This window comes from Rana temporaria, chromosome 2 (genome assembly GCF_905171775.1).
Source record: "Rana temporaria chromosome 2, aRanTem1.1, whole genome shotgun sequence".
In the NCBI taxonomy this organism is placed as follows: Eukaryota; Metazoa; Chordata; class Amphibia; order Anura; family Ranidae; genus Rana; species Rana temporaria.
Genome location: NC_053490.1, coordinates 444,587,482 through 444,659,570, shown reverse-complemented (window position 1 = coordinate 444,659,570; position 72,089 = coordinate 444,587,482).

Here is a 72,089-nt window from a genome sequence, read left to right as displayed (position 1 = left end):
GGGGTCTGAGTCAGGGGTGCTCCTGGCTTTGTCACCTCCCCTGCTCCCTGTGGACTACTACAGCTGGATGCCTCAATACTAGTGGCATCATGTGGCGTGGGGTGGACCCCAATGTGCAGGCAGCGCAAGCAGCATGACACTGCACACTGCAGAGAGGGAGCCTCGGGTCCTCGAGCAGTCCGCCCATGTTGCCGCCCCTCTTAAATGGTCGCCTGGGTCCCAAGATAGAAGGTTTCGGCCCAAGATACTATTAAAGTGGATGTACACCCGAAACATTTTTTTTATTAAAGCAGAGTTCCGGCCACAATTTCACTTTTTATATATAAATACCCCTGTAATACACAAGCTTAATGTATTTTAGTGAAGTTAGTCGGTAAACTAAGGTCCGTTTTGTTAGGTTGTTACAGCATTTAGACACTTTATAAAATAGAAATTGACTGGGGCCATCTTAAGTGTGGGCATCATGAAGCCAGACTGTATGACTTCCTGGATTTCAGCCTTGCAGATCTCGCACATGCTCAGTGCTGCACAAGCAATGTAATAGTTTTCAGATCAGGTTTCAGCACCTGTACTGTCCAAGTCACATGATTCTTCGAGACTGGGGAGTGCACAGACTCCTGGAAAGTTACACCCACTACATTCCCAGGAGTCTGTGCGGTGAAGCTTAAGCACCTAGGTGTAGGAAGAGGGAAGATTAACTATTCTGCCTAGCAAAAACACTTTGAAGGCATCAAAAAAAAAAAAAAATTTCTTAAAGGACTAATGACATTTTTTTAAAACTACTGATGTAATGTTATATTTATGGGTGGAACTCCACTTTAACCACTTCCTTACTGGGCACTTAAACCCCTTCCTGACCAGAGGACTTTTTGCGATTCGGCACTGCGTCGCTTTAACTGACAATTGCGCGGTCGTGCAACGTGGCTCCCAAACAAAATTAACGTCCTTTTTTCCCCACAAATAGAGCTTTCTTTTGGTGGTATTTGATCACCTCTGCGGTTTTTATTTTTTGCGCTATAAACAAAAATAGAGCGACAATTTTGAAAAAAATAAAATAAATAGCTCAATTTTTTTTTTACGTTTTTTTTTTTATCCTCAGTCTAGGCCGATACATATTCTACATATTTTTAGTAAAAAAAAAAAAAAAACGCAATAAGCGACTGGTTTGTGCAAAAGTTATAGCGCCTACAAAATAAGGGACAGAATTTTTTTTTTTTTTACTAGAAATGGCGGCGATCTGCGATTTTTATTGGGACTGCGACGTTATGGCGGACACATCGGACACTTTTGACACATTTTTCGCGCCATTCACATTTATACTGCAATCAGTGCTATAAATATGCACTAATTACTGTATACATTTTTTTTTTTTACTAGAAATGGCGGCGATCTGCGATTTTTATTGGGACTGCGACGTTATGGCGGACACATCGGACACTTTTGACACATTTTTGGCGCCATTCACATTTATACTGCAATCAGTGCTATAAATATGCACTAATTACTGTATACATTTTTTTTTTTACTAGAAATGGCGGCGATCTGCGATTTTTATTGGGACTGCGACGTTATGGCGGACACATCGGACACTTTTGACACATTTTTCGCGCCATTCACATTTATACTGCAATCAGTGCTATAAATATGCACTAATGACTGTATAAATGTGACTGGCAGGGAAGGGGTTAACACTAGGGGGTGAGGAAGGGGTTAAATGTGTACCCTTATTAGTGTTCTAACTGTGGGGGAAGGGGGGTGACTGGGGGGGTGACCGATCTGTGTCTCTATGTACAAGAGACACAGATCCGTCTCCTCTCTCCCCTGACAGCACCGCTGTCTGCGAGAGCCGGGAATGAGAGATGATCTCATATGTAAACATATGAGATCATCTCTCATTGGCCGCACAGATCGCCTAGGAAACGGCCGCTCCAATTGGCCGTTCACGGCGATCTGTGACTGGCTGTGTCCAAGGGACACGGCCAGCACAGCAGTTCCCCGCTGCGCGCTAAGGGAGCGCGCGCGGGGAACGTGCAAAGGGGCGGCCGTAAAAAGACGGCCTGTTAGAGATTGGGAGCCGCGCTGCGGCCGTACAAAGTCGTACGGCCGTCAGCAAGTGGTTAAGACTTGTACCTTTTAGAGTATAGGACTTCATGTCATCTGTGACCAGTCATGCCACAAAGAGTTAATCCAGCTCTGAGCAATCCTCTTATCTTTTTTCAGTAAGATAAAATGGATGCACAGAGAAATAGGTGTCTGTTTCTTCCCCCTTGCTAAGGCTGACAGGTGATTTCCTTCTCTCATGCACGAGTGTGAGAAAGGCATTCTGTGTACTTCACATCCCCCGCCTTTCTTCTCCAGCTCTCCCAGGATTGGCTGCTCCACATCTCAGCATGATTGGGCATGCTGAAGTCATGTGGTGACTTTCCTGGGTTTTGACTGGATGTTAGTGATCATAGGGCATGAGACCAGCAGAAGTTCAGTGTAAGAAATACACAGGAGAAAATATATGTTGCCAAGGGGAGTGTAGAGGTGGGCAGGGAGTCAAAAAATTAATAATAATCCCACCTAATCTCAAAATTAAACACGGCCAATGATATTTAAAAGTAGGTTTGCAAAAAATACATTTGATATGTCTAAAGACTCTGTCGCAAATTAATTTTTCATTTTACCATTATTCTCTATGGGCATTCCACTATTCTCTATGGGCATTCCATCTCCCTGTTAAAGCCTATGGGAATTCCATTCTGACCTTCCTTTTAGTATGTCCCTAAGAATATATGACTTTTGACTGACAGCAACAAGTTATGCTGATTGGATATGACAAAAGCAAATGCAGCAGCACTGTGACAGTTAAACAGTCACTTATCCCAAAAATGTCTCAATGTGTTTAAGCAGTCTCTGATATGGTTGAGTGGTTAACTGCCTGCGCTGCCATGTAGCAGCTTGTGGGTTCAATCCTCCCTAGGGGTCTGTGTGTTTTTTTTTGTTTTTTTCTGTAAAAAGAAGTTGAAGGTACTCTATATTAGAATGTTTTAAAAATACCCCTTATTGGGAATATGGGAATATTTTTCTTCCCTTTATACTCTATGGAGATTCCCTTCTGTCATTCACCTTTTTATGGCCTAAAAAAATTAATAATAATCCCACCTAATCTCAAAATTAAACACGGCCAATGATATTTAAAAGTAGGTTTGCAAAAAATACATTTGATATGTCTAAAGACTCTGTCGCAAATTAATTTTTCATTTTACCATTATTCTCTATGGGCATTCCACTATTCTCTATGGGCATTCCATCTCCCTGTTAAAGCCTATGGGAATTCCATTCTGACCTTCCTTTTAGTATGTCCCTAAGAATATATGACTTTTGACTGACAGCAACAAGTTATGCTGATTGGATATGACAGAAGCAAATGCAGCAGCCCCAGCAGCAGCACTGTGACAGTTAAACAATTACTTATCCCAAAAATGTCTCAATGTGTTTAAGCAGTCTCTGATATGGTTGAGTGGTTAACTGCCTGCGCTGCCATGTAGCAGCTTGTGGGTTCAATCCTCCCTAGGGGTCTGTGTGTTTTTTTTTTTGTTTTTTTCTGTAAAAAGAAGTTGAAGGTACTCTATATTAGAATGTTTTAAAAATACCCCTTATTGGGAATATGGGAATATTTTTCTTCCCTTTATACTCTATGGAGATTATAGTAACAATGGGTGATCTATAGAATGCGCCCTAAAAAGTCGCCCACCGTTGCGCCTATGGAGGAGTGGATGATGCCTAGCTGCTGTTTAGAAGATAATAAGTGAACAAAAAGAATGTAAGATGATGAAACTCTCTAAGGAGTGTCAACAAATTAAAACAGCGCTATCAAATAACTGTGCATATTTGACTATATAAAATAAATTACTACAACCCATATGTAATGATATACAGTGATAATAAACAAAATATATCCAGTTTAAGAAATAAACACTAAACTGTGACTATAATAATAAACACCCGTGATTGACTTAAACGTGAAGTGAACGCACTGAAAGTGCAAGAGACAGTCTTTAAAAATAATTTAGAACGTGGCCAAACAAAGCAAAGTTCATGTGTATAAGGATCCTGCGATCTTCAAAATGTTTTCAAAAACTTACACCACACCCGACAGTGCTCAGTGACTCCTCCCCCATCAAATGGACACTCACCGGATAGGTATGCCTCACACTCTCGTGTTTTGGCACAAAAAACCTTATCAGATGTAGTTGTTCCCGTCAATAAAGATGTAATCCAAATATGACATCCAATCAGTTCCACATATATGTCAGAGAGAGACAAAAGAAGTGCAAATAGTGTGATACCATCAAAGGTTTAATAGCACACCAAAATAAAACTTCAAACAGTGCACTCACAAACAAAATCTTGTAAAACAGCAGAATATCACATCAAGAAACTCCTTCAAACGTCAAAATGGTGAGAAGCGGTCACGGCGGACCCCCGATCAGCGAGAAAAAGTGAAACCAATTCTCCTACTCACGGTGCCATGGACTTCTGTCAGATGCAGCTGCACATCCACTTAAATAAAAAACTTCAAACGCACTCTGCATCCAAAAACGCAGCACTCACTAGTAAAATTAGACTGTATGGCAATACCCCGACATGTTTCGTTATAAAAACTTATTCATGGGACTAACCACACAGTCATAAATGGTTACCTTATATCTGATGTAGTCAGATCAATCAGCCTATCAGTCCTGGGCGTTTTCCCACTTCCTCCAAAACTGTGGGCGGAAGTAAACGATAATCCCAAACTACTGTGGGCTGACAGCATCATCCACCACCACTGGCTGGTGTATGAATCAATCAGCCAGTGCAATAGGCGTGGCGCCAGTCCCCAGATTCCAATAGGTGAGAGAGTATGTTAATCACATCCCCCAACAGCAGCAGTCTGAGCCAATCACGTGCTGCACAGCGCATCCCGCTCCGCCTACAACGATGGGCGGGCCTAGAGCGCTTATGCAGCCAAAGCTAGGAGGAAGTCAGCGCCTCCTCCATTGGCTGGCTGTCTTACCCAGCAGCCACAGCGGTAAGCCGACCTGATAAGTCCGACCTGCACAGTTATTTGATAGCGCTGTTTTATTTGTTGACACTCCTTAGAGAGTTTCATCATCTTACATTCTTTTTGTTCACTTATTATCTTCTAAACAGCAGCTAGGCATCATCCACTCCTCCATAGGCGCAACGGTGGGCGACTTTTTAGGGCGCATTCTATAGATCACCCATTGTTACTATCATCTTTATTTTTTAACCGTGTGCAGCCATGGACGCTATCGACTTTTTGTCCAACAGACAAATAAGTGCTGACTCTATTTTTTCCTCCAGTCAAGAAATGACAGACTGTGAGGAAGATTATCCCAGCATCCTGAAGGCATTAGATAACCTGTTAGAGAAACAGGTAAAGGCCTGGTGGGATGTCTTCACATTCGAACACTACAACAAAGAGGGTCTAATTTTTAGGAGTCTGAGGTGGGAAGTCACCCCTCAAGACGGTCTTACTGATGTAAAGTATATGGATGAATGGCTTAATTTTTTTAATAAAGTCGGGAAAGAACTACAGGTTCTGGTTCTGAAGAGGAAACAAATTAAACTAAGTCTAATTAATGAAAAAATTAAAATCATACAAAAACAATTAGAGCCAATCAAGGAATCAGAAATGATCAAAGAGTTCAACAATAGTATGAAAAAGAAACTGGAGAAGGTAGATAGGGACACTCAGAAAAGGAAAGTAAAAAAGTACAACCGAGATTCTGAGGATTTTAAAAACAGCAAAATCTACGCATGGCAGAGTAATACAGGCTCTGAAGGAGATCCAGTGAATGACACAACAGAACAACAGCAGTCTAAAACGAGTGTTGCTGCTCTAAAGAAGGATTCAGGAAAACCTAAGGGTCCTTTGAAAAAAGCTGACCATACGGGAGGAAACCACCCACGTAATAACTTACCGCAAGGTGCTAAGGGTGGGCATCCCGAATCATATTATGAATCACCCGGACCACCACGCCATAATAGGGAGAATGGTCAGTATAGTGGCTATTACCAGTCCCCTCGGCCACAACAACATTATGGTGTTCCAGATCAATCCCACTACTATCCCCAGCAGGATTACCATCAATGGTATCAATACCCTCCATCTGATCAATATCATCACCAACCCCAGTCTGCTTCTTTTTTAGGACAGAGAGGGAGGGGGGGAAGAGGGGGGACTCCGAAGAGGAATTTACAACCAATGAACAGAGGGGGGGAGAAGACTGGTCCACCTTATCTGATGAACAGAGCTGGGGAATACCTGCAAAGAGAAGAAGGGGGTGCAGGGCTGGAAGACGCAAGCAATCCGAAAAAAAGAGCAAGGAGAACATAGGAGCTGGTATCTACAATTTAAGTCGGGTTACTTTGAGTGCAAAAGAACTCAACGTATTAGATACAGGCCTAAAATGTGCCCCTAGAAAGGCCATGAATAAGTTTAACATCTATATTGATACCCACAAATTTATCAGAACATTAAATTTGAAAAAATATTTTCTGAGCCACCCAGTCGAAGCATCAATGAGGAGCACTACAGCCAATAGGAACATAGACAGTGGGTTGAAGAATAAATCGCTCTTCAACCCCCAAAATTCCAACAATCACTACATTGAAGTCTTTAAACAGCTTGTGCTAAAAGATATAGAAGATCTGCCACAGAAAAAAGATATCAATCCTGAGTATATCAGGGAAGGTATCAAGCTACTGGAAGACAAAAAGAACATCATTATCCGCCCTGCTGATAAGGGGGGCGGAGTAGTAGTGATGGACAAAGACTATTATCATCAGCAATTGTCCACACTGTTGGAAGATCGAACCACCTATAAGAGGTTGAATTCTGACCCTACAGAAGCATACAAAACACAACTGGATTCCTTAATACAATGGGGTTTCCAGATCAATGCCCTGAATATTAAAGAGAAAGCATATTTGGCTCCTTCTGTGTGTAGAGTTCCGGTTATCTACACCTTACCGAAGATACACAAACATGCAACCATGCCACCGGCCCGTCCAATAGTGAACGGCATTGGGTCCGTCACGGCAAGGTTAGGTGAATACTTGGACAAATTCCTCCAGCCAAGTGTGCGGGAAACCAAAGCATACTTAAAGGATACAGCTGATCTGCTCATATCCCTGGAGGATATAAGAATAAATCCAGGTACTGAAACCTTCCTTGTGACGGCGGATGTCGCCTCACTATATACTATAATACAGCATGAGGACGCTGCTCTGGCACTCAATTGGGCATTGAGTAAGAGGGAGGAGATCCCGTTTACACAAAAAAGATTTTTGGGTCAAGCCCTCGATTTCTGTATGTCGCATAATTATTTTTGGTTCGATGGTTTCTTTTTTTCACAACAGGTTGGCGTGGCTATGGGAGCTAAATATGCCCCTAGCCTCGCCAACCTGTTTATGGCGGAGTGGGAGGACAAAAGTATCTTCAGAGATCAAAGATCTCAACTTATCTTCTATCGGAGATACATTGACGACATCTTTTTGATCTGGCAGGGATCGGAAACAGATCTCAAAGTTTTCCTTGAAGTATTGAACAACAATGTGAACAACATTAAACTGGAATATGTGATCAGTGCGTGTTCAGTTAACTTCTTGGATGTAACTATAGAAAGATGTAATGACAGGTTGAAAACAAAGGTGTACTTTAAAAGCACTGATCGAAACAGTTATCTATCGATCAGAAGTGGACACCACCCTGCTTGGATAAAGAATATCCCTAAAGGGCAATTTCTCAGAGTGCGCCGAAACTGCACTGATGACTCAGATTATTTTGAGCAGGCGAATGTACTGAAGAAGAGATTTGCCCAAAAGGGATATGATGAGATCAACCTGGTGTCAATGATTCAAGAGATCGCAGAGAAGCCGAGAGAAGACTGTTTTAAGAAGAAAATAGAAGAACTATCCACAAATGAACACCAGTGGAGCTTCCTGACGGGCTTCCACATCCAATATAAGGAAATTGAAACCATATATAAGAAACACTGGCACATCCTCAGCAGAGATAGACATCTGGGTGGAGTGATTCCTCAGCAGCCACGTTTTATATATAGACGTGCGCCCAATTTTGGCGATAGAGTGGTCCGCAAAATATTGGATCCACCTGATCGCCAATTGAAAATAGATCTGAGAGGCGCATGCGCGGAGCCCAGCGGGACGGACATGTCAGGCTGAAGCTCCGCTCCGTGTAGGAGAAAAAACCCGCTGATAACCCCGGTAACCGGAGATATAAACGAGCGGTACCACGGATATATATCCCGGAGAGGTGAGGGATACCCCCCGAAGGCATAATGGTGTTAGGAGGAGCCAGGAGCAGGAATAAAACCACCTCCATTAGCGGAGCACAGCAGACCGCAAGTACAGCTAAAAAGGCGCCAGGCTCCACAGACAAAATCACCTCAGGAAAGGGGATGAAACGAGCGACACTTTCAGCTAAACTGATGGCAGCACAGTGTAATTTGGGCACAGATAGTGAGGAGGAAGAGGTTGAAGACATATTGTCAGCTAATAAACAGGATTCTACAATCCCCTCAGCCTTATTGAAGCAGTTTGAAAGAATGCTTCACAAAGCCCTAAAAATTACCTCAGACCAAATAACTGCTAGCCTCACAAAAGAGATTAGAGAAATTGGAAATCGAACAGAAGTTTTAGAGTCCAAATTGGATGACATAGAGACATACACACAAGAATGCATGACTGAAATAGACATGCTTAAAGAGGAAAACGAAATTTTGCAGAATAGACAGGAAGATTTTGAGAACCGCGACAGGAGGTCCAACATTAGGTTCAGGGGAATCCCTGAGGCAGTCATAGACTTACAAGCCACCGCATTGGCGTTGTGTCAAGAACTAGTGCCAGGAATAGCGGTAGAAAGATTGGAAATGGACAGGATCCACAGAGCACTGACACCAAAAAGAGCAGACGGCCCTCCTAGGGACATTATAGCAAAGTTCCACTTTTATAAGACCAAGGAACAAATAATGGAGGCGGCTAGAGAGAAAAAAAACCTGTCATTTCAAGGATATGAATATCAGATCTTTGCAGACATATCTCAGTTAACTATAGCCAAAAGGAGAGCCATGAAACCTCTCCTGCTGGAGCTGCAGCGTCATAATATAAAATACCAGTGGGGATTCCCCTTCTCCCTACGCTTTACAATACAAGGAACTAAAATTGTCTGTAGAAACCCAGAGCAGCTACGCCAAGCCCTGATGGATTTCAAGGTGATGGAGAGCCCTACGTCAACTAATTCGGCTCGCAGAAGACCAGCATCTGCATCCTCCCACAGCAGCCCACCTCGGCAGGATCACAACAACGGCCTACAGCAGACGCACAAAAGGGGCAGATTTGTCACGCAGACCCAGGACCAAGAGGACACAATGGACTGAATTAACTCTGCATAAAGTTACTAACCACTCTTTTTTTTCTCTCCCATTTCAGCATCATAATACCCCAGAATGGAGTGAATGTTACAACTTAAATGTTTTTCTGTTTAGACTTTAATATTTATTTTGGATTTACATAGTTTAAACAATCAATTCATCCACTCCCTACACCCTCAAAGGGAAAAAGGGATCATTTAGGCAACCCCTCATAAATCACAAGGCACGCCACCCGTGCCCACAGCAAATTTTAGCCACCTCCCCACCCTGGGTACTCCCAGAGCAAGTTACCCTTAAAAAGCCTGGTCATAACTGCCTACAGGCGATAATAATGAAACGACAAAATCACTTTCTCCTGTACAAAAACAAGGTTTTAGTTTAACACATTCGGTCATACACCACGCACATTCTCCAAGAACACTCCCACTTTACTTATTTAGTATTAAAAAGTTAAGACACAGTCAGCACAACTGGCTGCTGTTAGCAAGATTGTCTCCCCTGACACCCACACGTTAAAAGGTATGCTCAAACGTTAATCTAGCTAGTTCAGCTTATAATATGTTTATTTATAGCATTATATTAGAGTTACCCATATGGATACAATAAAATATTTCAGTACGCGGGCCTCCATGACACGGATGCTACATGCGCTTCACTGAGCTCCCCTCTGGTCCTCGCACTAATATGCGGGGACTAGACGAGGGCACCTTCTCCCCTGTTGGGGATATTTTCTCCCCATCACGGGACTCACTTGACTGCATTGGTAGAATGCTATTGCTTATCAAAGTAACATGTACTAACGCACCTTATTTTCTTTCTTTTGTTACACTTTCTTTCTTGCATCCCCCCCCTATCCCTCTTCCCTATATGTCTGCACGGATTGGGTCGGGAGACCGCAGCTCATGGAATCACGGTAAGATAGGCATATTGGTTTGGCTACCATGTGTTATGACCCTGAAAATGATAAGACTCTACTTAATGTTTAGACCGCAGGTGTAGAGGCTTATCAGAAATCAACCACCACTTCACTCTCACAGAACAATAAGAGTTTGGGGTATTATCATCATATCCTCTAATGAAGGTAACACATAAAAGTAGTAGCTTAATTCCTCTTAAGCTTAATTGATAGACACAACCCAGATACTATAATCGTAAATCTAATTTAGGTATTTGCATCAAAATAAAGGTAGTAGAAATTACTGGTATTGTAGTATCTCACCACACACATATGAATAGTATGAAGTACTCTGCTGTATCTGGTGCTAGTATATAGTAATAAGTATAGAGTCTAGGATATAGTTCAGGCATATACTAGCAATCACTATTAGCAACAAGCTGGTATTACATATACTTGCGGTTTAGGAGGTGGTCTGTACCAGGAAAGTCCGCACAGGTGTTGATGGTACCTTATACAGCAGTAATGTGGTTTAGATATACTTGCGGTTTAGGAGGTGGTTTGTACCAGGAAAGTCCGCACAGGTGGTGGTATCTAGCCTGTAGTGAGCAATGGTGGTGAATCTCCAGCAGAAGCTAGTGATGTCTTGGGTCTCTGAACAGGTGCGCTGTGAAGACAGGTGCTACAGGGACTCTGTAGCTCGTTCTGGGTTCCCAGGTGGCGGCAGGGTCCAACAGGAATATCCGAACACCCTGCCGCCATTCCCGGGAGTTTAAATAGCCCGGGCAGTGGCTGAGCTGAGCGCCGCACGTTGGAACGCACTTCCGCGTTCCAACGTGGAGCGCAGACGTCCGCGCACCGGAAGTGACGCGGACGTGTATCTGAATGGAGCGCAACTGTCATAAGTGACAAGTCTGCGCTCCATGTGGAAGGAGTAACGCTGACGGCGTTACATACCCCCCTCCTCAAGGGGGCACCTCCGGAGCGCCCAGTGAGACATGGTTTATCAGGATATTTATGATGAAACTGCTTAATGAGCCGAGGAGCATGAATATTTGAAGAACATTCCCAGGAATCATCTGTGGGAGAATAGCCTTTCCAACGAATCAAATATTGAATAGAGGATCCTCTTTTCCTAGAATCAAGAATCTTCTCTACCTGATATTCAGTTTCACCAAAAACTTGAATTGGAGGAGGAGGTTGTGGATCTCTATTTGGAAAGGGGTTAGATTTATAAGGCTTGATTAGTGAAACATGAAAAGATGGATGAATCTTCCAATCTGGAGGTAGAAGTAATCTAACAGCATTTTTATTTATTACATGAGAAATTGAGAAAGGTCCTGTATATTGACGACCAAGTTTCTTTGAAGGAATATTAAGTCGTAAATTCCGAGTGGATAACCATACCAAATCTCCAATCTTGTATGGAGGTGATATTGTTCTATGAGAGTCGTAATATTTCTTTTGTCTAATTTGAGCAGTCTTTAGATTAGAACGAAGAGTGTTTAGAGTGTTTTTTATGGTTGATAAGAAATTCTCAACAGCCGGAACATTACTTGGAGAAAAAGTAGAAGGTAAACTATTAGGATGAAACCCATAATTTGCGTAAAAGGGTGAAAACTGAGAAGATGAATTGGAAGCATTGTTATATGCAAACTCTGCATGTGGAAGTAAGTCAACCCAGTCATCTTGAAGATGGGTGCAATAACAGCGCAAATATTGCTCAAGAGTTTGGTTAACACGTTCCGTTTGCCCATTTGTTTGGGGATGATAAGCAGTAGATCTACGATGATCTATTTGTAAGGTTTGGCAAAGGGCTCTCCAAAACTTGGAAATAAACTGTGACCCACGATCCGAAATGATTTGGGATGGAAGGCCATGCAATTTAAGAATATTAGATACAAAAGCCCTTGCTGTTTCTTGAGAAGTAGGTAACTTTTTCAAAGGTACAAAATGGGCCATCTTGGTTAATATGTCAACAGTGACCATGATGGTGTTAAATCCATTTGATCTAGGAAGGTCTACTATGAAATCCATGGATATAACATCCCAAGGTCTGTCAGGTATTGGGATGGAGGTTAATAACCCATAGGGTGGTTTCCTCGAATGTTTGTTGATTGCACAAGTGTGGCAAGAACTCACATAGTCATGAACAGTCTTTGTCATATGGGGCCACCAATAACTTCTCTTCAGTAAAAGAATGGTTTTACTAATACCAGGATGACCTGCAAGTGGGGCATTGTGGAGTTGTTTTAATAGTGTGAGTTGTAAACTTGGTGGAACGTAGATCTTGTCGTTGAAAGTAAATAGTCCATTAGACTGCTGTTGTAGACCTTTAGGGAGTTGAGATTTATCTTTAGAAAGAGTTTGAATGAGCAATTTATCGAATGTCAAAGTTGTTCCAATAATTCGGTTGGAAGGAATAATGGAAAGTGGTGGAATGTCCATGGATTGATCTTCATTCATACGAGATAGAGAATCTGCTTTGATATTTTGAGTACCAGGGAGGTATGAGATGACAAAATCAAAACGATCAAAAAATAAACTCCATCTGACTTGACGGGCAGAAAGAGTTTTACAAGTTTTGAGATGCTGTAAATTACGATGGTCAGTGAGGATAGTGATAGGGTGTGTAGAACCCTCCAGAAGGTGTCTCCAGTTTGCGAGAGCGTCCTTTATTGCTAACAGTTCCTTTTCTCCAATCGGATAGTTCTTTTCAGCTGGTGATAAAGTTCTGGAATAAAAGGCAACAGGATGTAGTGGGTGTGATAATGTGGGTCGTTGGGAAAGTACAGCACCCAAGGCAAAATGTGAAGCATCAACTTCCAACGTAAAATGAAACATTGGATTGGGAAGTTGGAGAATGGGAGCTGAAGAGTAACTAAGCTTAAGTGTTTCAAATGATTTCTGTGCTTCCTTGGACCAAATGAAAGGTATCTTAGAACTGGTTAGACTAGTAAGTGGTCTCACAATTGATGAGAAATTTTTAATGAATTTTCTATAATAATTAGAAAATCCAAGGAATCTCTGAAGGGCCTTTCTGGACTGGGGAGAAGGCCAAGACAAAATGCAATCCACTTTAGTATGGTCCATCTGAACTCCATCTGGAGTGATTTGATAACCAAGAAAGGAGATAGTAGTCTGACTGAAGACGCACTTCTCAAGTTTTGCATATAGAGAGTGAATTCTGAGTCTCTCCAGAATCCAACGCACATGTTTGTGATGTTCCTCGAGAGTATCAGAATAAATTAATATGTCATCTAAGTAGATAACAACACAAATGTCAAGCAGATCATGAAAAATATCGTTAATAAACCACTGAAAAGTTGCTGGGGCATTACATAAGCCGAAAGGCATTACACAGTACTCGAAAAGCCCGTATCGAGTTTTAAAAGCAGTTTTCCACTCATCTCCAGAGCGAATCCTTATAAGATTATAAGCACCTCTGAGGTCCAGCTTTGTGTAGATCTTAGCTGTCTGTAACCTTTCAATAAGCTCTGGAATGAGTGGTAATGGATATCTATTCTTTACTGTGATGTTATTGAGGGATCGATAATCTATTATCGGTCGAAGTGATCCATCCTTATTTTTTACAAAAAATAGAGCTGCACTGGCAGAAGAAGTGGAGGGCCTTATAAATCCTTTTTTAAGGTTCTCATCCAAGTAAACTTTTAGGTGTATAAGCTCTGGTTGTGAAAGGGGGTAGATCCGAGCGGTAGGGATAGGACTGTCAGGAATTAAGTCAATAGGACAATCGTAAATCCTATGTGGAGGGAGTTTCTCCGCGTTAGTCTTACTGAACACATCAGCAAAATCTTGTAAGTAATCTGGTAAATTAGTAGGATGAATCTCTGAGATGGAGATGATACATGGAGGATGACAAAATTCTGTACAGTAAGTAGACTGTAAAGAAAGAGATCTTGTGGGCCAAAGAATAGTAGGCTGATGAAGATGCAACCATGGTAAACCTAAAACTATAGGGAAAACTGGAGATGAAATAATATCAAAATTGAGAGTCTCTGTGTGGCCATTGGCACAAGAAACTATTAAAGGAACTGTCTGAGATGTAACTGGACCGAAAGAAGAGTTAGATCCATCAATAAATGTGAGTGACACTGGAATCTGCTTTAACACACTGGGAATTTTATTTGCTTTTACAACATTTGAGTCAATGAAGTTGCCACATGCCCCGCTGTCGACCATTGCTTCAATGGAAATCTTTCCTTGATCCCACTGTAGGGTGAGAGGAACAAAAATATAATGATTAGATATGGTTCCGGGTGAATTTAATTTATTAATGTGGGAGAAATTACCTTCTGAATTCTTCTTGAGAAGAGGGCAGGTGGAAACGATGTGGTCAGGAGCAGAACAATATAGGCAAAGATTGTTAGCTCTGCGACGCTGTTTCTCTGCAGAGGTTAAAGGTCCTTTAATAACACTAAGATCCATTGGAGAATCTTTGGGAGGTGATCTAGATCTCCTGAAGGGAGTGACAGAATAGGTAGTGGCACGTTCGGTCTTTCTTTCGCGAAGGCGACGATCAATAGTGACTGAGAGGTGCATAAGATCTTCCAAAGTAGTGGGTAGGTCAACACGAGCTAACTCATCCTTCATAGCTTCAGATAAACCCAAACGGAACTGGTTTCTGAGAGAAATATCAGACCATTGAGTTTCTCTGCACCAACATTTGAATTCTGAAATAAAATCTTCAACAGGACGCCTTCCCTGTCTAAGACTCCTGATTGAATTCTCAGCTGTTAACTGTTTGTTGGGATCTTCGTATAACAAAGACATCTCATCAAGAAATGTGTCAAAATCTCCTAAGAGATCTCCGTGTTCTTCTACATAGGTGTCAGCCCATACCCTGGGCTCACCTCTAAGAAAAGAAATTAATGTAAGGATCTTTATCCTATCAGAATGATAAGTACGTGGCTGTAGTTCAAACATCAGTCGACATGAACTAATAAATTGTCTGTAATTTTTTCTATCTCCAAAAAATGGTTCCGGTGAACAGGCCTTTGGTTCAGGTCTTTGCCTGGCTTGTGCCAAATTTTGATCTCTTAAAGCATCATTCTGCATACGTAACTCATTCATGTTGTTAGTAAGATTATCAACTCTTTGAGAGAGTGCAACTAAATGATTTGCAAGGTCAGCTGGATCCATTTAAAAGATATATGTAATTATATCCTTTATCTTTTTGGGTTCGGATATTATGTTATGACCCTGAAAATGATAAGACTCTACTTAATGTTTAGACCGCAGGTGTAGAGGCTTATCAGAAATCAACCACCACTTCACTCTCACAGAACAATAAGAGTTTGGGGTATTATCATCATATCCTCTAATGAAGGTAACACATAAAAGTAGTAGCTTAATTCCTCTTAAGCTTAATTGATAGACACAACCCAGATACTATAATCGTAAATCTAATTTAGGTATTTGCATCAAAATAAAGGTAGTAGAAATTACTGGTATTGTAGTATCTCACCACACACATATGAATAGTATGAAGTACTCTGCTGTATCTGGTGCTAGTATATAGTAATAAGTATAGAGTCTAGGATATAGTTCAGGCATATACTAGCAATCACTATTAGCAACAAGCTGGTATTACATATACTTGCGGTTTAGGAGGTGGTCTGTACCAGGAAAGTCCGCACAGGTGTTGATGGTACCTTATACAGCAGTAATGTGGTTTAGATATACTTGCGGTTTAGGAGGTGGTTTGTACCAGGAAAGTCCGCACAGGTGGTGGTATCTAGCCTGTAGTGAGCAATGGTGGTGAATCTCCAGCAGAAGCTAGTGATGTCTTGGGTCTCTGAACAGGTGCGCTGTGAAGACAGGTGCTACAGGGACTCTGTAGCTCGTTCTGGGTTCCCAGGTGGCGGCAGGGTCCAACAGGAATATCCGAACACCCTGCCGCCATTCCCGGGAGTTTAAATAGCCCGGGCAGTGGCTGAGCTGAGCGCCGCACGTTGGAACGCACTTCCGCGTTCCAACGTGGAGCGCAGACGTCCGCGCACCGGAAGTGACGCGGACGTGTATCTGAATGGAGCGCAACTGTCATAAGTGACAAGTCTGCGCTCCATGTGGAAGGAGTAACGCTGACGGCGTTACATCATGGCCCCGTTGAACATACTGTCTCTGAACGTCCAAGGTTTAAACCTACCACAAAAGCGCACAAAAGCTTTTAGGTATTTTCAGTCCAAAAAAGCACACGTAATCTGCTTACAAGAAACCCATTTCACCCCTTCCACTACCCCAAAATACTTTAATGCATCCTATCCACAAACATACTTGGCTTCAGCCTCTGTCAAAAAGAGGGGTACCTTAATCGCATTCCACAAAACAACACCATTCACAATGACGTCAGAAATTAAAGATCCAGAGGGTCGCTACATAATCCTGATTGGATTCATCATGGATTTGGCAGTGACCATAGTGTCCTACTACGCACCTAATGTTAACCCACTGGCATTTATGTCACACCTCTTTCAAACAATTAATACACATAAGAGGGGAGCCCTATTTGTTTGCGGAGACTCCAATCAGGTTCTCCTCCCTTTCCTAGACAAAACACCCTATTCCCCCCTAAACAAACAATCCAAATGGAATCTTTCCAATCTGTTAGCCAAATACAACCTGGTGGACTCCTGGAGAGAAACTAACCCAACAAAACGCAATTACACCTACTATTCCAACCCTCATCAGTCCTCTAGCCGCATAGATCACATATTTTTAACTACAGGAATGCTGCCGGAGGTGATCGCATCCAGCATCATTCCCATCCCCTGGTCGGACCACGACGCAGTATTTACCACAGTAGCTTCAGCAATTCCGAAGAACCATGACCCAACGTGGTATCTCCCGGAGATACTGCTTAAACACCCAACATACTGCGCAGAAATAGAACGTAATTTCAAAGAATACTTAGAACTGAATGCAACCCCAGAAATCTCCCCACTCACACTCTGGGAAGCACACAAACCGGTTCTGAGAGGGACCCTACAGAGACAAATAGGAAACCTTAAGCGCAAACGGATTCAATTAGCAAAAACCCTTGAAACAGAACATGAGTTAGCGTATATGGCCTTCCAACAGCATCACACCCCCACATCCAAAGCGCGGCTCGATAAAGCGAGCTTAGAATATGACCTATTCCTGACAGAATCGGCAGACAAAACCCTTCTTAGGTCTAAGCACAAATTCTATAAATATGCCAACAAATCAGGGACTTACCTAGCTAGAGCACTAAACTCGACCAACAAATCTTATAACCCAATAAAATTAAAAATAGCAAATAAATATACCTCCAGTAACCCATGCAAAATAGTGAAGAAATTTAGTGAACACTTAAAGAAAATATATTCGGAAACAACCTCGTTTAATGAATCGGAAGCTGAAACCTTTTACTCACAGATCAAATTACCGCACTTAAACGAAACCCAAAAATCACAGTTGGATGAAGCAATATCGCAAGATGAGGTAGCGGAGGCCATCGACGACCTAAAATTGAATAAACGGCCTGGCCCAGATGGGTTCCCAGCTAGATATTACAAAACATTCAAGGACTTAATCTCCCCCAGGTTGGCAGATGCATTTAATGACGTATTAAAACAGAAATCCTTCAGGCAAGACTCACTAATGATCACTATCTGTATGATCCCTAAGCCTCACACAGATACAACCTTAAGTGAAAATTACCGTCCAATATCTATGCTGAATGTTGACATTAAACTACTAGGGAAAATATTAGCGCGTCGTCTTAATAAATTCATTGGAACACTGATCCATCGCGATCAGGTAGGATTCATGCCCAATAGACAGGCGGGGGACAATATAAGGAGGGCGAATTTAATTGCACATATCGCTAAAAAAAGAGGAATCCCAGCGTGCTTTGTCTCCCTAGATTTAAAGCAGGCTTTCGATTCCGTCTCCTGGGCATATCTAGCATTTAATTTGCGGAAATGGGGTTTCGGACCCAATTATATTCAGTGGATTCTGGAAATGTACAAAAATCCCAAAGCATATGTTAAATATGCGGGGTACAAATCAGAGACATTCAAAATACAAAGAGGTACTAGACAAGGATGTCCTTTATCCCCATTATTGTTCGCCCTCCTTGTAGAACCCCTCGCACAAAGGATCAGAACTGAATCTACAATTCTTGGTATAGAACTGGGAGGTATCAAGCACAAAATTTGCTTATATGCAGATGACATCCTACTTTTCCTCTCGTCGCCCCAGGTATCAGGCCCCAACTTATTCCCTATCCTCAACCAGTTCGCTTCATTCTCAGGTTTAGCAATAAATCCTAAAAAATGTAGAGCCTTAAACATATCATTATCCACCATTGAACTAAGTGCCGCTAGGTCAGGTCTCCCGTTTGAATGGCAAACAAAAAGCATCCCATATTTAGGAATACACCTAACAGCTGCAGTAGCTGATCTATATTCGTTTAACTATCCCTCTCTCCTAAAACACATAACAAACCTTATGAAATCTTGGACCCTACTCTCGCTGTCATGGTTTGGTAAAATAAACGCTATCAAAATGACAATCCTGCCGAAATTACTTTATCTCTTCAGAGTACTTCCCATCCCCATCCCGGCTCATTATTTTAGAATAATCCAAAAAAGAGTTTCATCCTTCATATGGGGCTCTTCCAAACCGAGAATTAAGCCCCAAACCCTATATTTACCTAAAGTTAAAGAAGGTCTGGGTTACCCCAACTTCTTACATTACTACAACGCAGCACAACTAGCAAATTTAGTGAAGTACCACGCAAAACACGAAGCTCCATTATGGGTGGCTATAGAAGCGCTAGAAAGCGATCCTATCTCAATCTCCAATATGCTCTGGATCTCCCCAAAATTACGCAAACATGTATGTAACCCCATTCTTAAACACTCCCTATCCTTATGGGACAAAATCAAAGCCAAGTACAGTCTACAATCCCCGCACTCACCATTACTCTCATTTATCAAGAACCCTGAATTCTATCCAGCGTGGGTATACCCAGGTACATTCAAAGAATGGGTGAAAAGGGATTGCACACAAAAATACAAATTCCTAAACTCTTCCTCCATTATTCCCTTCCCAACACTATGTGAATCACAGGGAATCCCTCAAAAGGAACTTTTCAGGTACCTACAAATAAAAAACTTTTTTCAACCCCTGGCAGATGCACCTGCTCCGCCAACTCAGATGTCAATTTTTGAAACCATCTGTACAAAGGATCCACATGCTAGAGGCCTGATATCTACCATATACTCCCAAATAATCACACATCCCTACACAGGGAAACTTCTATACATGCGTCGATGGGAGGAGGACCTAAACACAGAACTGAGTGAATCGGAATGGAATCAAATATGGCTCAACATCAAAACTGCATCCCCAAATGTGATAGCGTCAGAGACCAATTACAAAGTGCTTGCTAGATGGTACCTGGTACCTGCCAGAATTGCTAAATTTACTCGCAACTATTCAGGCCTATGCTTTAGGGGATGCACGGATATAGGAACCTATTTTCACACTTGGTGGTCGTGCCCGAAAGCGCAAATATTTTGGCTGAAAATTTTTCAAATAGCTTACATTTTACTGGGGAAGAATTTCACGTTAGATCCTAAAATAGCCCTACTCAATTTAAAACCGGTGGATGTATCAAATACACAATTCAAACTTATCAGACAACTTTTCACAGCCGCAAAGCAAACAATGGCCAAAGCATGGAAATCCCCAAATTTGTCAGTGGAGGAAGTCCACGCCAGAACAAACACAGCAATGACTCACGCCAAAATGTCGGCCATCGAAACGGACACGATTACCAAGTTCGAACAAGAATGGAAACCTTGGATTACTTATACAATGTCTAATACTTTCAATAATGAGGTTTTGATGCCATGGTAGCCCAGCCAATGGAGCGATAGCGGCATCTCTTGCTGAAGGTGGTTGTCCCCCGGCCTAGTCCTGCAGACTCCCTTGCCCTACCTTCTCCCTCCTGTCCCCTCCTCTCGCTTATTTCCCTTATTTCTCTTATTTCCCCTTTTTTTTTTTTTTTTTTTTTTCTTTTTGTCTTGTTTTGACTCAGTTTTTGTCTTCGTCCTGGTGATATGGATCGTTAATAGGTTTATGATACATATCTCACCCCAGGTATCTTCGAAGAATAACAATATTGAAGCTTTCACTGCAATACTCTATAAGCAGATCTGTGTGTGGAAATATTAATATAGTTGGTATGATACTAAGTTACACCTCAAGTTATCCCACCACGGAAATATAATATTGCAAGATCTTTACAAACCTTTTTAGCAAGGACGTATTGTTATTGTTATAAGTTAACGCTACAATAACTAACATGCGAAAGAACTCTCTCCTTAATTACAATGTGTTCTTATTCTACAATGTTTGTATAACTCCTTTGACAAATCACAAATAAAGACTTTTGACAAGGAAAATAGATCTGAAAGGATTCTTTCCTTGCAGAAGGTGTATTTGCTGCCGCACGGTGAAAGAACACAACAAAGGAATTAACAAAGTTACCAGCTCCGATGGCACAATGTTTGACATTAAAGAATTCAGTACATGCAACTCGTCATATGTTGTATATTTGCTATGGTGCCCATGCGGGTTATTATATGTTGGGAGGACTAAAAGACTTCTAAGAATCCGCATATCAGAACACCTAGCAAATATTAAAAAAGGCTTTGAGGAACATAGCGTTTCCATGCATTTTAAAAAGGTACATAACCAGGACCCCACGCTTGCTCAATTTTGTGGCATAGATGTGGTTTACCCATCTTGGAGGGGGTCACACAGAGTCCGTGACCTTTCACAGCGCGAAACTCACTGGATATTCTTGCTAAAATGTCTTTTTCCGCGGGGGTTGAATATAGAGGTAGACTTGAATTGCTTCATCAATAATTCTTAGACATTTATCATACCCACACCTTTCCCTCCGTGGGTTTAGTATTACCCTTTCTGGCATCTTTTCAGTATATGTACTCTTTTATTCATTTATCTGATATTTTGCTATTAATTAATCCCTTCTCCAGTGGTGGTGTTATCGGTGACCATTTGCGATCAGCTCAGCGATCACTAATTCACCACTTGTATTTAGTTCCAGTTTTAGATTGATTTTATCGAGTTTCATTTTTAATGCATTTCTTACATATTTTAGATATATTTTAATTATATATATTTAATCATTTATATGAATTTGCAATTAGCGTTTGATACTAATATGTACTAATGCAAAATGTTATTAATTTATTTTAACTGACTATTGCCTTCATCCAGTGACAAATGTTTTTATATGTATTTGTTGATATACTCCAGCGCATGATTGATATATATCAGCTGATGACTTAATTAGGAACTGTTGTATGGCTATTCAATATAAACACAGTGTAATGATTGTGCTGTAGATGTGATTCGTGGTCACGGGGACACCCGGAAATCGGCTTTTTTTTTTTTTTTTTTTTCTTTCCTCTCATTTCCGCCGCCCACGTCTGCCTATACAACAGCTGATTTGCCCCTGTTGTGTTGTTAGAAGCCATTCCCCGCGGCGAGCCTATCATGAGCAGCGTCTGCTCGACCTATCAGGTCGGCTTACCGCTGTGGCTGCTGGGTAAGACAGCCAGCCAATGGAGGAGGCGCTGACTTCCTCCTAGCTTTGGCTGCATAAGCGCTCTAGGCCCGCCCATCGTTGTAGGCGGAGCGGGATGCGCTGTGCAGCACGTGATTGGCTCAGACTGCTGCTGTTGGGGGATGTGATTAACATACTCTCTCACCTATTGGAATCTGGGGACTGGCGCCACGCCTATTGCACTGGCTGATTGATTCATACACCAGCCAGTGGTGGTGGATGATGCTGTCAGCCCACAGTAGTTTGGGATTATCGTTTACTTCCGCCCACAGTTTTGGAGGAAGTGGGAAAACGCCCAGGACTGATAGGCTGATTGATCTGACTACATCAGATATAAGGTAACCATTTATGACTGTGTGGTTAGTCCCATGAATAAGTTTTTATAACGAAACATGTCGGGGTATTGCCATACAGTCTAATTTTACTAGTGAGTGCTGCGTTTTTGGATGCAGAGTGCGTTTGAAGTTTTTTATTTAAGTGGATGTGCAGCTGCATCTGACAGAAGTCCATGGCACCGTGAGTAGGAGAATTGGTTTCACTTTTTCTCGCTGATCGGGGGTCCGCCGTGACCGCTTCTCACCATTTTGACGTTTGAAGGAGTTTCTTGATGTGATATTCTGCTGTTTTACAAGATTTTGTTTGTGAGTGCACTGTTTGAAGTTTTATTTTGGTGTGCTATTAAACCTTTGATGGTATCACACTATTTGCACTTCTTTTGTCTCTCTCTGACATATATGTGGAACTGATTGGATGTCATATTTGGATTACATCTTTATTGACGGGAACAACTACATCTGATAAGGTTTTTTGTGCCAAAACACGAGAGTGTGAGGCATACCTATCCGGTGAGTGTCCATTTGATGGGGGAGGAGTCACTGAGCACTGTCGGGTGTGGTGTAAGTTTTTGAAAACATTTTGAAGATCGCAGGATCCTTATACACATGAACTTTGCTTTGTTTGGCCACGTTCTAAATTATTTTTAACCACTTACCCCCCGGACCATATTGCTGCCCAAAGACCAGAGTACTTTTTGCGATTCGGGACTGCGTCGCTTTAACAGACAATTGCGCGGTCGTGCGACGTGGCTCCCAAACAAAATTGGCGTCCTTTTTTTCCCACAAATAGAGCTTTCTTTTGGTGGTATTTGATCACCTCTGCGGTTTTTATTTTTTGCGCTATAAACAAAAATAGAACGACAATTTTGAAAAAAATGAATATTTTTTACTTTTTGCTGTAATAAATATCCCCCAAAAATATATAAAAAAACATTTTTTTTTCCTCAGTTTAGGCCGATACGTATTCTTCTACATATTTTTCGTAAAAAAAAATCGCAATAAGCGTTTATTGATTGGTTTGCGCAAAAGTTATAGCGTTTACAAAATAGGGGGTATTTTTATGGCATTTTTATTAATATTTTTTTTACTAGTAATGGCGGCGATCAGCGATTTTTTTTTTGGTATTGCGACAATATGGCGGACACTTCGGACATTTTTGACACATTTTTGGGACCATTGGCATTTTTATAGCGATCAGTGCTATAAAAATGCATTAGATTACTATAAAAATGCCACTGGCAGTGAAGGGGTTAACACTAGGGGGCGGGGAAGGGGTTAAGTATGCCTGGGTGTGTTCTTACTGTGGGGGGGGGGGTGGCCTCACTAGGGGAAACACTGATCCTCGGTTCATACATTGTATGAACCGAAGAAAAGCATTTCCCCTGCTGACAGGAACGAGAGCTGTGTGTTTACACACACAGCTCCCGTTCCCCGCTCTGTACCGAGCGATCGCGTGTGCCCGGCGGCGATCGCGCCCGCCGGGCACACGCACGGGAGTCGGGGGCGAGCGGGGGGCGCGTGCGCGCGCCTCCGGCGGCGCGCGTGCGCCCCTAGTGGCGGCTAAAAGGTAGGACGTCATAATACGTGATCTCGCCTAGGAGAGCCACCTTGTGGACGTATTATGACGGTGCGGCGACGGCAAGTAGTTAAAGACTGTCTCTTGCACTTTCAGTGCGTTCACTTCACGTTTAAGTCAATCACGGGTGTTTATTATTACAGTCACAGTTTAGTGTTTATTTCTTAAACTGGATATATTTTGTTTATTATCACTGTATATCATTACATATGGGTTGTAGTAATTTATTTTATATAGTCAAATATGCACAGTTATTTGATAGCGCTGTTTTAATTTGTTGACACTCCTTAGAGAGTTTCATCATCTTACATTCTTTTTGTTCACTCTATGGAGATTCCCTTCTGTCATTCACCTTTTTATGGCCTAAAAAAATTAATAATAATCCCACCTAATCTCAAAATTAAACACGGCCAATGATATTTAAAAGTAGGTTTGCAAAAAATACATTTGATATGTCTAAAGACTCTGTCGCAAATTAATTTTTCATTTTACCATTATTCTCTATGGGCATTCCACTATTCTCTATGGGCATTCCATCTCCCTGTTAAAGCCTATGGGAATTCCATTCTGACCTTCCTTTTAGTATGTCCCTAAGAATATATGACTTTTGACTGACAGCAACAAGTTATGCTGATTGGATATGACAGAAGCAAATGCAGCAGCACTGTGACAGTTAAACAGTCACTTATCCCAAAACTGTCTCAATGTGTTTAAGCAGTCTCTGATATGGTTGAGTGGTTAACTGCCTGCGCTGCCATGTAGCAGCTTGTGGGTTCAATCCTCCCTAGGGGTCTGTGTGTTTTTTTTTGTTTTTTTCTGTAAAAAGAAGTTGAAGGTACTCTATATTAGAATGTTTTAAAAATACCCCTTATTGGGAATATGGGAATATTTTTCTTCCCTTTATACTCTATGGAGATTCCCTTCTGTCATTCACCTTTTTATGGCCTAAAAAAATTAATAATAATCCCACCTAATCTCAAAATTAAACACGGCCAATGATATTTAAAAGTAGGTTTGCAAAAAATACATTTGATATGTCTAAAGACTCTGTCGCAAATTAATTTTTCATTTTACCATTATTCTCTATGGGCATTCCACTATTCTCTATGGGCATTCCATCTCCCTGTTAAAGCCTATGGGAATTCCATTCTGACCTTCCTTTTAGTATGTCCCTAAGAATATATGACTTTTGACTGACAGCAACAAGTTATGCTGATTGGATATGACAGAAGCAAATGCAGCAGCCCCAGCAGCAGCACTGTGACAGTTGAACAGTCACTTATCCCAAAAATGTCTCAATGTGTTTAAGCAGTCTCTGTTATGGTTGAGTGGTTAAAGCGGTAGTTCACCCTCACTCACATGATTTTACCATCGAGACAGGCATTGTAGCGCGAGCTACAGTATGCCTGTCCCGATTTTTTTAACCCCGGACTCACCTTGTTATCGTACATAGAAGATTTCGGCTCCCGCGGGGAATGGGCGTGCCTATGGAGTGGGAGGATGATTGACGGCCGGCCCTGGCACGTCACTCTCCCCGAAGACAGCCGGAGTAGGTCTCGGCTCTTCACGGCGCCTGCGCACAGGCTATGCGCAGGCGCCGTGAAGAGCCAAGCCTATTTCGGCTATTTCCGGAGAAGCGTGACGCGCCAGAGCCGGCCGTCAATCATCCTCCGTCTCCATAGGCACGCCCATTCACCGAGGGGAGTCGGTATCTTCGATGTAGGAGTAAACGGTGAGTACGGGGGGAAAAAAATCGGGACAGGCATACTGTAGCTCGCGCTACAATGCCTGATTTTATGGTAGAACAAAACATTTTTTTTTTTTTTTAGGTTTATAGGGTGAACCCCCGCTTTAACTGTCCGTGCTGCCATTTAGCAGCTTGTGGGTTCAATCCTCCCTAGGGGTCTGTGTGTTTTTTTTTTTTTACAAAGTTTTGTACAGAAGAGGGGGTCAGAGGGCGGCATTGGGGGAGGGGGGGTAATAATAATTCAGGTGAGGTAGAAGTGAAGAAATCAGTGTTGGTTTCTGTGACCCGGCAGTGTGAGGGGCAGCCTCTGACGGGTCCTCCGGTGTCCGCCATACTTGAGGGTGACAGGAGTTCGGGGTGACCTGAGCGATGCCTGTGGATAAAGATGTGTACCCGGAGCCTCCCAGCAGGACTCCCATCCGGGAGAACAAGTCCGGCCTCCCTGACTTCAGTCTCTTCTTCAAGAACTTCTACACGTACGCGGTGGACTGGCCGGTCACCAGCTTCCACGGTGAGGAGACTTGTGTGTGCTGGGGGGACTACAAGGCCCAGCGTGCAATGTCCAGTCACAGGACCTTACCCGGGGACTACAAGTCCCAGCATCACTGCTATGGCACCCCCAGGTGTTGTGGCTCCTCCTAGTCAATGCTTTGGGGTTCTAGGTCATAGGTGTCATGGCCCCCCAGGCCGAGGAAGTTACGGGGTCCCAGGTGGCAGCAGTTGTGGGGTCCTGGCTAGTCATTGTTTCGGCATCGTGGCTCATAGCTGTCGTAGCGCGCCGGGTTCTGGGATGTGGCAGTTGTGGCGTTCTGTCAAGATGCCCTGGGTGTTGTGGCACCCTGGTTGGTCATTGCTTAGGTGTCCTTGCCTGTCGCTGTTGTGCCACCCCAAATCCTGGCTGATTGTTGTTGTTTTGGTGACCCAGGTCCAATCGTTTTGTGTTTCCATGCATTACGGCCATGCTCGTCTAAAAGGATTCCAGGATGCGTTCTTTCAAATTAATGCTCTTGACAGAAGATCCAAGGCAGGGTGCTATGAATGTTTCCTGACCCAAAGTATGCAGCTGTTTTTTTGCACCCTGGGCCAGCACCAGGGCCACCATCAGGAATTATGGGGCCCCTTAAACAGCTTCAGTCATGGGCCCCCTGGAGCAGAGAACCGGGGGGGTGGTGCTGCCGTCTGAAATTGAAATTGAGAAGCGGGAGGGGGGCTGCCGCGAATTGAGAAGCGGAGGGGGGCCCTTTACAAATTATTAATAAAAATTAAAAATTTAAAAAAAATTATAAAAAAATTATAAAATAAATAAATAAACATTTATATAAAAAAAAGGGGGGGTTGCCATCCAGGGCCCTGGGGACCTCTGGGCCCTTTAACCACTTGAGATCCGCGCTATAGACAAAATACGTCCACAGCGCGGCTCTCAAGTGCCAAGTGGCCGTTTAAACACGGCCTTTTATGTGCATTACCCGCGCGCGCCACTGGGTGGCGCGCGGCGGGTAAAAACTGTCCCGGCGCATCGCCGAAGACCCGATGCGTGTACCTGGCGGCCACGATGTCCGCCGGGTACACGCGATCGTCGGTGACACGGCGGTGACAGCAGGGATGTGGAGCTCTGTGTGTAAACACAGAGCTCCACGTGCTGTCAGAGGAGAGGAGACCGATCTGTGTCTCTTGTACATAGAAACACAGCATCGGTCACCTCCCCCAGTCACCCCCCTCCCCCCACACAGTTAGAACACACCCAGGCTACACAGTTAACCCCTTCCTCACCCCCTAGTGTTAACCCCTTCCCTGCCAGTCACATTTATACAGTAATTAGTGCATTTTTATAGCACTGATCGCTGTATAAATGTGAATGGCGCCAAATTTGTGTCAAAAGTGTCTGATACGTCCGCCGCAATATCCCAGTCCCAATTAAAATCGCAGATCGCCGCCATTACTAGTAAAAAAAAAATAATAAAAAAAATCATAATTCTGTTCCCCATTTTGTAGGCGCTATAACTTTTGCGCAAACCAGTCGCTTATTGCGAATTTTTTTTTTTTTACAAAAATACGTCGAAAAATACGTATCGGCCTTAACTGAGAAAAAAAAGATTTTTTAAAAAAAAAAATTGGGATATTTATTATAGCAACAAGTAAAAAAAATATATATTTTTTTTTAATTGTCGCTCTTTTTTTGTTTATAGCGCAAAAAATAAAAACCGCAGAGGTGATCAAATACCACCAAAAGAAAGCTCTATTTGTGGGGAAAAAAGGACGTCAATTTTGTTTGGGAGTCACGTCGCACGACCGCGCAATTGTCAGTTAAAGCGACGCAGTGCCGGAAGCTGAAATTTCGCCTGGGAACGAAGGGGGTTTATGTGCCCAGTAAGCAAGTGGTTAATTAAAAAAAACATTTATTAAAAAAAAAAGGGGGGTTTGCCACATGGGGCCCTGGAGACCTCATGAGCCCTTTAATATATATATATATATATATATATATATATATATATATATATATATACACAGTATATATATATACACACAGTATATATATATATATACACAATATATATATATATATATAAAGGAATAATAAAAAAAAAGAAATAAAATTGGGCAGCTATTTTAGTCACATGTGCTAAGGAAGGGGCGAAGGCCATGAGATTTGCGTTTCAGGCCTCGTTTTCAGATCAGAGAGAGCCGTCTTGATTTCCTGTTTCGTCAGATTAGGCGACCCGTCAGAATGTGTAGAGAATCATGAAAATATTCCATTATGGCCACTAGATGGAGCTAAACAAATGTATAAAAAAAGGGGGGTTGCCATCCGGGGCCCTGGGGACCTCTGGGCCCTTTAATAATAATAATAATAATAATTAATATATATATATATATATATATATATATATATATATATATATATATATATATATTAATTATTATTATATAAAAAAAGGGGTGTTTTCATCTCCGGGCCCCTGGGGACCCCCGTAACCCTAAGAAAAAAAATTGGCCCTTTAATAAAAAATAAAAAAATATATATTAGAAAAAATATATATTTTTTATAAAAAATTAATAAAAAAAAGGGGGGTTGCCATCCGGGGCCCTGGGGGCCTTCGGACCCCTGGGGACCTCCGGACCTCTAAAAAAAAAAAAAATGGCCCTTTAATAATAAATAAAATAAAAATATATTAAAAAAATATATATATATTTTTTACAAAAAATAAATAAAAAAAAGGGAGTTGTCATCTATGAGTCTTTTGAACGGTTCATTTTTTTCCAGAATTTTTTGGAATATGTGGAAAAAAAATGAAATCGCATATTTTTTACACAAAGTTGTCCATTGATAAGATATTTCCAACACATAGCATGTACATAGCAAAAATGACACCCCAAAATACATTCTGCTACTCCTCCTGAGTAAAACGATACCCCATGTGTGAGACTTCTACACAGCCTGACCACATATAGAGATCCAACATGCAAGGAACACCGTCAGGTGTTCCAGAGACACATAGCATGCACATACCAAGAATTACACCCCAAAATACATTATGCTGAGCAAAGCGTAAACAAAAGATTACCTGTGGTAATAGTAGCGCAGTTCTACACAGCAGGATAGCACTGGTCCAGGCAGCAGGCAGGGACTTGGTCAGCAACGGCATACACAATTGTCCAGGCAGGGATACTGCAGGTGGTCAGTTCATGCAACAGGCAGAGGCATGATGGCATAGGTCCTACAGGCAGCAGGCAGAAGGAGGGCCTCGTTCAGGACAGAATGGGGACAGGGGTAGAGGCTTCTCCCACCCAAATCTCTTTGAAGCCTCCGGGCAACCAGACCCTAATCTAGGATGAAAAAACAAAAAAAAATTGTTTTCTTCATCTAGAAAAACTTTTCTGGTGCCCCTCACATATGTGAGACCCCTGTGTTGAATCCCACTAGTCCAGTAGCAGGGTACAAGATCAGTCCAAGAGGCAGGCAAAAGGCATGGTCAAACAGTCCGAGGTCAGTTCCATATCAGGCAGAGGCAGTACAGAATCGTGAGGCAGAAGAATGGTCGAAAAACAGTCCAGGGTCAATTCCAAATCGGGCAGAGGTATTACAAAATCGTTGGGCAGAAGAATGGTCGAAAAACAGTCCAGGGTCAATTCCAAATCAGGCAGCGGTATTGCAAAATCATTAGGCAGAAGCGTGGTCCAATAACAAGCCAGGCAGTGGCATAAGGGGTGAGAAGGCAGGAACGGAGGATTACGTTTACCATACTAAACTAATACTTTAGTTTAGTATGGTAACGTTTGAAACAGTCAGTTACACAAAGGCCTGGTTGTGAAGGACACTCTGCACAATAATAAACTGTGTCCCGTCTGACTCCTCCACTGGCACACACTTTACATCTTTTTTGAGCTCGTCGGCCTGATGCTGTGGGAGGGACCTTATCGGGGAAGTGCCGTTCGGAGAGCCGACTTAGAACATCTGATCGGATGTGTTGGGGCAGGTCGTTCGGGAATATCAGGGAAGTGGTAATTTCCTCCAGGTAGCCAAGGAAGGGTAGGGGGTTTTGGGTGGATTTGCGGTAAATAATATGGGAGTTGTAGACGGCCAAATGAAAAAAATAAATAGCTACTTTCTTGTACCAATGGTACGTGCGTCTTGTGGGTAGATATGGTTCCATCATTTGATCATTTAAGTCGACTCCCCCCATGAACGAATTGTAGTCCTGAATGCAGGTGGGTTTTTGGATGGTGGTGCCACGCCTTCTGCGGGTTTCTACAAAGGAATCGTTGTGGATGGACGACAACATATATACGTCTCTTCTGTCCCTCCACTTCACTGCCAGAACCTCCTTGTTGCGCAGACTCGCCGATTCCCCTTTCTTCAGCTTTGTATTTACAAGGCTTTGAGGAAAGCCTTTCCGGTTCTTTCTGGCGGTGCCACATGCTGGCGTCTTCTTTCGGTGCAGGTTGTGGAACAGAGGAAGAGACGTATAGAAGTTGTCCACGTACAGGTGGTATCCTTTATCCAGGAGGGGGGTGATAAGTTGCCAGACAACTTTTGCACTTGATCCCAAGTAGTCTGGGCAATCGGGGGGATTCAGCTGGGTGTCCTTCCCTTCGTACACCAAAAAGGAATACAAGTACCCTGTGGCTCGTTCACATAACTTGTACATCTTCACCCCATAGCGGGCTCTTTTGCTTGGAATGAACTGTTTGATTTTAAGTCGGCCACAAAATTTTACTAGGGACTCGTCGACACAAATGTGTTGTTCCGGGGTATATATTTGGGGGAATAATTCTGAAAAATAATCTAATAAGGGGCGAATTTTGAAAAGCCTGTCAAAATTTGGGTCATTTCGGGGAAGGCACTGGGTGTTATCATTGAAGTGGAGGAACCTCATGATTATAAAATATCGGGATCTGGGCATTGATGCAGAAAAGACGGGCATATGATAAATGGGGCGTTTGGACCAAAATGAATGTTTTTCGTTTTTTGGGTTGAGTCCCATACAAAAGGTGAGGCCTAAAAAAATCCTGAACTCCTCCACTGTTAGATCTCTCCAATTGTAGGGACGGGCATAAGACGATGTGGGGTTGTTGGAAATAAACTGTTGGGCATATAGGTTGCACTGGGCCACAATGCTAGAAAGCAGTTCCTCAGTAAAAAATAAATTGAAAAAATGTATTGGTGAAAAATTGTCCGTGTCCACCTGGACTCCTGGCTGGGCAGTAAAAGGGGGAATGTTGGCTTCTCCGGAATTTGGAGGAAGCCACAAGGGGTACTGAAGGGCATAGGGAAGGCTTGCATGGGTCCTTGGCCTTTGCTGCTGAGGTACTGCAGTGCTGGTGGATGGCACTTCGGTGCTGGTGGATGGCACGACGAGGCTGGTGGATGGCATGACGGGGCTGGTGGATGGCATGACGGGGCTGGTGGATGGCATGACGGTGCTGGTGGATGGCACTGCCTCACCAGAGCGCCTTCTTTTGGCGGGCTGATTATCTTCCCCCTCTGAGCCTGTATCGGTTCCACTGCTGTAGACTGGCTCGTAGTCTACATCCGAATCGGAATCCAGCTGGGAATCGGAAGACTAGAGCTCCCCGTTGCTCTCGTCACTTGCGGCAATAATTGCAAATGCCTGCTCGGTGGAATAGAGACGCTTGGACATTGTTGCTGGCGACTTCACACAGATGTGTGGCACAGATGTGCACTGAGGCGGCACAGATGGGCAGAGATGGGTACTGAGGTGGCAGAGATGGGTACTGAGGTGGCAGAGATGGGGTGGAATAGATGTGCACTGATGAGGCGGCACAAATGTGCACTGATTGATTGCACAGGTGTACACTGATGAGGCGGCACAGATGTGCACTGATTGATTGCACAGATGTGCACTGATGAGGCGGCACAGATGGCACTGATGAGGCGGCACAGATGGCACTAATGTGGCGAAACAGGTGGGCACTGAGATGGGTACTGATGTGCACCGATGAGGCGGCACAGATGTGCACTGATGAGGTGGCACAGGTAGGCACTGATGAGGTGGCACAGGTAGGCACTGATGAGGTGGCACAGGTAGGCACTGATGAGGTGGCACAGGTAGGCACTGAAAAGTACTGAGGTGGCAGGTGGGCACTTGGCACAGGTGGGCACTTGGCACAGGTGGGCACTGGTGGCACAGGTGGACACTGGTGGCACAGGTGGACACTGGTGGCACAGGTATCACTGGGCACTGATTGGGTACTGAGGTGGCAGGTGGGCACTTGGCACAGGTGGGCACTTGGCACAGGTGGGCACTGGGCACAGGTGGGAACTGGGCACTGGTGGCACAGGTGGACACTGGTGGCACAGATGGACACTGCTATTACTGGGCACTGATTGGGTACTGGGCAAGTTTTTTTTTACACATTCGATACTTTGTATCACTCACAGATTGCTCTCTCTCCTCACACGCGCTGTCTGTGTGAGGAGGGAGAGCCGGCAATGAGAGATGATCTCATATGTTTACATTTGAGATCATCTCTCATTGGCCACAGAATCGCGCTGTAAATAGCCGCTTTGATTGGCTATTTACCGCGATCTGTAATTGGCTGTGTCCAAGGGACACGGCCAGTACAGGAGTTCCCCGATGCGCGCTCGGGAGCGCGCGCGGGGAACGAGGAAAGGGGCGGCCGTAAAAACACGGCGTCCCAGAGATTCAGAGCCACCCGGCGGCCGTACAAAGTCGTACAGCCGTCGGGAACTGGTTAATTCAAGATACTTGCGGTTCTGCTGGTGGTTGTGGTACACCGGAAGATGGTTGAAGGCAGGGCCGTTTGAAGGAATTTGGGGGCCCCAAGCAAAATGGACATGGGGGCCCCCCCCCCCCCCCCATGCACGCACACAAAGCCTACAAGAACCACAGCATAGCGATACAGTGTAAGTTCACCCACACTTTATATAAAAAATGAAGGTTTACAGTGCAAATACTGCTGTTATATATAATGTGCATAAAATGTTATCATTTGCAAAAAACACCACTGTACCATAAAATCAAGTATACATTAAAGTGCACAATAACGAAATCCAACATACTTAAAACACACACTAAAATGTTTCAGTTTTGGGCGGATTTGCTAGTGCATTGCATTGCCAGCGGTATAGCTGCGCTGTCCCATTGATTTCAATGGGCAGCAGCGGTGAAGGAGCGGTAAATACACCGCCCCTTCTCCGCTCCAAAAATGCGGCTAGCAGGACTTTTTTTACCGTCCTGCTGGAGCAATGCTCCAGTGTGAAAGCCCGAGGGCTTTCACACTGGAGACAATTGAGCAGCTTCTTAAGGGCGGTTTGCAGGCGCTATTTTTAAGAAGCTGCTCAATTGTCTCCAGTGTGAAAGCCCTCGGGCTTTCACACTGGAGAATTGCGCCAGCAGGACGGTAAAAAAAAGTGTAAAAAAAAGTCCTGCTAGCCACATCTTTGGAGCGGAGAAGGAGCGGTGTATTTACCGCTCCTTTACCGCTGCTGCCCATTGAAATCAATGGGACAGCGCAGCTATACCGCTGGCAATGCGCTGCTGCAGCAGCGCATTGCGGGCGGTTTTAACCCTTCCTCAGGCGCTAGCAAATCCGCCCATAGCGTTGGCAGTAAAAATAGCAGAGTGAAAGGACTCTTAGATGGAAATGGGATGGTAAAGAAAATGGAAAGAAATCTATGGTAATTGTTTTGTATATATTACCCGATTCAAAAAAGAAGCAATTAGACCCCTTTCACACTGGAGCGTATTGCAGGCGCTATAAGATTAAAAATAGCGCCTGCAAACCGCCCTTAATCTTATAGCGCCTGCAATACGCTCCAGTGTGAAAGGGGTCTAATTGCTTCTTTTTTGAATCAGGTAATATATACAAAACAATTACCATAGATTTCTTTCCATTTTCTTTACCATGCCATCAATTGTCGCCACTGTGCCATGCCATCAATTGTCGCCACTGTGCCATGCCATCAATTGTCGCCACTGTGCCATGCCATCAATTGTCGCCACTGTGCCATGCCATCTATTGTCGCCACTGTGCCATGCCATCTATTGTCGCCACTGTGCCATGCCATCAATTGTCGCCACTGTGCCATGCCATCAATTGTCGCCACTGTGCCATGCCATCAATTGTCGCCACTGTGCCATGTCATAAAACACAGCCACTGTGCCATTAATTTTCGCCTATGTGCCATGCCATTAATTGTCACCACTGTGCCTATCAATTGCCAGCAGTTTGCCCCCTCAAAAAATAGCAGGGTGTTCTGAGCTCCTCCCCCTGCCATCCAGACACTCACATGTGGTCTCACCATATTTTCACCTCCAGCCACACACCTCCAGCCGCACATAGACATGCTGGAGATTGTAGTCCTCCTATAGTCCCGCCCAGCCTCCGCCTCTATCACACAGCCATCTACTCACCGTGCGTGTACTTCTTTCAGGGCTTCCGAGTCCCGCTACCTCCGCCCGCAGGTCCTCCGGTTCTCTGCACTTGATATGCACATGTCAGCGATCCCCCTCACTGTTCTGTGCAAGAGTCGGCGCTGTCAGTAGTGTCCCGACTCCCGCAGCTTGCTGAGGCATCGGACCCAGGGAGGGACAGCACGGGTCCATCGGCTGCCCCCGTTACGCTGCTCCCCACACAATTTTCCCACAGAGCAACTTGCCGCCCTTGACCGCATGGTGATAGCTGACGAGAGGGGAGGAGGAGGTGGGGAGGAAAGGACATCTGATTGGTTGTCAAGGAAGCGGCGGCCCCGTTCCTTGACAACCAATGATCGCCAGCATTTTTTTCTTTACTTTTCAGCTGTTGGCAGGGAATTCCTGCTGAGAGCTGAAAGTACAGCGCCAAATGTATCGGTTTTTGTTATCGGCTCGGCGGCTCGGTCAGTGTTATTATCCCCATTAAAGATACAAAAATCCTGCTGCCTGTGCCGCTGGATGCTGGGGCCCCTGGCCAGCTCGAGGCCCCAAGCAATTGCCTCCTTTGCCTCTCTTGTTCCGACGGGCCTGGTTGAAGGTTGTAGGTGAAGGGGTCCAAGAATCCTGGAAGCTGCGGATTTCCGGTCAGGCTAGGGCAGGGTGCAGTAGGATGCAGGCGTGCAGCCTGTGCATCAGGGAGAGAGAGATCCGAGGTCTGGAGAGAGGCAGGTGAGGAGTACTGCACTGGTTCCAGGGCTTGGTGCTGGGGGTTGGTACTTCTCGAGTGGCGGCAGGGATCCGACAGAATAACCGAACACCCTGCCGCCATCTCTGAGGAGTTTAAATAGCCCCGAATTCGCGGGGAAAACGGGGAAGGACGCAGAGTCGCACTTCCGCGTTCCACGCTGGAGCGCAAACGTCCGCGCACCGGAAATGATGCGGACGTCTTGCAGAACGGAGCGCAGCTGCTTGGACAAGGCACAGCTGCGCTCGTTCTGCACAGCGAAACATCAGAGATGTTACAAAGTGAGATGGCCACTCTAGAACCTTCACTTTATTCTGCTGTAGCCAATGACAGGTCGACTCGGCCTTGTGTTTTGGACCATTGTCATGTTGGAATGTCCAAGTATACACTGCGCAGCTTCCTGGCCGATGAATACAAATCTTCCTCCAGTATTTTTGATAACATACTGCATTCATCTTGCCATCAATTTTGACCAACATTTCCTGTGCCTTTGTAGTTCACACATCCCCAAAAACATCAGCAAAACAGCTCTGTGTTTCACAGTAGGAATGGTCTACCTTTCATCATAGGCCTTGGTGACTCCTCTCCAAATGTAGCGTTTATGGTTGTGGCCAAAAAGCTCAATTTTGGTCTCATCACTCCAAATGAGTTTGTGCCAGAATGTTTGAGGCTTGTCTCTGTGCTGTTTGGTGGATTGTAAGCTGGATAATTTGTGACATTTGTGTAGTAATGGCTTTCTTCTGGCGACTCGAACATGCAGCCCATCTTTCTTCAAGTGCCTCCTTATTGTGCATCTTGAAACAGCCACACCACATGTTTTCAGAGAGTCCTGCATTTCACCTGAAGTTATTTGTGGGTTTTTCTTTGTATCCCAAACAATTTTCCTGGCAGTTGTGGCTGAAATTTTAGTTTGTCTACCTGACCGTGGTTTGGTTTCAACAGAACCCCTCATTTTCCACTTCTTCTTGATTATAGTTTGAACACTGCTGATTGGCATTCTCAATTCCTTGGATATCTTTTACCTGTTACCCAAGGTGTTACCAAAAGCTGAATGACCCTTCCAGAGATTCCAAAAAGAGACATAAAGATGTCCATGTCAGGATCTTATGAGAATGCATTTTGTCTGTATGGACATGTTTTCTGCATGTCCCGTGGCAAATGCTACTGCAAAGGCCACAGTAAAAAGTGTTATCAGAAGTAGTTTGTAAGTACAGAGTGCCAGAATCTACAGAGAGTAACAGAGGAACTAGTTTTATGGGAGAGTCCTTACTAGATGTTTTGAGGTTTGATTTTACACCCCCTACAATGTAGCAGAAAAAGTAGAATAAGAAACTAGAAAACTAGTGCCTAAATGTTTTCTTATACAGTGAAACCTTGGTTTGAGAGCGTTTTGCAAGACAAGCAACATTTTTTAATAAATTGTGACTTGATATACAAGCGATGTCTTGATATAAGAGTAGCGTCATGTCACAACTGAGTATAAAAGAGAAGCGAGGAGCCTCTAAGTGTAGCATTATGGTTACATTTAATGAAGGTACGACATTTAGAAACTCACATGGTTGATGATTAAAAGAAGCACACCTAAGTATGCAGGGATCTGGGGTAAAACTATGCACATAGACCATCCTCTGCACTGCCATCAATGTCTTCCCTTCCACTCTGCGCTCCACAAGCGATTCAAGCCTCGCTTTCATATTGCTCCACTGCAGGGTAGTCCTCTCGGTCATGATTGCAGACTGACAGCGGTGAGAGCGGGCAGTGCAGAGAATGGTCAGCTTTAATCATAAATCATGTGAGTTGCTAAATGCTGTACCTTCATTTAATGTAGTGAGTGAGTGAGTGAGTGAGTGAGTGAGTAACTTATATAGCGCAACAAATGCGAACTTAATCGCCTCAAGGCGCTTGGCATCCAGAGTTGTACAGGTCTTTCAGAAGATGTGGGTCTTCAGTTTTTTCCTAAAAACCCGATGGTTTTCTTCCAAGCGGATGGTCGTGGGTAGAGCATTCCAGAGCTGTGGTCCTTGGACCGAGAATCTACGTTCTCCCTTAGATTTGTAGTGAGATTTGGGGATTTGGAGAAGGTTTTGGTTGGTTGATCGGAGCACGCGCTTGGTGACGTAGGGTTTTATTTTATTTTAAATATTGAGGAGCTTTACCCTGTGTACATTTGTGGGTGAGGCAGTGTGTCTTGAATGTCACCCGGTCCTGTACGGGCAGCCAGTGGAGGGACCTCAAGGCCGGGGAGATTGGTTCCCACGGCTTTTTACCAGTTACCAGTCTGGCTGCCATGTTTTGGACGACTTGTAGACGTGAAATCTGGTATTTCGGTAGTCCTAAATAGAGTGAATTTGCGTAGTCGAGTCGTGAGTTGATGATTGTTCCAACCACTACTGCTGTGTCCTGTTCCGGGATGAAGGGGATGAGTCTACATAGCATGCGGAGCAGATGATGAGAACCGCTGACGACTGATCCTATTTGTGCATCCATCGTCATGTCTGCGTCAAAGATGACTCCAAGACTTTTGACTTTATTGCTTGGCGCGATGGTTTGTCTGAGGATGGTGGGTGGTGTCCATGTGGTCCTGGAGATAGATTTCCTATTTGCATGAAGGGTGAGTAGCTCTGTTTTGGATCCGTTGAGTTTGAGGGAGCTTTCCGTCATCCAATTGTCGATCAGTGTAAGACATTTTCCTAGTTCATGAAATTGATCTTTTTTGTTGGTGATTCGAAGGTACAGCTGCGTGTCGTCCGCATAGGAGTGGTAGCACAGGTCCTGTTTGCTGATGATTTTGAGGAGCGGGCGGATGTAGATGTTGAAGAGTACAGGTGAGAGGGGTGATCCTTGCGGGACTCCGCATGTGATGGTCCGTGTTTCTGATGTGAAATCTCCAAGTTTCACGGTCTGAGTGCGATTTTCTAGGAAAGATGCGAACCACGGTAGAGCTGCGTCAGAGACTCCTGCTACTTCCTTGAGTCGCGCAAGCAATATGTTGTGGTCTACCGTGTCGAAGGCTGCACTAAGGTCCAGCAGCACTAGGAGACAGGATTCTCCGTCATCTGCTGCTTCGAGAGCGTCATCCCATATCTTGAGGAGAGCCGTTTCTGTGCCGTGGCCTGGGCGAAAACCTGATTGTAGGGCATCTAGTAGTTTGTGGTCGTCAAGATGGGGCTGAAGCTGTTGTACTACTGCTTTCTCCATGATCTTGGAGATGGTGTTCAGGCTTGTTACCGGTCTGCGATGGTTTGGGTCTTTAGGGTCGAGGTTGGGTTTCTTTAGGAGGGGTTTTATTATGCCTTGCTTGAGGGTGCTCGGAACCATCCCTTCCCTGAACGATTGGTTTATGATGTGCGTTATGATGGGTGCCAAGATATCCGTGCATTCTTTCAAGAGTTTTGTAGGGATGATGTCATTTGGTGATGTTGTCTCGGAGGCTTCCGATGATGTTTTTTGTGGTGTCGATGGTAATTGGGACCAGTTCGAAAATCGTTGATCGTGGACTATTCATGTGGATTGCTTCTTCTTGCTGTATCTGAGTGGGGTTTATGTTTTTTTTCTGTTGCACTGTTTGCCGAATCTTTTCTATTTTGTCGATGAAAAAGTCAGATAATTTGTTACAGAATTCTTGTGTCTCACTTGCAGGGGGCTCCAAGCATGCGGGGTTCATAGTCTTAGCGACTAGTTTAAAAAGTTCCCGTGGACGGTTAAGGCTTTTGAGATGGTGTTTGCGAAGTGCTCTTTTTTGGCTTTAAAGATTGCTTTGTGGTAATTCTTGGTGAGGGTTTTGTACTTTGTGAGGTTTTCTTTTGATGGGTTCCTCCTCCAGGCTCCTTCAGCTCTTCTGCGATCCTGTTTCAGTAGAGTCAAAGTGTCGTTAAACCAGCCCGAGTTGTTTTTCCGGCTGAGAGCTCTGCGTTTTGGAGCGACTGTGTCGGCTGTTTGCAGTAATGCTTTGTTTAAGGCGTTGAGTGTTTGATCCGTTGAGTGGTTCAGGTTTGGTACTTCTATTTTGGTCGCTAGTGTGGTTTTGAAGAGATCAGAGTGTAGTTTCTTCTGCGATCTTGTCCAGTGTATTGTTGTTGGGAGCTTGGGTTTTTAAAGGATGGTGTCGATGGTTAATATAAATTTGATGGCGTGGTGGTCCGTCCAAGGTAAAGGTCTGTTGTCCAGAGTGTTAATATTCATGTTTTGTTTGAAGATGAGGTCCAGAATGTGATCTGACGCGTGTGTTGACGTCTTTATCAGTTGCTGCAGTCCAAGTTCTTCGAGTTGGCCGATGCAAACCCATGGGATCCTGGGTTGAGTTAGCCCAGAGGTTGAAATCCCCAAGTAACAGCAGGTTTTTGGTTTTCAGGGTGTACGTCGAGAAGAATTCGGTGAAGGGTGTGAGAAGATGCGTCTTTGGTCCGGGTGGTCTGTAGCATAGTAGTATGTGGACGGTTTCCTCGGGTGTTGTTTGAAGTTGCAGAGTGAGTGTTTCCATAAAGGGCAGCGAGTTCTGTAGAGTTGGTTTGGTGAGAGCGAGGTGGGATTTGTAGATCACTGCTAGGCCTCCTCCTCTTTGTCCTGTTCTGTGCTCGGTTAGGATGCGATAGTTCTCGGGCACTAATTCTGCTAGGATGGGATTACAGTCGGGTGTTAGACAACTTTCTGTGATAAAGAGGCAATCTGTGTTGTGTTGGATGATGAAGTCGTGGATTTCCTGTCTGTGCTTGACTGCCGATCTTGTGTTGATCAGGGCGCATTCTAATGCCGCGTACACACCATCACTTTATGTGATGAAAAAAAACGACATTTTCTGTGAAGTAAAAAATGACGTTTTTGAAACTTCAATTTTCAAAGACGAAGTTGCTTACACACCATCGTTTTTCTCACAATGTTCTAGCAAAGCGAGGTTACGTTCACCACGTTTTTCCATTGAAGTTTGCTTCATAAGTAGCTTCTGGGCATGCGCGGGTGAAAAAACGTCGTTTTAAACGACGTTTTTGCTACACACGGTCAATTTCTGTGAAGTAAAAGTTGACGTTTTGAAAAACGACACATAAAATTGAAGCATGCTTCAATTTTTTTTGGTCGTTTTTTAGAAGACATAAAACGACGTTTTCCCCCACACACGGTCAATTAAAGTGACGTTTTTAAAAACGTCATTTTTTTTCATCACATAGAGTGATGGTGTGTACGCGGCATAAGTGTTGTATTGGGGCGGTGGCTTCTCGTTTTTCAGTTTTGGTTGGCGGTAGAATCTTAGTAGTTGTTCTTTCCGTAGTGTTCTTTGCGTGGAGGTTGGTAGCGTTGAGGCCAAATTCCTTAGGCTGCGGAGAGTGTCTGCTGCGTACTTGATGATGAGCATGGTGGGAGATGGCTTGATGGTGATGTGATGGTACAGTGATCCTGTTGATCCAGTGAAGATGAAGATGGTGATCAGGGGAGCTGATATTCCCGGAGGTTCGGTCGGTATTTGCTCAGTGACGGTGAAGCGGATCTGTGATGTTGCTGCAAGGATGATGTAACCATATTGCTACACTTAGAGGCGCCTCTCTTCTCTATTATACTCTGTAGCTCCTGCTGGATTTTGCTTCTAAATCTCCTTGTGGAGGCTTCCATTTGTGGATGGACATTTTAGGGTTACACATTGCTATAATCTTTTTATATGGACTATAAACTGAAGGATTTATGAATAAATGGTTGTGGAACAAATCATTTGAGTTTCCATTATTTCTTATGGGAAATTTGCTTTGATATACAAGTGCTTTGGATTACAAGCATGTTTCCGGACCGAATTATGCTCGCAATCCAAGGTTTTACTGTATTTCATTAAGCCCCTAAGGGGACATTGGACTCTCTCCCTCTCATATTGTAGCGCCCTGCTCCCATTGAGTGGGCGCTATGTGTTAAATTATAGTACCTGTTTGCTGTGGAGCAACCCACCATGCCGCCTCGTGCCTACAGGGTGGACTGGGCCACAGGCAACATAACAGAAGAAGCTGCTGCCTTCGACCAAATCACCAGGCCCGTGCCCGCCGCATCTGCTACTGTGAGTAATCCCGAGGGGGATGTTGTTGTTACTGTTGTGAGTAGGTCACCAGCGGATACTGCCTTTGCTGTTACCTCCATCATAGCTACCTTCGCTGCACCCATTTCTGCAGCATCTGCTCAAAAGAAGGTGGGATACGTGAAGGCCTACCACGGCCGTGGTCGAGGCCTACCCCAAGGATTGCCCGAACCGGACCCGAAGAAAAGTCAGATCTCTGAGAGGTCCACGACAGGAACGGGTGAGAGTGCCAAGGGGAATATGTCTGGGACTGGATATAATTATTTACCGGCAGAGGAATTGGGAGATTCGGAGATAGAATCTTTGTCAGACATCTCCGAAGATGACGATTTATTTGTAACTTTGTCACAAGAACTGTTATGGGCAAACAGCGATGATGTCGCCTCAGCTTTTACTTCTCCGAGTACACAGTTATGGACTCAGGGGAGACAACGCCCAGGGTGGAAGCCCCACTTGTTGCTGATGAGGTCATGGCATGCGGTACCAGTTCACTGGGCCCAGGAAAGTTTTCCACAAATTCTATGGTGCACAAATCTGCAATCTCGTGTGTACCCCCTGGAACAAGAAGTACCAGGTCCCTACCAAGACTTGCTCGGTCACAGAGATTATTGAATAAGCAGGTGGCCAAAGAATATGGACTGGAGTTCCCCTATGTTCCCAGAGAAATTATGCAAGCGATTGAGTCTCGAAGGGAGCAGTGGTACAGCGAGGCTGTTTGGGACTATCTGTTAGTACCTAAACCGTTCCGGAAAATAGGCCATTCCCATGTCATGGATGATTGGTTTAAGGGATGTCTGCTACACTGGAGTTATGGCAGGCATGTTCATGCAGATAAGGTGGTCATTTGCCGACCAGGAAAAGACAATGTGGTATACTTTATCACCACGCTGGACAATCAAGGGAAAAGCCTGACTTTACCAGCCCCCCGATTTTACTGGTGATGAGTTACGGTGACTGTCCGGAGTTTGTTTTCCACTTTGCCAGGAGAGGAAGATTTTTTTTCCCCTGTTTTTCTCTTTTTGGAAGAACTGTGGGTATGTAGTTAGTTAGTGCTAGGTTACCGGAAGACGTAGGAGTCAAGATCCTTTACCCAGGTTCAGCACTTAAAAATTAGATGATACAGATATGTGGAGAGAGAGAGGCTCACTTCCACGGAAGTGAGGCTCTGCTTCTTCTTGTACAGAGAAGTATTATATTGTTTCCTGTGTGTATTTCTTATTTTTTAGGTACAGCTGGATTTTCTATCAAGCCACTGGAGAATGGGTGGGTTAGATAGAGAGATAGGAATATTGTGAAGTATATTGATGTGATGTTATTGTATATGTATGTCAAATTATATTTTCATGTACCGTTTACCTTTCCCTGCCCCCATCCAAGTTTTTGGGACTCGGGTACTGACTCTCAGGATTGAGAGTCAAAATTTCTTTCTCGACGATGAGGACATCGTCTTTCTGCGGTGGGGGGAGTGTGTAGCGCCCTGCTCCCATTGAGTGGGCGCTATGTGTTTAATTATAGTTGTCTGAGCAATAGTTTTGGCTCAGAACGATTATTCTAAATTGTTGGTTCTGTTCAGTTTGGCTGGGTTGCACAAGTTTCCCGCTGACGATGGTTGTCACTGTCACCGCAGGTCATGGTTGGAAAGGCAACAAGCTGGATGTATTGGGTATCTCTCGCTCAGAAGAGGTTTAGGGGGCGTGGTAAATCTGCTGTGCATTCTGGGGAGGGGTACTTAAGGCACAGATGCCGTTTAGTGGGGTTCGTCTTCCGATCCCGACCTGAGGGCCCTCCTGGCCTCAGGGACGTTGAGCCGTTTTATAGCCTCGGGGCCGGCTGTCCCGAGGCCTAGCAACTGAGAGTAGGCCCAGGAGATTCTGGGGCCTACTGATCCAGGGATGGTCCTCTGCTACCTTGTCTATTGAAGGAAGCTGAACCAGTGAGATTCAATTGATGGACGTACCCTGGCAGATTTACCTTACTGTGCTGCCGGTCCGGCTGAAATATTCTTGGCACCGTGAGTCGTGTAACTTTTATTGGAACTATATCGAGTGTGCAGTCGGTTACATGATCTTGTGGCAGAAGATCATGGGATGGCCTGACGACACTTATCAAGTATGTGGCAGAGACTTTGTCGAGCTTTGCATCAGCTGCTAGGCCGGTGAGAGTAGGCCTATCTGGTGGTTGCTACAATCCAGTGTGGAGCTGAGTTAATCCTCTGGACCTAAGTGGTACCCGTGATCCACAAAGCGAAAGTGCCTGAGTCTTTCCCTGTCCCTCTACCACTCTGTTGGAGAACTTTGTTAATAAAACCCTTGAAAGTGACTTTGTGTTGGTGTGTACATTCTTCTGGACAACTCTTCAAGGACAACCCCTGAAACGAGCATATGGAACAGTAAGGTAACGGCAGGCCCAGATCTAAACCAGCAGCTCCTTCGGGGGTAGTGCTACAATATTTTGTTTGGGAGTGTTTTACTCACTTGCTTATATTTTGTCTCAGCGGTTGAAGTCCTCCAAACCCTAAATTTATTCTCCCCAATTCCAGACCCTAATGCCGCGTACACACAACCGTTTTTCATGACGTGAAAAATTCCATTTTTTAAATTGGTCATTAAAAATGATCATGTGTAGGCTCCAGAGCATTTTTCTCGACGTGAAAAATGGGCATTAAAAATTTAGAACATGCTCTATTTTTTCTCGTAGTTTTTCATGTCGTGAAAAACGGTCGTGTGTAGGCTTTAACAACGGGAAAAAAACGCGCATGCTCAGAAGCAAGTTATGAGACGGAAGCACTCGTTCTGGTAAAACTAGCGTTTGTAATGGAGATAGCACATTCGTCACGCTGTAACAGACTGAAAAGTGCAAATCGTCTCTCACCAAACTTTTACTAACACGAAATCAGCAAAAGCAGCCCAAAGGGTGGCGCCATCCGAATGGAACTTCCCCTTTATAGTGCTGTCGTACAGGTTGTACGTCACCGCGCTTTGCTCGAGAATTTTTTTTTCACGATCGTGTGTATGCAAGGCAGGCTTGACAAGAATCACGTTGAGAAAAAACGTTGTTTTTTTCCATGGAGTTAAAAACGGTCGTGTGTACGCGGCATTACAGTTTAAAAGGATCTCATAAACTAAAGCCAGGTGACTTGTGGATTGTAAAGATACATTTATCTATATAAGGAAATGTTTGGAGACTCAATACAAGCACCAGACTTGTTTTAAATAGCCTTGCACGATTTAATGTAATTTTTGTATGTTTGCACTATAATCTATTTTGTACTGTTTGTTGGTTTTATAGCAGCACCATCTTGAATGTAAACACATTTAGGGTGTGCCCCCCAAGTCTGTTGCTGTGTATATTGTGAAGGGCCCAGACCAGATCGCTTGGGCTGGAGCACCCCATCCCACCGCCATTACCTCTTATTAGTGTCCACCTATAATAACAATATAGGGAGAAGGGGAAAGCACTCACACTGCCACATCCGTAAATTTGGGAGAAGAAAAAAAATACTCAAAAAGGGTAACCAGTGGTCGGGCTTTGAAGGCAATAAGAATGCAAACTATCAGTGCAATACAGAAAGGCATTTTGCATAAATATGTCAAAGTAAAGGGTGATAATATCATATGATAACAAGTCATGAGTCTAAAAGGTTTCAGAGATATTCTTGTCGCTGTGCTGTAAATTAAATAACCTGCTTCCATTGTTCTGAATATACCCATGCATGATTAACACTACTATAGTATGCATCACAGAGTCTTTGATGACGTCAACTTTTCACTGTATGCCTGAGTGACCAGGACTTCAGCAAACTTGTCAAGACTACTCACTGCATGAGCTTTAGTGTTGCTTTGTAATCTCTAGATAATGCAAAGGAGGACTAGTTAAATGAGCAGCAATGGCACTTATCATAAATTATAAATTACACTTCTTGTTCAATACTGTAATTGCATTCTGCAAAAAACATCACATTGTGCATACAACATTTTACAGCTCAGCACATTTCAGACTTTATGAGCATTGCAAAACCTGATAGTGTTATTGTATGCAGGAAAATTTACATACAGTCCCATTTCATAAAGAATAACTAAAAATCAGGTCACTATGTACTTAAAAATGAAACTTTGGTTTTATTTTAAGTGTTCTCGGTATTATCTGTGCTTCAAAATATTACTGTGTGAGTTGAATTATTAATTTGCCTAACACTAAAGCTGCTGTAGAAGTTGAAATTCAGCAGGCATTTTTCTGTGCTCTGGGATTTACAGTTTTCATTGATACTTGATATATAATATTTTGTAATATTAAATTTCAAGTCTTTCTCTTACATAAACAAAGCAAAATGGAAGGTGTGCACACCTAGTGCATTACCAATGACATTTATTGATTAGTAAAATGTGAGTACTCACAAAATGCAACTCTTAATGAGACATAAAACCACACAATGTAGAATGTCGTGGACACGTGCTGTATCACATCAAGGGATAAAACTGACGCGTTTCAGGGACGCTGCGCTGCCCTCCCCATCTGAAGGAGGGCAGCATTCACCTAGTCTTGGAATACTGATGCAGTAGTTGCTCTTCACCATAGAAGACCTCTCAGTGCTGGAAGTGACTGCCTTTCTCTTACATACAGTACCTGTACACAGGATGAGGGCCTTGGCAGTGCAGATCTGCTCCCGCTGCTATGGGAAAGGGATCATGGCCAAAGGAGTGCCAACAGAATCTCACTGTACATCCTTAATTACAGACTGCTATCCTTGGTAACCACTTGTGTCTTCAAACTGTATGTACTGATGTCTTTATGCCCTAATGTGTTTAATGACACGAGCTGTAGAGTATATGTGCCAGTTACTTACAGTACATTTCACCCCCTTAGTAAGTTCAGACCAGGCAAAGTTTCAGAAGCGTTACTTGAATAATGCAGTATGATAGAAGTTACAAGATAACAGTTCAATATAAAGTGCAGTCAATTCCCTGAAATCCCTAGTCCGTAACAACAGGTTTGTGGCTGCCCTGGCATACCTTTTCAAGAAAAGTCCAATATTGGCCATGTTTGAAATGTAGCCCAAGCTTTGGCAGGATACAGGGTCTGGTATAAATTTTGGGGGAACCCCTACACCATTTAAGAAAAAAAATTGGCGTGGGGTTCCCCTCAAAATCCATACCAGAACTAAGGGTCTGGTATGGATTTGAGGGGGACCCCACGCTGTTTTTTTTAAATGGCGTGGGGATCCCTTTAAAAGTTGTACCATATCCGAAGGGCGTAGTATGGCTTGGGGGGACCCCACACAGTTTTTTTTCTGAATTTTTAATTGCTGGTGTCCAGTCAGAATCGGCAACCCATCAGAATAGGTAACCAAAGTGGTGTTCCGTCACAACACTGCGATGGTCATCTTGCTACACCCCGCACTCATCCGCAGTAAGCCTTCAGTCAGAAAAGCATACCTCTTTTTATACCCAGCCAAGTCTTGCATTTCACACTTATTTTTACCAGTTAATTGAGCTTATTTAGTTAAATACAGTATTATGAAATCCGTGACACTGTTTTGATGTTGAATTTTTTAAAAGCAGCAGCAAGCCTGCTGATCTCACAGGTTTGCTAATATGGCAGAACATTTTAAGATTTTAAAAAACATCTGAAGCCAAAAACAGCAGCTGTAAAAATGTCCAAAAATTTCCAGTGTGCATGAGGCCATAAACTGAAGCATAGTAATTGCCATGGCACCGATCATACTCACTGATCTACCCACATCTGATTCCCCCTGCTGCCCGGGCCCTATACAGGGGGAGAGGGGGACAGGGGTTAGTCCTGTCATGATCAGGCGTCGGGCTTGAAGACCAGTAGCTATATCAATTACAGGACAGGTATACAGGCAGTCACTTCTGGCAGATGACACAGGCTCACCTGAGGTGCGGAGTCTAAGTATTAGCTGGTGTTCACCAGAGCTCCTGATGGTGGAGATGGATTTAGCTGCGAGCTAGTACCAGGTCGCGGTCCTCAGGTTTGCCCCACCAGGCAGGTAAGAAAGCTGACGCTCCAGGTGAGCTCACTAGGGTAATTGATGTCCACTCAGAAGCAGATGGGTGCTGGCAATGCACTGGATGTGCAAAAAACGACAAGGATATGGACAGCCGCACTCCAGTAACTTGAAAAAGATGTGCCCTTTATTGGGTACAGGAAAAAATACACTACAGGTATCAGCACACAGTGGGATAAACAGCTGACGCATTTCGCATTGAGTGTCAATGCTTAATCATAGCTATCAGGGTGTGAACAAGCCGGGGTGCAGTAGCGGATATACGCAGATAAGGGTTAAACAGCAGCGTGGTCAGTAAGCAAGCCAAAAAGTTCGGTAACGAGTAGTTGCAGGTTGGGATCAGGCAGTAGAGTAGTCAAGGAACAAGCCAAGGGTCGATCACAAGTGGTTGTAGGTACAGATGGCAGCAGGGAAGACAAATAGCAAGGCACTGGCTGAGAAGGCACAATAACCTGGCAAAGAGGAAATGCTGAAACAAGGCTTGTATAGGAAGTTCATGGGAGGAGCAAGGGGTTTAAGGTTCAACAGCAATCAAGACACAAGGCAGGGTTGTCCAACGGATCCGGTTTGTCTAGCAGATCAGGCAGGGAACTGTCCAGCATCCCAGATAGCTCAGTGGGAAGAGTCAATGCCAGACACAGAAGAGGTCCCAGGTTCAAGCCCAGGTCCTGACAACTTCTTTGTCAGTGGCCCTGAAGCTAAACTAATGTAGCACTATACCCTCTGGAGCCTTGGAGTATAATAAGTCCCCTGTTTATTTCTGAGCCCTAGGTGAGGCACGACCCCTGCTAACACAACTGTAAAACTGTAACAAAATGTCACATGGGATATCACATGAAGAATAAACATATACTACATTTGATGAGAAAAACTTGTCAATTTAGGTAGGCAGTAAAATCAACATATGATTGTACACAAAGAGAGTCACAAGTAACAAATTAAACAATAAAGCATTTGACAGTGCCACTTTAAATAGACCCAATTGTCCTGCAGGACTCAGAGTTTAAATGTACCTTCTACTGAGAGATCATTCCCCCAAACAAGCATAAAAGGGGAGAACAAAGGATGTTGGGCTAACTTGCTTGTGAGATCTCAGTAATCAGAGCCAGGGCTGACTCTGCGGGTAGCATCAGAAGTAATCCCCATCTGATCCGGTTTGATCAAAGTAGGTAGAATGGGGGGAAAACTCTGGGCTATGATCTTAACATAAAGTTTCAGGTTAGTATTGAGCAGGGATATCAGTTGGCCGGTATGGTAGGTTCTTTCCCAGACTTTGGTATGATAGCAATACAAGCTTTAAGCATTTCAGGGGGGAAAGAAGTAGAAGACATTGCGGTAGAGAACGTCTCAGAAAAAGTGTTAAGTGCTGGAGATGTTTGTAGTAGTCATTAGACAATCCATTCACGCAACGCCTGGAGTACCAGTCTCTGAGGGTTTAGGCAAAGAAAAATGTCCCATATAGAATCTATTACTAGATGTGGAAAAACTCTTCTGCCGGTGTCTTGACAATCTAGTTCCCCTATTGAGATGGTTCCCCGCTTGACTGCGCAGACGCAGACATAGCCCACGGAAATCTCCGAACCTCTGGCGGCATCCAGGCTCATTCCTTGAGATCCCCGTGGATTGGAGGATGTTAAAAAAAGAGCCAGGAGGCCGAGCGAGCGAAGCGAGCTGTCCGAGCGAAGCAAGGGCGTGAGGCCGACTGGCCACTTACAGCAAATTCCACGTCGCCCTGGACCTCTTGCTCAGGTTCGGCTATTTCCGTTGGCTCGGATTGCATCTGCGCAGTCAAGACGGGAACCATATCGATAGGAGGAACCATATCACCGGCTTGATGGAGCTCTTTATGTTGGTGCACATTGGAGGTGTAGTCCTTTTGTTTGATAAAAAGATGACACTTCCCCAGAGATAATAATACAGCAGGCAGAGTTCACCTTTAATAAAGGTGATAAGCTGGGAAGTCTTCAAAGATGTCAAAAAGTTACAAAAGGTTATTCAAACTGAAGAAACTTAAGGGCAGATTTTGGCAGTAAAGTCCTGTACACACGGCCCAGATTCTCATCAGGAAAAAATCTTAGTTTTTCCTGACGAGATTCCTGGCAAGAATCTCTTGCAGGCCGAGTGTACAGACACACCACTCAAAAGAACCGCCGTTCTTTTGAATGGCGCGAACGTGGTGACATCATTGACTACGACGAGCTTGCGCTCGTCACATTCAATGCCATTGCCACCATCTTGCTTCACCCTACCTATGCCTTGGAAGCTACCGTGCATGTGCATGTGTCAAAGTCATTTCAAACATGCGCGGATTTCCATGGAGAGGTAAGTATACACACTCTCGGGTTTCTTGGCAGGAAAACACTGCCGAGAATCTCACGATGAGAAAATAGAGAGCAGGTTCTCTATTTTTCTCGTCGAGATTCTGGGCAGTTTTCTTGACAAGAAACCTCAAAGCCTCATACACACGCACGGTGTACTCGGCAAGAAAGCTCTGCCAGCAGTTTTCTTGCTGTTTCTTGCTGAGAAAACCGTGCATGTGTACGAGGCTTTAGGTGTCCCTTTAGGTGTAGAACTTGACTTGTGGAACTTGTGGCTTCCTTGGATGGAATAGGTCTGAAGTAATATACATAAACAGTCCATGCCTAATCAGGCAACAAAGGGCATTATGAATGATATCCTGCGTGCAGTATTTCAATTGATGGCTAGTGTAGACAGGCTGCCGCAATGATTGGGCAACAGAGCTGGGCCGCAGCAATGATTGGGCTACAGAGCTTATGCCTCTATGTGGTAGTCTGTGTTGTGAAAATCTTAAACTCGAGTAACTGGCAATAATGACAAGTGAGTTTGCAGCATGTAGCGGTGTAGTATGGGTTAAAAACCTTCTTACTCAGTCCTTTATGTAGCGGTGTGAAACATTGGCCTTGCTACTGCTCTCTATGTCCTTCTGCTGATGTAGTGGTGCCGATGACAAGGACCATACCAGGCCACATGCTACTCAAAATTTTACATTTTCGCATTACCTTTTATCCCAGTGGAAATGTTAACCAGGACAAAAATAGTGAATCTCCCCAAAAGCTGAAAGAAACTCTAAGGCCTTGTACACACGATCAGTCCAAACTGATGAAAACGGACTGAAGTTCAGTTTCATCGATCCAAACCGACCGTGTGTGGGCCCCATCGGTCTGTTGTCCTTCGGTCCAAAAACAGAGAACTTGCTTTAAAATTGGACCGATGGACGCCAGACCGATAGGTCAAAACCGATGGTTAGTACGCAAAAGCATCGGTTCCAAACCCGCGCATGCTCAGAATCAAGTCGACGCATGCTTGGAAGCATTGAACTTCATTTTTCTCTGCACGTCGTTGTGTTTTACGTCACCGCGTTGGACTCGATCGGTTTTTGAACTGATGGTGTGTAGGCACATCAGACCATCAGTCAGCTTCATCGGTTAACCGATGAAACGGACCTTCAGTCCGTTTTCATCCGTTTGGACTGATTGTGTGTACAGGGCCTAACTCTTCCCTACTTTATCCAAATTATGTAAAAAAAGTTTTGCTTTTGGATACAATTTCAAGAATACTTATACTGTACTAAGGAAAAACATACTGTAGGTTGTTATAGCTGCACTATGTTTGCTTTGATTTGATTCTGATTCAAATGCTTCAATACTATTGAGATCACTGATCCAGAACAAGTATGCAAATCAGGAGCTACAACTTCAACGGCTGTATGCTTTATCCTGATCAGTTCCTCAACATATTGAAGCCAGATACAGCCAGGCAACTTTCTTTTTTTTTCTAAATAGGTTCCTTTAAGCTAGTGCATTGTTGGTTCACTTACCCTTTCCTTCAATTTCCCTTCTAAATGTTTTCTTTCTTTGTCTGAATTTCTCACTTCCTGTCCCTCCTCAGTAAGCTTTCCCCCATCATCTGAGCCGTTCTGGCTGGGGGTTAGTCAGCGTGCTCGCCCCCTCCCTTGGGACTACATGCGGGAAGATGCTGTGAAGCTAAACCTAAACTGATAAAGACGTTTTTATTTATTTTTTCATTTTGGGGATATTTATTATAACAAAAAGTAAAAAATGATTTTTTTTTTCTAAATTGTTGCTCTATTTTTGTTTATAGTGCAAAAAATAAAATCTGCAGAGGTGATACAATACCACCAAAATAAAGCTCTATTTGTGGGCAAAAAAGATGCAAATTTAATTTGAGTACAGTGTCGCATGACCGTGCAATTGTCAGTTAAAGCGATGCAGTGCCAAATTGTAAAAAGTGCTCTAGTTAGGAAGGGGGTAAAATCTTCTGGAGCTGAAGTAGTTAAGGTCTGACATACAAGGTTCCTTGTTAAAATGAGATATATTATGGATGTGGTACAGCAGCCAAACATTTCTCTTTTTAAGATTGTTGTAAGTATAGAAGGCTTTCTATCATCCCTTAAAGGAACACTAAAGGCAAATTTTTTTTTTTTAAATAACAAACATGTTATACTTACCTCCACTGTGCAGCTCGTTTTGCACAGAGTGTCCACTAACCCTATCTTCTAGGGTCCCTCTGCGGCTGTCTCGGCTCCTCCTCGCAAAAGCTTTCCACCTTCATGCGAGCGAGCTCACATGGTGAAAAGCTTTTGCGAGCGCGCTCCCGTGATACAGCGGTGGGCATAGCCGCCAACTGTATCACTCGGCCCCGCCCCCCGGCACGCCGCGTCATCCGCTGTGATTGACAGCAGCGCCAGCCAATGGCTGCGCTGCTATCAATCTGTCCAGCCTAGCCAATCAACGGCCAGGCTGGGAACCGAAGAGGGTTACTTGGACGCGTGCGGGACTTTCGAGGGGTCAGGTAAGTAAAACAGGGGTTCGGGGGGGGCGGTACTGTCGGATGTTTTTTACCTTTACAACCCCTTTAATTTGCCCTCTCTCTTATCCTATCAGTTGGCTACTCTAAATGCCCCTTTCACAGCAGCTGAAATAGCTAGAGCCATAAAATCTCTTGCTCTTGGTAAATCTCCTGGGCCTGATGGATTATCTAATGACTACTACAAACATCTCCAGCACTTAACACTTTTTCTGAGACGTTCTCTACCGCAATGTCTTCGACTTCTTTCCCCCCTGAAATGCTTAAAGCTTGTATTGCTATCATACCAAAGTCTGGGAAAGAACCTACCATCCCGGCCAACTGATTTCCCTGCTCAATACTAACCTGAAACTTTATGTTAAGATCATAGCCCAGAGTTTTCCCCGCATTCTACCTACTTTGATCAAACCGGATCAGATGGGGATTACTTCAGGGAGACAAGCCTCTGATGCTACCCACATCAACATTATTCATTATGCCAAGTCTCATTGTGCTCCTTCTCTGCTCCTATCTTTTGTATTCAAAAGGATTCATTGGGTTTATATGTCTTATACACGTAAGACATTTAGATTTGAGGAACTTATCTTATCCGCCATCCTGGTATTATTCTTCTTACCTTCAGCACAGGTCTATACTTCAAATATATTGTCTCATTTTTCCCAATAACTAACGGTACCCACTATGGTTGATCGCTGTACTCTACCATTTTCACTGTCCTTATTGAACCACTTGCTGAGGCTATTAGGTCACATCCCGGTATCCATGGGTTCACCTTTAGAAATAGATCACATGTCATTTATTTGCAGATGACATCATCCTTTTTTTGACTCATCCATCTATCTCACTAGCCAAAGCACATGCTATACTTACCTCTTTTACTCAGGTATATTACAATAAGGTCAACTTCACAAAGTCTCTTATACTAGACATGGGCATCTGCCCCACTCAAAAAGCAGCCCTACAATGTACTTTCTCATATATCTGGAGCACCACAGCTATTTCGTATTTGGACCTGCCGTGAAAGGTTAGAATTTTTCCACCAACCATGCAAGCATCTTTTGTAGCTTGGAAAAAAAGAAGAGAAAAAAAGCGCCACTAAGTGTAATATGTTAGATACAATTTGATATGGCCCCCATAATGGGTTACTCACAAGAGGTAGACAGTAAATAGGCTCATTGGTAAGGGTACACTATAAGGGGTCTGTCCATCTATTTTCAATGACTGTACAGCGGTATGTCTCACGCTGTAAGGGAGCAGAGGCTGTAGCCGGAAGATAGCCACCGGGGTACTGGAGTGGTTCAGGGATCCAAGGTGGAATGCGGCGAGTGGAGACAGGGTACAGACGTCACAGGTCCCACAATGCTTTGCGACGTGTTTTGGAGCATGCGCCGTGCTATATCCGAGCATCCGCACTCCTTCTTCAAGATAAAGATAGGATGGGGAACCTGGTATTTGTAATAGAGTGGCCGGAAATGACAGCCATCCACAATAAAGTTACATTATTCAACTAAAATTAAAAACAGCAGTTTAAAAACAGCATTCAACAATAAATAATAACAATTATATAATTCATAAATAAAAGAGAGTGTATGTTAAATTATATGTTAGATAATATGTATATACAAGGGGTCATCATAAAATAAGCTACTCTCTCAGCATCCAATAGATACTAAAGGACACAGTGAGGACATGGATAGGGGTATATATCTATACAAGAAAGAGAAAGCAACTTATACACTGTAGATATGGGTGTTGATAATAGCATGTGAATGTTTATCTGGCATTATAGAACAACATGTACTGTGACATTGAAGAAAGAACTAATAAGTTGGGCTTTAAGGGCACACAGTACAAATAGATGTAGAAAACTAGAAATTTATTTAGTATGAAATATCATAAAAGTGGAACGACATAAAATCAAAAAATTATTACGAAATTAAGTCAGCAACTAATACTACAGCTGTGATTACAACAGTATACAATCTTGTTATATATAGGCTTCGTTAGAAAGCACAGTTACAGGTACAATGTTGAGTTGTATATCCAGTGTAGTATTCCAAAGGTTTGGTGAAGAGCTTGCTCTACATGTTACGCGCTTAGCGCTTCCTCAGGAGCATAGGATATTGCATCTAAAAATAGGTCGCATTTGGGGTAGACAAGCGACAGTAGCGTGTTAACCCCACAGTGGCTGGACGGACAGAATATATCGAGCCAGCCAAACGTGGGGATATAGTCAAAAACACTAAATTATAAGCATACAGGTGTTCGGACAGTCAGGTGCTGGTAGGCACTAAAATCTCGAATCCAGGGATCTAAAACATGCGGTAATTCAAAGCTCACAGTGCTGGGCTGGGCAAGATAGGTAATAGCGTATGATAAGGCAATCCAAAAGATCCTGGGTATATAAACCCAAGGATATTGTATAGGATTACCAAGGCTAGTTCCTGCAGCCTGGTCAGCAAAATGAGTACCGCATGTGTCCCCAAGGAAGCGATGACACGTATTAGTTGCTGACTTAATTTCGTAATAATTTTTTGATTTTATGTCGTTCCACTTTTATGATATTTCATACTAAATAAATTTCTAGTTTTCTACATCTATTTGTACTGTGTGCCCTTAAAGCCCAACTTATTAGTTCTTTCTTCAATTCTCGTTATATCGGGGCGTTGGCACATTATATATAGGTGCATTTGCGGTGTCACCACGCGATATATGCACATTAAAATAGGTCTTCTCTTTCTACAAATGTACTGTGACATACTGAAGCAGAGCATGATCCCCTCCTTTCACATATTGGGTCGCAGGGCAGTATTTTAACATGATAACAACCCCAAACACACCTCCAAGATGACCACTGCCTTGCTAAAGAAGCTGAAGGTAAAGGTGATGGACTGGCCAAGCATGTCTCCAGACCTAAAACCTATTAAGCATCTGTGGGGCATCCTCAAACAGAAGGTGGAGGAGTGCAAGGTCTATAACATCCACTAGCTCTGTGATGTCATCATGGAGGAGTGGAAGAGGACTCCAGTGGCAACCTGTGAACTCCATGCCCAAGAGGGTTAAGGCAGTGATGGAGAATAATGGTGGCCACTCAAAATATTCACACTTTGGTCCCAATTTGGACATTTTCACATAGGGGTGTACTCACTTTTGTTGCAAGCGGTTTAGACATTAATGGCTGTGTGTTGGGTTATTTTGAGGGGACAGCTAATTTACACTGTTATAAAAACTGTACACTCACTACTTTACATTGTAGCACAGTGTCATTTCTTCAGTGTTGTCACATGAAAAGATATAATAAAATATGTATAAAGATGTGAGGGGTGTACTCACTTTTGTGAGATACTGTATGTTATATATCACACATACATTTTTTTTTTAGTATGCACATGTTGATCATATAATGGTACTCACATTGATTTCTTCATTTAACCCTCCAGGGAAGAGGGTAAATATCCAGAAGGTCTCCTTTTAGCAGAGTTTTAAGAAGAGCTCGGGGAGATCCTTGGACAATCCACACCTGTAACCCTTTATTGGATTTGTTGTGGACATTCAAAAAGTGTCATGGAACACTATGCTCATCTTTCCCTTTTTCTATAAACCGGTCGATGATCTCCAAACCTCTGGCATAATGGCCTAATGGTGCGACCTATGTAGTATAGGCCACATGAGCAGGTGAGACAATTTACTACAAAATCTATAGAGCCGCAGAAAAAATCCTTGATGCTATAGGTTTTTCCTTTTATGACATATTGTTGTTTGCCATGCTCTACAAATGTACATGTTTTAAATTGTGGCTTTCGACACTGGTGCATACCTGTTAGAGGGATTAGACAAGGTGTGATACCAATTTTTTGTTGTAATTTTCGTTTTTTTGGTGCTATTTTTTGTTTAAGGTAAGGTGCTCTTCTGTATGTTATTTTTGGTTTATTTTGTATACTGTTCTGCAGGCATGGGTCTGATCAGAGTATATTCCAGTGTTTTTGCACAATGGATGCCATTTTGCGACGTTTACTATGGAATTGTGTAATAAACCTGAGAGATATGTAATTTTCTCGGTTAGTTCTACCAGTGGGTTTATTATGTTAATATTGATCATAAGCAGATTCTACCAAGTCATCTGGCTACAGCCTTTGCTCTCTTACAGCATGAGACACATCGCTGCCCTGCACTTGAAAATAGACTGTCAGAACTATTGAAGTTAAAATAATTAAAATCATTAATTTCTAAGGCCTCTGCATATCATATATTTTCATATATATTTTTGGAACAACTCAGAAGCCATTTTTGTGCTGTTTCTTAAGAGGTTATATTAAAGTGGAAGTAAACCCTTCAATTTGATAGTTACAAAAAACAGTTAACATTCCCGGCATGCTGGAATTGCTAGCTGTCACATTTGCTTGTGCTCTCAACCAAACTGTCAAACCATCCAATGGCTGGTTTCATAACAGGTCACATGTACAGCATTATGGCAGTTACAGATTAAACAGAGGTCAAGATGGCCGCTTCCTTGGCTGAAAACGATAGGAGGGTTTACTTCCACTTTAAGTCGATGCCTGTGGACAGAGATTTCTTGTAATGCCGGGTACACACGAGAGGATTTATCCGCGGATACGGTCCTCCGGACCGTTTCCACGGATAAATCCTGTGAGGATTTTGATCCGATGGAGTGTACATACCATCGGATCGAAATCCGCGCCGAATTCCCATCGCGATGACGTGTCGCGCCGTCGCCGCGATGATGACGCGGCGACGTGCGCGACGCTGTCATATAAGGAATTCCACGCATGCGTCGAATCATTACGACGCATGCGAGGGATGGGTTCGGACGGATCGATCCGGTGAGTCTGTACAGACCACCGGATCGATCCGCTGGAGCCGATTCCAGCGGATAGATTTCTTAGCATGCTAAGAAATTTGTATCCGCTGGAAATCGGTCGGCCCGAAATATATCTGCGGATAAATATCCGCTGGATCGTACACACCAGCGGATCTATCCGCTGAAACCGATCCGCGGATCAATTTCAGCGGATCGATCCTCTCGTGTGTACGGGGCCTTAGAAGGTTGGAATGAGAAGTTTTAGTCATATTGACAACCAATTTAGATAAGGCATCGGCCATAAGGTTAATGTTTATGTTTGAAAAAAAAGAATGTTGGTTTAGGTCTCAAATAACCAGGAATAGAGAATTTCTCTTTGAATGAGAGATAAGGAAAGAGACATATTCCCAAACTATGTTTTTGAAATGCTCTAAATGTGTTCATTACAAATAGTTATATTAGCTATAATTCCAATTATTACATTATATTGGAGTAATTATATGCATAAATAATTGAACACTGTCACATATTTTGGTTTGTGCATTTCCCCTATATATATATATATATATATATATATATATATATATATATATATATATATATATATTTTTTATAATATTCATATATATATATATATTCATTACCTATTGTGGAATATTAAAATATTAATCATGGATATAGTAGTATGTCTATATATATATATATATATATATATATATATATATATATATATATATATATATATATATATATATATATATATATAGCCAGATTCACAGACGACTTACGCCGACGTATCTATTGATACGCGGTGTAAGTTCTGTGATGCGCCGTCGTATCTATGCGTCCTATTCAGGGAACAAGATACGCCTGAATTTTGCCAAGATACGACCAACATAAGTCTCCTACGCCGTCGTATCTTGGGTGCATATTTACCCTGGCCGCAAGGGGCGCTTCCGTAGATTTACGCGTTGAATATGCAAATTACCTAGATATGCCGATTCACGAACGTACTTGCGCCCGCTACGCCTTTTACGTAAGTCTTACGTCTGGCGTAAAGCTACCCCTGCTATATGAGGCGCAAGTAATGCAAAGTATGGACGTCGGAACAAGCGTATATTTTTACGTCGTTTACGTAAGTGGTACGTGAATGGGGCTGGGCGTAAGTTACGTTCACGTCGTTGCCATTGAGCCGTCGTATCTTAGGGCGTAAATTCGACGTGATTCTGAGCATGCGCGCGCATGCGCCGTTCGTACGGCGCTTCATTTACATGGGGTCACGATTCATTATAATACAACATGCCCACTCCACTACCAGCCTACTTTGAATTACTCTGGCTTACGCCGGCCCATTTATGTTACGCCGCCGTAATTTAGGGAGCAAGTGCTTTGTGAAAACTGTACTTGCCTCTCTATGTTACGTCGGCGTAGCGCATATGAGATGCGCTAGGCCCGCACAGAGATACGCCGATCTCTGTGAATCTGGCCCATACAGTATATATATATATATATATATATATATATATATATATATATATATATATATACTAATATAGAATGTTTGTAAGGCTATGTTGTGATATAATCATTGGGGGGGGTTAAGTACCACATTACTTAACTCAAGGAATTTGAAGAGAAAGTTAATTATGTGGGTTGGACATTCTCATATATCTGAGTTTCAGCCAGAAAGTCTGGAGAAGTCTGACATAAGTTTGACAATTCATGGAAGCTTCCTGATGACGTAATCCATACGAAACGTACGTCGAGGCGCTTACCATTCACGAACAATGCAACTTCCGGGTCTGCTGGTTGTCGGCGGTGACACGCACGCTTCATCGCAAGCTCCATCGCTGCAGCACACCACAACGGAGACCCTCTCCCTACTGATCCACGCTCACAGCCTCAGTGCCGGGATTGAGGCACCCGATCTAGTAAGGAGCCATTTGGCTATTTTTATGTTTTAAAGTTTTATAATAAATGGTATCACACTATTATGGTCTCTCTTCCGGTCTATGTATCTCCAAACTGACTGCGATACTGGAACCCGGGCATATGGGATAGTGTTTCCCAAACAGGCGCATTTGACTTATTTTTAATTAAAGAGTCAACTTGAGCTGGTAAGGAGCCATCTTATATTTGACCACAACGGGTGCAATGTTTAATATATGGTGAAGGCTTTATAAGCACGGACTCTTTTCACAGCAATCAACGCTTTTTGCACTTATTCAGTGTTTATTTTGGAAATTATTGAACACAATTTTCTGAGGACTTTTTATTTGCACATTTGCATTCGTTCATGCATGGACTTTTTTATGGATTCTTATTGATTTTTATTTATATAATTTTCACCAATTTGTTATTAGGGTATAACGTAATTGTCTTTTGCACCTAGCGCCCCCTACCCTACCAATTTCAACCAAATTTATTTTCGGAAAAATGAAAAACATATGCTTTTTGGTGCACAATAAAATATAACAGGATTGTGCCGAGTAAATAGATGTCCAGTCCACCTTTCTAATTACGCACTTGTGTGAACTGTGTATGGTGTAAATTTCCTTTTTTTTTCTTTGCAAAGCATTAACCAATTGCGGATTCGGACCCGCCTATAGTAAAGATACGGCGGGTCCGCAAGCTGGTTAACTCCAGCTACCGTAACACAACTATTTTTTCTTTGTTTTAAATCTTTTGATTTTGAAATCTTTTTTTTTTTTGTTTGTTTCAATAACAAAAAATGTAAAACTCAGCGGTGATCTAATGCCACCAAAAAAAACGCTCTATATGTGGCAGGAAAAGGGCGTAAATTTCATTTGGGGAGTACATCGCAGGAGCGTGCATTTGTCAGTTAAAAACTGCAGCACGCTAAATAGCAGAATATATCCTGGTCAGAAAGGGGGCGTAATCTACAGGTGGTCAAGTGGAACTTAAAAGCACTTACTGCTCATCAGTTTAATGATAAGAACAAATAACGGCCATGGAAATATTCCTCTCACAACGACCGTGGCGATAATATGTAACATGTGCAAACTAAGGGCCAGATTCACAGAACAGATACGACGGCGTATCTCCTGATACACCGTCATATCTCTTGTTGTATCTATGCGGCTGATTCATAGAATCAGTTCCGCATAGACAGCCCTAAGATCCGACAGGTGTAATTGACTTACACCGTCGGATATTAGGATGCAATACTTCGGCCCCCCACTGGGGGGAGTTTGCATCGTATTCCAGCGTTGGGTATGCAAATGAGGATTTACGGCGATCCACAAAGGTTTTTCCCGTCGTTACGTCGGCGCAAGTCTTTTTTTCCCGTCGCAAAGTTAGGTGTGCTATTAACATGGTGTAAAATTACTCCACCATGTTAAAGTATGCCTGTCGTTCCCGCGTCGCTTTTGAATTTTTTTTTTCCGGCGTAAGTACGTTACGCACGTCGCGATTCACAAACACGTCGGGCCGCCGTAAGTTCGCGCAAAGCACGTCGGGAAAATTGCAAATGGAGCATGCATTTTGACTGAGTACAGTCTACCGAACCATGAAGGGGGGTTATTATACTAACTTTAAAAATCCTCTAGTAATTTACAATAAAGGGGGGGATAATTTTGTTTGTATAGTGTGGTAAGAGTGGGGGTTAGATGGATACCCAAGTAGGGTAATGCTTAATTTTTCCAATTAAAGGGGAAAGAGTCACGTAAAGTTTGAACTATGGTAGGTTGTAAGGAGACATTGAGAGCTTGTGATTTAGAATGATTCACCTGTAGTCCAGTAAAAGTTGTAAAATGGCGTAATACTATATTCAGATTTGGCAAAGATGTGATCGGGTAGGCGAGGAGCAACAGAATATCATCAGCGAACAATGCGCATTTGTGTTCGCGATCTCCGCAAATGACTCCCATTATATCTGAATGTCTCCTAATTTTGATGGCCAATGGTTCTAATGCTAGTATAAACAATAATAAATAAAAAGCTGGAATCGCGCTAAAAAAAGATTGAGAATACCTTAGTGAAAAGTAAATATTAATAGGTAGATTCACAAAGAGTTAGGCTGGCTCATCAGTAGATAAGCCGACCTAACTCTGAATCTACGCCGGCGTTTGTTTAAGTGTATTCTCTAACAGAGATACACTTAAACATATCTAAGATAGGACGGCTTGCGCCGTCCTATCTTAGATTGCAATGTTTTGGCTGGCCGCTAGGTGGCGCTTCCATTGCGGCCGGCGTAGATTATGTAAATGAGCTTTTACGACGATTCCTGAACGTACGCGAGCCCGCCGCAGTCGATTAAAGTTGTTTCTGTAAGGCCTTAGGAGGCCTAAAGTTATTCCACCTATGAGGTGGAATAACAATGTTAAAGTATGGCCGCCGTTCCCGCCGCGAGGTTCGAAATTTTTACGTCGTTTGCGTAAGTCATCCGCGAATCGGGAGTTACGTTGTTTACGTCCACGTCGAAATCAATAGGCCCGTACGGCCTACTTAGCCGCAATGCGCACTGGAAAATGTAGTCGCCCGTCGCATGCGCAGTGTCAAAAAACGTCAAAAACGCGAGGTCAAGCCTCATTTCCATACAACACGCCCCCTTCTAGGAAATTGGATTAGGCGCCCTTACGCCCGCTCATTTTAGGCTACGCCGCCGTAGATTAGCAGGTAAGTAGTTTGTGAATCACTACTAGACTAACTAATTTACGGCAGTGTAGCCTAAACAGGCTAGGCTAGGCCGCCCTAAAGTTAGGCCAATGTGTGTGAATCTACCTATCAATGTGTAAATATCTGTGAAAAAAATCCATATATAGTCCAAAAAAATGATGAGAAGACAGAAACTTTTCTTGCAAAGTCTATGAAATATACAGAAGTGTTCAGTCTAAATAGTGTTAAAGACCACTGCTGCAATGGATGATGACAATGTGGAGACCACCCAAAACGACAATGCTGACCCTTACCAGAATCAATGATCCTAACGGATCAAGTCGTGCAGGAAGTAGCACAATCGAAAGGATGGATGTAGCACGCCACCTAGCGGGGGCCTTAGTAGCCACCGATCACGTCACAGAACATCCAAGAGAAAAGATACTCACATAGTGTAAAGCCGTATATACAATCAAAACACAAAGGACATCACCCAGTGATTGACTGACGGACAGTGTGAAAAATAAAAAGGGTTACCACCACCACCAAACACACTGACCCTTACCAGAACAAATGATCCCAATGGGGATCAGACAGAGCAGGGAAGGTGTAATCCAGCATGGGGGAATGAAACGTCCTAGATGTTTAAGGTCCTCTGGGTCACCAATGAAGTGGCAGAGTGTCCATAAACAAAAAGAGACTCATATAGTGTAATACAGCCATAAAATTTAATGTAAAAATAAACGGATACACTTACAATTACGAAGATAAAAAACAGCATAACATGAAACAGCCGGCCGGCGTAGCAGAACGAGGATTCGCCCTCAGCGTGCGGTGACGTCAGAACGTCGCCTCCCGACGTTTCGTCTGAAAGAGACTTCATCCCGTGATCAAGTTTCTAGGCCTTTACTTGACACATGCCTGTTTCCATCCAGTGATTAAGAGTTTTTTTTAAAGCCAGAGATAGCCAGCAACTAGCATTTCCAACAGAAACAGCAGCCTACAAGCTTAATTTTGTAAGGTTTTCAGTTAAGGAGATTTTGGTACAATTTGTTAAATCAGTCGGAGTAGATGGTTGTCATCAGTTTGGTTCTTCCAACACACAATAAAAGCCTTACCCTCAGGCACAGCCACTGTTCTAATAGCAAGACTTTGAAGAGCTGCAATGACACTTCAACACTATTCATGTTTTATTGTCAGCAAGGAACAGTTTGCACTTAGCAACTAGCAGAGCCTGGGAGGAAATGTATCCAGCTTCTTGAGATCTCGGATGTAATACCTTCAGCAACAAGCAAGTAATTAGAATACAAACAAGATTAGCAGTCTCCCTTTGGGCTTAACAGTGTTACAACATCAATTGTCTGTGCTAATTCATAAAGACAAACTAGCTGTCACATTGAAAATCAAACGATTGGGCTCTTTTCTAATTAACAGAACTGCTGCCAAAAAGCATTAAAAACTTGATTGGAAAATTGTTTGAAGACTATACTTTGAATTTTTGACCTTAGAGAATCCAAATTAGCTAATATTGTCACTAGGGATTTGACGAACGATAGAGATCATGAAATAAACATAAGAAGATGAGTTTATCTTGCCTCCTACGCTACTTAGTATGTTACGTTGATAACACACTTCCCATGAGCTGCGTACACAGGACAGCAAGTCAACGGTGGAGCACATCTAAAATAAAATAAATAAAAAATACTGATTCTAAGTTATGTAATGAAAGAAAGAAAACACATTATTTAAAAACATTTGAATAAGGTTTGAAGTCTACATTTTGGGTTTGATTAACACTAATAAATACCACAGTTTGCCATTCTTGACTATTGAGTTACCAGATCACTGTTTGATTGTGGAAAGTCTCCCAGTAAACAAAGGCGGATGTCCGTTTTAATCCAATCTTCCAATAGAGAACAGCGGGGCTCTGACAGGTCCATCCCTGCACAGTGAGAAGAGACGGACCTGTCATCCGCCTGCTCAGTGGGGGTTTCAACAGAGCGACAGAGTTCGCTGAGTGGATCCGCCCTGTGTTAAAGGGGCCTAATTGGTTCTCAGGTACATGTTTTGTTTATTGTGTTCCCTCCTGTATTGATCCTTCTAGATTGGAAGCTCTAACGAGTAGGGCCCTCTGATATCTCCTGCCTTCATGTTGTAAAGCTCTGCGCAAACTGTTGGCGCAATATAAATCTTGTATAATAATAATAATAAATTGTGGTACACACCCTGTCTCAGGGGTTGTAAGCAGGGCTGTCTTAATGAGAGGGCACACCTGGGCACTGCCCCAAAGCAGTTGGTCCTTGAGCCCACGCCGCCCTGAATTTGGGGGCCCCATGATGGCACTGAGAGTGATGGATAAACAGGGAAGGCAGGCTGGCATCGGTGTGCCATGCTGTGCAAAAACGATACCTATTATTTCACAGCCAGCAGGGAGGGGCAGGGCCAGAGTGCCAGTGAGGCTCTGACCCCACCCCATGCAGCTTTTTTTGGGAACAGGCATAAGGGAAGAGGAGAGATGGAGGTGCACGTATATGTTATGCATATACTCAGGGTTATACATAAACCTACTTTCTGGTTCTCCGTTCTGAATCAAGTAACGCATACAGATACTACAAGTGGACACAAGCCAGACTTGTATGTATTATTTTATTGCATATTATGAGGTTACAATTATAATGCTTGCTTTAATATATTTTGGTATACGTGTACGACCTCTCAACTTTTTGTTTTGTATGTTTGCAAAAAAATATTTTCAATAAAAAATATCTGATTAAAAAAACTTTACGCAGGGTGGGTTTCTGCCCATTCACCAGTCCTGATGATACCAAGGCTCTAGGGAATAGGATGTCCCAGAACAGGCTCTTGAAGAATCTGCAACCAGTGAAGGGTGTCTGGCCACACACTGGATGACACAGGGTCTGTAGTGGTGGTGATACGAGTGACCCCCGATAGAATCGGCATCTGCCTGCAGGTGTATGGTTCACTTGCTGACAACTTTGCATGCCATTCGGGCCATGGCGCCTCCTTCGCATTGCCCAAAGTGGCCAAGTCCCTGCTCAGCTAAAGGCTGTGGTCCAAAGAGGAAGAGCTCCTCCCTGGACCAGCTTATTTATGTCCTTACCCAACATTCTTCTCTCTCTCCACCCGACTGGAACTTGCGATCTGCAGCAGCACTGGCTCCATGTAAATCCTGTCTCTTCGGACCACATGTCCCATGATCCCCTGCTTTCATTAGTGGCATCTCACTCTCTGCATTCAGGAAATGATTTCACAATGTCTAGGCTGAACACTAGAGGGAAACAAATTCAAGACAGCCCTTGTTAAAGAATGTCCCACGATGACACAGGTAGACTAGCCAGTGCCTGACTACACAGGTTACAACCATATTTAAGGTGTAACATGTTCCTATGTACCTGCCTCCTGTTGCCAAAACCCCCCGCTCTGTGACAGCGAGAGAAGTGAAATCAGTCAAATGTTTTATAGCCTTGTGGCTTAGGAAGTTGAATTTTCTGACATATCAGATTCAGTAGAGATATATGCCCATTAAACTAAAAGCCAAATGTGCTGAAGCATTTGCAGAAGTAAAGAAAAAAGTTCTCTGGTCAAAATACTATGCCTTGTCAGTTATAACCGATATGACACACAATTCTTTAGGTAAAGCATGTGTTATTTATCAAAATGATCATTATTTTTAGCCATGTGAGCTCTCATTGGCTGTCATTGCTCTAAAAAATGTAACGTCATAGCATCAAATGATTGTTATAGCTTAGTAAGTTGAGCCTTTAATGACCAGAAGTACCAAGTGGTCATAATCCTTCTCTACCATGCCTTCTCGTTTGTTCTCTTTAAGTGATTGTAAAGTCTTGTTTTGTTTTTTGTTTTCAATAAAAACAACAAACATGTTGGGCCAGATCCACAAAAGGGATACGCAGGCGTATCTGCTGATACGCGGTCGTATCCCTGTTTCTATCTATGCGGCTGATTCATAGAATCAGTTACGCATAGATATTCCTAAGATCCGGCAGGTGTAATAGTTTTACACTGTCGGATCTTAGGATGCAGTACCGCGGCCGCCGCTGGGGGCATTTCTCGCCGAAATTCCGTGTCGGGTATGCAAATTAGCACTTACGAAGATCCACGAAGGTTTTTCCCTTCGTTAAGTCTCCGTAAGTGTTAGTTTGCCGTCGCAAAGATAGGGCTGCTTTTACAAAGTGTAAAGTTAGTACACCATGTAAAAGTATACCTGTCTTTCCCGCGTCGCTGTCAAATTTCTTTTTACATTTTTATTCGCTGCATCTCTTTTTTACCCGTCGCGATTCACAAAACTCGGCGCAACGTAACGTAACGCAAAGCACGTCGGGAAAATCGCGTCGGGAGCATGCGCAGTACGTCCGGCGCGGGAGCGCGCCTAATTTAAATGGGACTCGCCCCATTAGATTGGGCCCGCCTTGCGCCGGATGGATTTAAGTTACACCGCTGCAAATTTCAAGGTAAGTGCTTTGTGGATCGGGCACTTAGGTAGAAATTTTGCGGCGGTGTAACTTAAATCGGAATATTTAAGTTGCGCCCGCTGGCTGTGGATCTGGCCCGTTATACTTATCTGCTCTGTGCAGCGGTTTTGCACAGAGCAGCCCAGATCCTCCTCTTCTCTGGTGTCTCTTCTGTGCTCCTGGTCCCTCTCTCCTGTTCAGTGCCCCCACACCAAGCAGCTTGTTATGGGGGTACCCAAGTCGAGTCACAGCTCCTTGTGTCCATTCAGACACAGAGCTGTGGTCCAGCTCTGCCCCCTCTTTCTCATCATTGGCTGACTGACTTTGATTGACAGCAGCGGGAGCCAATGGTGCCACTGCTGTGTCGCAGCCAATCAGGAGGGAGAGTCTCGGATGCCATCGCTGGATAGAAATGGACCTCAGGTAAGTATTAGGGGGGCTAAGGGGGGCTGCTGCACACAGAAGGCTTTTCATCTTAGGCTGCATTCACACCTGAGCGACAAAACGCCCGACGCTTCTGCCGCTAGAGGGGAGAATTCCCATTGCTGTCTACGGAGATGGTTCACATCTCATAGACGCCGAACGCCTGTCGCCTGAAAAAAAGTCCCGGACCCTTTTTTTCAGGCGACATTGGCGTTTGCCCATTGACAGCAATGGGAAGACTTTGAAAAAAAAAAAAATTGAAAGTTTCACACTCGCGGCAAAATACGCCGCTACCGCCGAACGCGGCTGTCGCTCAGGTGTGAATGGAGTCTAAATGTATAGAATGAATTTAGATAAAAAAAACGTCTGACTTTACCAAATCCTTTAAGCTATCCTGTAATGAAGGTGCATGGAAAGGAAAAGGAGATAACAACTGGCTGATGTTATCCATGTAGCCTCCATGGCAGGACCTAATTCCCCCTTTTTTTAACTGTATTACATTATTGGCCTTACGGGAGGTGGTAAGCCCAGGATGATTATTACCAGCATTGTGAAATCCTATATGTTATCAAAATAGCAAGGAGTGACATGGGGCAGCAAGTCTGCTGCAAAGCTAAATCTACAAGAACAAGTCTCCTGCGCTCTGATATTTTGTAGGGAGTGCTATGGGGTGGTGCGGTTCAATTAAAAGTTATCATCTAGAGTCTTGCAGCCCTCCTCAGAATCGTGGGTATTCATGAAGCTATAAAAGAGAAGAAAGAGAGTGGAGGGCGCACCGACCTCGTGTGATACTGATAAAAAATATTTATTCCAATACACACCCTGTCTCAGACCACGTTAGCTCTGAGGAAAGGGGTACGCCCCCGAAACGCGTCAGCTTTTACATCTACCGATTGGTTCAAACGATTATTCGTGTTCCACAGACGGTGCTGGACATCTGCTGTACTCACTTTTAAAGCCTGTTTCTAACTCCAATTTTGTGAGTATAACCATTGATTTTATTATTGGAATAAATATTTTTTATCAGTATCACACGAGGTCGGTGCGCCCTCCACTCTCTTTCTTCTCTTGCAAAGCTAAATCTGTCATTGCCTTCTTCTTTTCTATTTAGCCATAGCAACAGAGTTGAATAAATCACAAAAATACACTCAGTTCTTTACAAAATGTTGGCAATTGTAATTCCTATAGATGTGTTACAACTGCTTATCCATTTGATTGGCTGGAGTGAGATTAATAAGTAATTTAAAAATCTATTGAAATCATATTCTGTTAGGAAAGAAACCCTTACCCTCACTTATGGTATTAGTTGTATTTTCTATTATAGTGTGATTGGGGCACTTCAAGCTGCAGGCATGATATAGGATCCCGTTTATTGGTTGCTAAGGCATAGTCTTCCACTATGCTAAACTTGATTATATTAATAAACTGATTAACTGAATTCTACTGATAGTTCTACTGCTCACATAGTATCCCTGCTAGTCACACCATACATGACTTCATTTGAAAAGCAACTAGTGGACGAACATGCACAAGCTGTTGAAGGTTGCTGTGGTTACCCATAATGGTAATGCGACTCAGGCTTTTCCAACAACCTAGTTACAGAGCTTTGACGTTAATGACACTTTGTATTCATATGATAAATTAAAGTGGCTATTTTTAAAATAAAAAGTAGACAGCAAACACAAATGACCCAAAAATGTTCATGATTTGTCAAATGTTATGTTCGAATCAAAAATGATTCCCTGGTTTAAAGAAGTAATTTTGACTTCACCGTTATAGTTATTTAATTTATTTGAAACAGTGGAAGAGATATTGATATGTTGTATTATTGTGACCATTCAACCTTACCATTTAACAGGAAAAAACAGCAAATGAAAGGTAAAATAATGTTTAGTCTGAACATAGAAAAGGTGAGTAGTTAGTGTTATGTAGAGGCAACTAATTTAAATAATAAAACAAAGTTAGCTCCAATTAATTAGCTGTAAAAATAGTTTTGCTGTAATTAGGGTTGTCCTGAAACCAAGCATTTGCCCGAGTGCTCCAATGCCTAATTCGATACTTGGGCAGTCAGGGGTGCTCCTGTCCCCTTCCATGTACCGCTCCTGTCCCCCTCCATGTACCGTTCCTGTCCCTCTCTGTGCTCCACTTCTGTCCCCCTTTGTGCTACACTCCTGTCCCCCTCCATGTAAAGCTCCTGTCCCCTGCCGTGCTTTGCTCCTGTCCTCCGCCGTGTTCTGCTCCTGTCCCCCTTAATGTACCACTCCTGTCCCCCTCCATGCTCCATTCATGTCCCCCTCTATGTACCGCTCTTGTCCCCTTCAATGTACCGCTCCTGTCCCCTTCCATGTAGGGCTCCTGTCCCCATCTGTGCTCCGCTCCTGTCCTCCTCTATGTACCACTCCCGTCCTCCTCTGTGCTCCACTCCTGTCCCCACTCCTGTCCCCCTCTGTGCTCCGCTCCTGTCCCCCTCCATATAACGCTCCTGTCCCCTGCCGTACTCCGCTCTTGTCCCCCACCGTGCTCTGCTCCTGTCCCCCTCTATGTACCGCTCAAGTCCCCTTCCGTGCTCCTTCGCCCCCTCTGTCCTTGATTTGTCAGGATGGAGAGTAGAGGAAGGAGCCCTTTTCTGAATGAACAGTCAGTGATCACTTACTGTCCATGCATAACTGAGCATAGTAACTGTTTACAATGTCTCAGTTTATGAATGGAGAGGAGGCTCTGTCTCCTTTCCATTCGTCTTCAGTGCAGCTGAGGCTACAGAGAAAGGGACTGGGGGATCCGTGCCTTTAGTCCCTTTCTATGTTTTAAAGGGGAGATGTCAGGGGTCTGTTAAGACCCCCAATATCTTACCAAAGCCCCCCCCCCCCCGGGCCGGATTAACAAGGGGGCTGATGGAGCTGCAGCTCCAGGCCCCTTTCTCAAGATAGGCCCATTTGCCCAAAAAAAAACAGAGGTCACAGAAACCCCACATTTGGGGGGGTAGGCATGGGAAGACCTACCCCACAACTGGTCAAAATATGGGACAGCTATCATTTATGGTTCCAGAGATACAGGCCTGCTTGCACAGCCTGTCAGAAGCTACATTCAGAGCGGCCAATATAAATACAAGCTGACACACTGCAGCAAACTGATAGGATCACAGGGCTTATAATAATTATTTGTATATTACTCATGGTAATTAACCCCTTACCACCCAGGCTACATGGGTGGTACATGTAAAAATCATCATTTGTTTTTTGCTAGAAAATGACTCTATGGTGGTCTTTGCACTTTTTATGTTGCACGGTGTAGAGCTGCACGATTCTGGCTAAAATGAGAATTGCAATTTTTTTGCTTAGAAGATAGATCACGATTCTCTCACGATTCTTGCGGCGTAACATCATCTTTCACATTAAAACAAAAAAAAAAAAATGGGCTAACTTCACTGTTTTGTTTTTATCGTTTTTATTATTCATTGAAGTGGGAAAATGCAGTGTAACATAAAATATTGCAGCAATAGCCATTGTATTCCCTAGAGTCTCTGCTAAAATATATATAATGTTTGGCGGTTCCAAGTAATTTTCTAGCAAATAATATTACTTTTTAATTTAAGAAACAAGTGTTGGACTTTAAGTGGTTAAATTTAGTTACAATGTTAGTTAGCTACAATGTTTAATTTTGTTTACAAACTTCGCAGACTGCCCAGATTTTTTCTTTACACACAGAAGTTTATCCCTTTGATCTAAGAAGAAAGCATTAGTTACAATGTTTCCTGTTAAAAACCTGGCAGACTCCCCAGATATTTTCTTTTGATAGCTGAAAGTCTCTCCACTTGTTATATGAAAGAATCGTCAAACTCTGCATTGGAGATCGTCAGGGGGGTTGAATCGAGATCACGATTTTTTTAACGATTAATTGTGCAGCTCTAGCACGGTATTTGCGCAGCAATTCTTCAAACATGTTTTTTTTTTAAAAAAAAAAATTATTCATTAAAAAAAACACTAGTTAGTTAAGTAAGCACAATTTTTTTTGGTATCCTAAGCGATGCTTTAAATTTTTTTAAGGTTACATGTTTAGAGTTACAGAGGAGGTCTAGTACTAGAATTATTGTTCTTGCTCTAACAATCATGGCGTATGTAACCAGTGTGTATCTGGCTCTGATACTACCAGTGCCTACCCAGCCACTGACTAGTATCTCTCCCCAGCCTGTCCCCACACACCCTCTCACCTGCTGACCTGTGGATGGGGGAATCACTCCTGCAGTGTTATTGTGTTCTGCCAGTGAGTACAATGATCAGTGTTGCTAACTATAGCTGGCAGCACTGATTGTTTTGGGAAAAACCTAACAGGCTGGTTGTACTCAAGTCGATTAATAGATTGACTTGTGTAAAACCAGCTAGCCCATACATAGATTGACTATTGCTGGTCTCTGCATAATTGGCGTAATTTCAATCCATGTATGACCCGCTTAACCACTACGCAGTCCCTAAATATCCTTCCACTTCTGTACATAGTGCTCACTGTCATACTCTCCACACTCCTCTCCTGTACATAGTGCCCACTGTCATACTCTCCACACTTCTCTCCTATACATAGTGCCCACTGTCATACCCTTCACACTCCTCTCCTGTACATAGTGCCTGCTGTCATACACTTCTCTCCTGTACATAGTGCCCACTGTCGCACCCTCCACACTCCTCTCCTGTACATACTGCTCACTGTCATACCCTCCACACACCTCTCCTATACATAGTGCCCACTGTCATACCCTCCACACTCCTCTCCTATACATAGCGTTCTCTGTCATACCCTCCACAATCCTCTCCTATACATAGTGACCACTATCATACCGTCCACATTCCTCTCCTGTACATACTGCCCACTGTCATACCCTCCACACTCCTCTCCTATACATAGTGCCCACTATCATACCGTCTACATTCCTCTCCTGTACATACTGCCCACTGTCATACCCTCCACACTCCTCTCCTGTACATACTGTCCCATCATACCTTCCACACTTCTCTCTGGTACATACTACCCTCTGTCATACCCCCACACTCTTCCTGTACATACTGCCCATTGTCATACCCTTCACACTCCTCTCCTGTACATAGTGCCTTTTGCCGTACCCTTTGCACTCCTCTCCTGTACATAGTGCCCACTGTTAGACCCTCCACATTCCTCTATGTGGGCTATGCATGAATCTATCTATTGGTGATAGAGGGGGTGGCTGGAGAGAGGGGGCAGTGCCCATGCGCCCTTATGGACGCATCGCCACTGATATAAACACATACATGCACACACATACATACACACATGCACACTCACATACATACATGCACATGAGCACACACACTCACATACATACATGCACATGAGCACACACATGAACACACACACATATAAACAAACATATAGTAAAAAAAAACGGCAGTCCTTTTTTACCTTAGCGCTTCCTGCCGGGTACTGCACTGTAGGGGGAAACAAAGAGCACAGCACACACTGCTTTCACTTTGTAATCAATGTGACAAGCTCCCTGCAC